Here is a 70,928-nt window from a genome sequence, read left to right on the forward strand (position 1 = left end):
GTGCCGACGGCCGCGCGCGCGCCTGTGCGGGCACTGCCGACGTGCGCGCGCAGGCAGCCCGTGCCGACGTGCGCGCGCAGGCAGCCCGTGCCGACGTGCGCGCGCGCGCGCCTCGGGCGTCGCGTCACCTCAAAATCACATGATTAATTCATTTTTGTTGAAATAATTTATTTTTGAGATATGAAAATTTTTATTTAATTATTTTAATTATTAAAAAAAAAAAAAAAAAAAAAACGCTTGCGCGGACGCTGCCGGCGCGCGCGCGCAGGCGGGCACTGCCGGGGGGGGCCGCGCGCGCCTGCGCGGGCAATGCCGGGCGGGGCCGCGCGCGCCTGCGCGGGCACTGCAGGGCGGGCGCGCGCGCGACCGCGCGGGCACTGCCGGGCGGGCGCGCGCGTGCCTGCGCGGGCACTGCCGGCCGGGCGCGCGCGCGCCTGCGCGGGCACTGCCGGGCGGGGCCGCGCGCGCCTGCGCGGGCACTGCCGGGCAGGCGCGCGGGCGCCTGCGCGGGCACTGCCGGGCGGGGCCGGGCGCGCCTGCGCGGGCACTGCCGGGCGGGCGCGCCTGCGCGGGCACTGCCGGGCGGGGCCGCGCGCGCCTGCGCGGGCACTCGGGCGGGCGCGCGCCCGCCTAAGCGGACTGTGCCGGCCTGCGCGCGGGCGCCAGTGCGGGCACTGCCGGGGGCGCGGGCGCCTGCGCGGACTGTGCCGGCCTGCGCGCGCGCACCTGCGCGGCGTGTGCCGGCCTGCCCGCGCGCGCCTGCGCGGCCTGTGCCGGCCTGCGCGCCCGCGCCTGCGCGGCCTGTGCCGGCCTGCGCGGCCTGTGCCGGCCTGCGCGCGCGCGCCTGCGCGGCCTGTGCGGCGTGCGCCGGCCTGCCCGCGCGCGCCTGCGCGGCCTGTGCGGCCTGCGCCGGCCTGCCCGCGCGCGCCTGCGCGGCCTGTGCCGGCCTGCCCGCGCGCGCCTGCGCCGCCTGTGCGGCCTGCGCCGGCCTGCCCGCGCGTGCCTGCGCGGCCTGTGCCGGCATGCGCGCGCGCGCCTGCGCGGCCTGTGTTGGCCTGCGCGGCCCGTGCCGGCAAGCGCGCGCGCCTCCGCGGCCCGTGCCGGCCTGCGCGCGCGCGCAGGCAGCCCATGCCGACGCGCGCGCGCGCGCGCCTTGGCCGATCACTGCATGAAAATTTGCACGTCACCTCAAAATGACATGATTAATTCATTTTTGTTGAAATAATTAATTTTTGAGGTGTGAAAATTTTTATTTAATTATTTTAATTATTAAAAAAATAATAAATAAAAGGAAAAAAATGGGAAAAATATGAAGACACAATAGAATAATATTTTAATTTTTTACGCATCGTATTTGTATCGCGAAATATTTATTTTATTATATTCAGTTATATTGTGCGTCCCAAATGTTTGAAAAATAATTGGGAAAAAAACTGGAGAGTTCACGTTCGCGCGGACACTGCCGACGTGCGCGCGCAGGCAGCCACTGCCGACGTGCGCGCGCAGCAGCCACTGCCGACGGCCGCGCGCAGGCAGCCACTGCCGACGTGCGCGCGCGCGCCTGTACGGACAGTGCCGACGGCCGCGCGGGCGCCTGTGCGGGCACTGCCGACGTGCGCGCGCAGGCAGCCCGTGCCGACGTGGGCGCGCGCGCGCCTCGGACGACCACTGCATGAAAATTTTCGCGTCACCTCAAAATCACATGATTAATTAATTTTTGTTAAAATAATTTATTTTTGAGTTATGAAAATTTTTATTTAATTATTTTAATTATTAAAAAAAAAAAAAAACGCTTGCGCGGACGCTGCCGGCGCGCGCGCACAGGCGGGCACTGCCGGGCGGGCGCGCGCAGCAGCCACTGCCGACGGCCGCGCGCAGGCAGCCACTGCCGACGTGCGCGCGCGAGCCTGTACGGACAGTGCCGACGGCCGCGCGCGCGCCTGTGCGGGCACTGCCGACGTGCGCGCGCAGGCAGCCCGTGCCGACGTGCGCGCGCGCGCGCCTCGGGCGTCGCGTCACCTCAAAATCACATGATTAATTCATTTTTGTTGAAATAATTTATTTTTGAGTTATGAAAATTTTTATTTAATTATTTTAATTATTAAAAAAAAAAAAAAAAAACGCTAGCGCGGACGCCGGGCCTCGGGCGTCCACTGCATGAAAATTTTCGCGTCACCTCAAAATCGCATGATTAATTCATTTTTGTTGAAATAATTTATTTTTGAGTTATGAAAATTTTTATTTAATTATTTTAATTATTAAAAAAAAAAAAAAAAAAAAACGCTTGCGCGGACGCTGCCGGCGCGCGCGCGCAGGCGGGCACTGCCGGGCGGGGCCGCGCGCGCCTGCGCGCGCCTGCGCGGGCATTGCCGGGCGGGGCCGCGCGCGCCTGCGCGGGCACTGCCGGGCGGGCGCGCGGGCGCCTGCGCGGGCACTGCCGGGCGGGGCCGGGCGCGCCTGCCCGGGCATTGCCGGGCGGGCGCGCCTGCGCGGGCACTGCCGGGCGGGCGCGCGCGCGCCAGCGCGGGCACTGCCGGGCGGGGCCGCGCGCGCCTGCGCGGGCACTCGGGCGGGCGCGCGCCCGCCTGCGCGGACTGTGCCGGCCTGCGCGCGGGCGCCAGTGCGGGCACTGCCGGGGGCGCGGGCGCCTGCGCGGACTGTGCCGGCCTGCGCGCGCGCGCCTGCGCGGCGTGTGCCGGCCTGCCCGCGCGCGCCAGCGCGGCCTGTGCCGGCCTGCGCGCCCGCGCCTGCGCGGACCGTACCGGCCTGCGCGCGCGCGCCTGCGCGGCCTGCGCCGGCCTGCCCGCGCGCGCCTGCGCGGCCTGTGCGGCCTGCGCCGGCCTGCCCGCGCGCGCCTGCGCGGCCTGTGCCGGCCTGCGCGCCCGCGCCTGCGCCGGCCTGCCCGCGCGTGCCTGCGCGGCCTGTGCCGGCATGCGCGCGCGCTCCTGCGCGGCCTGTGTTGGCCTGCGCGGACCGTGCCGGCCTGCGCGCGCGCGCCTGCGCGGCCTGTGCGGCCTGCGCCGGCCTGCCCGCGCGCGCCTGCGCGGCCCGTGCCGGCCTGCGCGCGCGCGCCTTGGCCGACCACTGCATGAAAATTTGCACGTCACCTCAAAATGACATGATTAATTCATTTTTGTTGAAATAATTAATTTTTGAGGTGTGAAAATTTTTATTTAATTATTTTAATTATTAAAAAAATAATAAATAAAAGGAAAAAAATGGGAAAAATATGAAGACACAATAGAATAATATTTTAATTTTTTACGCATCGTATTTGTATCGCGAAATATTTATTTTATTATATTCAGTTATATTGTGCGTCCCAAATGTTTGAAAAATAATTGGGAAAAAAACTGGAGAGTTCACGTTCGCGCGGACACTGCCGACGTGCGCGCGCAGGCAGCCACTGCCGGCGCGCGCGCGCAGGCAGCCACTGCCGACGTGCGCGCGCGCACCTGTACGGACAGTGCCGACGGCCGCGCGGGCACCTGTGCGGGCACTGCCGACGTGCGCGCGCAGGCAGCCCGTGCCGACGTGGGCGCGCGCGCGCGCCTCGGCCGACCACTGCATGAAAATTTTCGCGTCACCTCAAAATCACATGATTAATTAATTTTTGTTAAAATAATTTATTTTTGAGTTATGAAAATTTTTATTTAATTATTTTAATTATTAAAAAAAAAAAAAAAAAAAAAACGCTTGCGCGGACGCTGCCGGCGCGCGCGCGCAGGCGGGCACTGCCGGGCGGGCGCGCGCAGCAGCCACTGCCGACGGCCGCGCGCAGGCAGCCACTGCCGACGTGCGCGCGCGCGCCTGTACGGACAGTGCCGACGGCCGCGCGCGCGCCTGTGCGGGCACTGCCGACGTGCGCGCGCAGGCAGCCCGTGCCGACGTGCGCGCGCGCGCGCCTCGGGCGTCGCGTCACCTCAAAATCACATGATTAATTCATTTTTGTTGAAATAATTTATTTTTGAGTTATGAAAATTTTTATTTAATTATTTTAATTATTAAAAAAAAAAAAAAAAAAAACGCTTGCGCGGACGCTGCCGGCGCGCGCGCAGGCGGGCACTGCCGGGCGGGGCCGCGCGCGCCTGCGCGGGCACTGCAGGGCGGGCGCGCGCGCGACGGCGCGGGCACTGCCGGGCGGGCGCGCGCGTGCCTGGGCGGGCACTGCCGGGCGGGCGCGCGCGCGCCTGCGCGGGCACTGCCGGGCGGCCGCGCGCGCGCCTGCGCGGGCACTGCCGGGCGGGGCCGCGCGCGCCTGCGCGGGCACTCGGGCGGGCGCGCGCCCGCCTGCGCAGACTGTGCCGGCCTGCGCGCGGGCGCCAGTGCGGGCACTGCCGGGGGCGCGGGCGCCTGCGCGGACTTTGCCGGCCTGCGCGCGCGAGCCTGCGCGGCCTGCGCGGCGTGTGCCGGCCTGCCCGCGCGCGCCTGCGCGGCCTGTGCCGGCCTGCGCGCCCGCGCCTGCGCGGACTGTACCGGCCTGCGCGCGCGCGCCTGCGCGGCCTGTGCGGCCTGCGCCGGCCTGCCCGCGCGCGCCTGCGCGGCCTGTGCGGCCTGCGCCGGCCTGCGCGCGCGCGCCTGCGCGGCCTGTGCGGCCTGCGCCGGCCTGCCCGCGCGCGCCTGCGCGGCCTGTGCGGCCTGCGCCGGCCTGCCCGCGCGCGCCTGCGCGGCCTGTGCCGGCCTGCCCGCGCGCGCCTGCGCGGCCTGTGCCGGCATGCGCGCGCGCGCCTGTGCCGGCCTGCGCGCGCGCGCCTGCGCCGCCTGTGCGGCCTGCGCCGGCCTGCCCGCGCGGGCCTGCGCGGCCTGTGCCGGCATGCGCGCGCGCGCCTGCGCGGACCGTGCCGGCCTGCGCGGACCGTGCCGGCCTGCGCGGCCTGTGCGGCCAGCGCCGGCCTGCGCGGCCTGTGCGGCCAGCGCCGGCCTGCGCGCGCGCGCCTGCGCGGCCCGTGCCGGCCTGCGCGCGCTCGCAGGCAGCCCGTGCCGACGCGCGCGCGCGCGCATTGGCCGACCACTGCATGAAAATTAGCACGTCACCTCAAAATGACATGATTAATTCATTTTTGTTGAAATAATTAATTTTTGAGGTGTGAAAATTTTTATTTAATTATTTTAATTTTTAAAAAAATAATAAATAAAAGGAAAAAAATGGGAAAAATATGAAGACACAATAGAATAATATTTTAATTTTTTACGCATCGTATTTGTATCGTGAAATATTTATTTTATTATATTCAGTTATATTGTGCGTCCCAAATGTTTGAAAAATAATTGGGAAAAAAACTGGAGAGTTCACGTTCGCGCGGACACTGCCGACGTGCGCGCGCAGGCAGCCACTGCCGACGTGCGCGCGCAGCAGCCACTGCCGACGGCCGCGCGCAGGCAGCCACTGCCGACGTGCGCGCGCGCGCCTGTACGGACAGTGCCGACGGCCGCGCGGGCGCCTGTGCGGGCACTGCCGACGTGCGCGCGCAGGCAACCCGTGCCGACGTGGGCGCGCGCGCGCCTCGGGCGACCACTGCATGAAAATTTTCGCGTCACCTCAAAATCACATGATTAATTAATTTTTGTTAAAATAATTTATTTTTGAGTTATGAAAATTTTTATTTAATTATTTTAATTATTAAAAAAAAAAAAAAAAAACGCTTGCGCGGACGCTGCCGGCGCTCGCGCGCAGGCGGGCACTGCCGGGCGGGCGCGCGCAGCAGCCACTGCCGACGGCCGCGCGCAGGCAGCCACTGCCGACGTGCGCGCGCGCGCCTGTACGGACAGTGCCGACGGCCGCGCGCGCGCCTGTGCGGGCACTGCCGACGTGCGCGCGCAGGCAGCCCGTGCCGACGTGCGCGAGCGTCGCGTCACCTCAAAATCACATGATTAATCCATTTTTGTTGAAATAATTTATTTTTGAGTTATGAAAATTTTTATTTAATTATTTTAATTATTAAAAAAAAAAAAAAAAACGCTTGCGCGGACGCCGGGCCTCGGGCGTCCACTGCATGAAAATTTTCGCGTCACCTCAAAATCACATGATTAATTCATTTTTGTTGAAATAATTTATTTTTGAGTTATGAAAATTTTTATATAATTATTTTAATTATTAAAAAAAAAAAAAAATAAACGCTTGCGCGGACGCTGCCGGCGCGCGCGCGCAGGCGGGCACTGCCGGGCGGGGCCGCGCAGCAGCCACTGCCGACGGCCGCGCGCAGGCAGCCACTGCCGACGTGCGCGCGCGCGCCCGTACGGACAGTGCCGACGGCCGCGCGCGCGCCTGTGCGGGCACTGCCGACGTGCGCGCGCAGGCAGCCCGTGCCGACGTGCGCGCGCGCGCGCCTCGGGCGTCGCGTCACCTCAAAATCACATGATTAATTCATTTTTGTTGAAATAATTTATTTTGGAGTTATGAAAATTTTTATTTAATTATTTTAATTATTAAAAAAAAAAAAAAAACGCTTGCGCGGGCACTGCCGAGCGGGGCCCCGCGCGCCTGCTCGGGCACTGCCGGGCGGGGCCGCGCGCGCCTGCGCGGGCACTGCAGGGCGGGCGCGCGCGCGACTGCGCGTTCACTGCCGGGCGGGCGCGCGCGTGCCTGCGCGGGCACTGCCGGGCGGGCGCGCGCGCGCCTGCGCGGGCACTGCCGGGCGGGGCCGCGCGCGCCTGCGCGGGCACTGCCGGGCGGGGCCGCGCGCGCCTGCGCGGGCACTGCAGGGCGGGCGCGCGCGCGACTGCGCGGGCACTGCCGGGCGGGCGTGCGCGTGCCTGCGCGGGCACTGCCGGGCGGGCGCGCGCGCGCCTGCGCGGGCACTGCGGGGCGGGCGCGCGCGCGCCTGCGCGGGCACTGCCGGGCGGGCGCGCGCGCGCCTGCGCGGGCACTGCCGGGCGGGCGCGCGCGCGCCTGCGCGGGCACTCGGGCGGGCGCGCGCCCGCCTGCGCGGACTGTGCCGGCCTGCGCGCGGGCGCCAGTGCGGGCACTGCCGGGGGCGCGGGCGCCTGCGCGGACTGTGCCGGCCTGCGCGCGCGAGCCTGCGCGGCCTGCGCGGCGTGTGCCGGCCTGCCCGCGCGCGCCTGCGCGGCCTGTGCCGGCCTGCGCGCCCGCGCCTGCGCGGACTGTACCGGCCTGCGCGCGCGCGCCTGCGCGGCCTGCGCCGGCCTGCCCCGCGCGCGCCTGCGCGGCCTGTGCGGCCTGCGCCGGCCTGCCCGCGCGCGCCTGCGCGGCCTGTGCCGGCCTGCCCGCGCGCGCCTGCGCGGCCTGTGCCGGCATGCGCGCGCGCGCCTGCGCCGCCTGTGCGGCCTGCGCAGGCCTGCCCGCGCGTGCCTGCGCGGCCCGTGCCGGCATGCGCGCGCGCGCCTGCGCGGCCCGTGCCGGCCTGCGCGCGCGCGCCTTGGCCGACCACTGCATGAAAATTTGCACGTCACCTCAAAATGACATGATTAATTCATTTTTGTTGAAATAATTAATTTTTGAGGTGTGAAAATTTTTATTTAATTATTTTAATTATTAAAAAAATAATAAATAAAAGGAAAAAAATGGGAAAAATATGAAGACACAATAGAATAATATTTTAATTTTTTACGCATCGTATTTGTATCGCGAAATATTTATTTTATTATATTCAGTTATATTGTGCGTCCCAAATGTTTGAAAAATAATAGGGAAAAAAACTGGAGAGTTCACGTTCGCGCGGACACTGCCGACGTGCGCGCGCAGGCAGCCACTGCCGACGTGCGCGCGCAGCAGCCACTGCCGACGGCGTCGCGCAGGCAGCCACTGCCGACGTGCGCGCGCGCGCCTGTACGGACAGTGCCGACGGCCGCGCGGGCGCCTGTGCGGGCACTGCCGACGTGCGCGCGCAGGCAACCCGTGCCGACGTGGGCGCGCGCGCGCCTCGGGCGACCACTGCATGAAAATTTTCGCGTCACCTCAAAATCACATGATTAATTAATTTTTGTTAAAATAATTTATTTTTGAGTTATGAAAATTTTTATTTAATTATTTTAATTATTAAAAAAATAATAAATAAAAGGAAAAAAATGGGAAAAATATGAAGACACAATAGAATAATATTTTAATTTTTTACGCATCGTATTTGTATCGCGAAATATTTATTTTATTATATTCAGTTATATTGTGCGTCCCAAATGTTCGCGCGGACACTGCCGACGTGCGCGCGCAGGCAGCCACTGCCGACGTGCGCGCGCAGCAGCCACTGCCGACGTGCGCGCGCAGGCAGCCACTGCCGACGTGCGCGCGCGCGCCTGTACGGACAGTGCCGACGGCCGCGCGGGCGCCTGTGCGGGCACTGCCGACGTGCGCGCGCAGGCAGCCCGTGCCGACGTGGGCGCGCGCGCGCCTCGGGCGACCACTGCATGAAAATTTTCGCGTCACCTCAAAATCACATGATTAATTAATTTTTGTTAAAATAATTTATTTTTGAGTTATGAAAATTTTTATTTAATTATTTTAATTATTAAAAAAAAAAAAAAAAAAAAAAAAAACGCTTGCGCGGACGCTGCCGGCGCGCGCGCGCAGGCGGGCACTGCCGGGCGGGGCCGCGCGCGCCTGCGCGGGCATTGCCGGGCTGGGCCGCGCGCGCCTGCGCGGGCACTGCCGGGCGTGCGCGCGGGCACTGCCGGGCGGGGCCGGGCGCGCCTGCGCGGGCACCGCCGGGCGGGGCCGGGCGCGCCTGCGCGGGCACCGCCGGGCGGGCGCGCCTGCGCGGGCACTGCCGGGCGGGCGCGCGCGCGCCTGCGCGGGCACTGCCGGGCGGGGCCGCGCGCGCCTGCGCGGGCACTCGGGCGGGCGCGCGCCCGCCTGCGCGGACTGTGCCGGCCTGCGCGCGGGCGCCTGCGCGGACTGTGCCGGCCTGCGCGCGCGAGCCTACGCGGCCTGCGCGGCGTGTGCCGGCCTGCCCGCGCGCGCCTGCGCGGCCTGTGCCGGCCTGCGCGCCCGCGCCTGCGCGGACTGTACCGGCCTGCGCGCGCGCGCCTGCGCGGCCTGTGCGGCCTGCCCCGGTGTCACGGGCGGACTCTCTTGTCACGCAGCGGAATATATTTTTCGCCCGTGCGGCGTCTCAGGTTTCACCCAACCTTCGACCAGCCTTCGCACATCTCAGAGTTTACCGACTGTTCGTCGCGTGTCTTCGACACTGAAGCTCGCTAGCACGACATCTGAACGCATCCCTGCGCGGCACCGCGTGCCTTTGCGCTCGCCTATCCAAAATGCCCATGTTCGCCGAGGCTCTCGGCACGCACGCCTTAGCGTCTCTTAGCGGCCGGCCCCGACTAGCTAGTCTGCCGCCATGCGTCTCGCCCACAATCTCGGAACCCGCCGACGCATCCCTCGATGGCAAGGAGCATCCTCGCTCCGCCTCGGCATTACGGCGCTCCGCATGCGCCCGCAACGCCCGTCTTATGTCCAACGCACACTCGGGGCATCCTCGGCGCACGCCTTCGTCGTGGCCGTCTTCTATGCCTCGCCCGAGTAGGACCGCATCTTAAGTCCGAGGCCCACATGATATGCTGACATCTTGCTTTGATCCCGCATGGCATGCCCGACATGCCTTCTTGCCTTTCGACGTGGCTACATAATTTGCCCACAGTGCGGCGTCGCCCCACGACCGCTCATCTTAGCCAACGGACCCCCATGGACGGCTAGAACCCGATAGCACGTGCCATGAGTTGGATCACGAGGTCTTGGAGTGCTTGACTCGATCACCCATTCGCACGAGAGGTGTTGCCCCAAATATCTCGCAGCCCGCGGAGCAACCTTGCACGTCACACGGAACCTCTCGGCCGCATTTGTGCCCAACGTAGGCCGTCCTGGCCCTACGCTGCCCGTCCGGTTCCCATGCCTTTCGGGGACTCTAAACACTCCTTTGAGATGCCTAGAGCCGGCCCTTGGAGGCCCCCAACATGCCCCCAAGAGATGCTCATTTAGTGCCGACGTTGCCTACCGCCACTGCCGTCGTGCACGGGGAGGGCCGGCTGGAGCTCACCGCATCATACCCCCCTTATAATAGGCTTAAGAAAGTTTTTCCTATTTCCAGCAGTAGACATTGAAAGGGGTTGAGGAGCGCACCTTTTTCGTATCTCCCTCAACCGACGTCCAAATCACGTGCCGCTTGAACCGTAGCGTAGCCTACGACTTCTACATCATAACTCTTGAATTTCAGCCCCATCCGATCATCCATCGCTGAGGAATTGCCCACGCAATATTCTGAAATTACAGTCTCGCCACTGCACTGGCAGACTCTGAAGATCATCGTCGTTTCCTACCCAAACGGAACCGTCTACCTCTGAAACATCTTGGAGGTGTTCCCAACACTCCAAGGATCTCGCCATAGAAACAGTTTTGCAAATCTCGAAAGATAAAGCACTCTGCTTCACGCATTTCTCTCCTGCTCGCGCGCAGGGTGGCGCCCGATCGTCGCCCTTATATCTCCTTGCCCAAACGTCCTCGGAATGACTTCATACTTGGCGGATAGCATCCCCACACATCAAGGAAGTTCCCATACGAACAGTTTTGCAATCCCCAATCGGTAAGAGTCTCTGCTCGTAGGCCGTTTGCGCACCTGCGTGCCGGCCGGCCTCCCCTAGCCGCCCGCACGTACTCCGCAAGTCACTGCCGGCCGTCTTGCCCAAGGAGCGGCCAGTGACATTCTCCCCCACTCGATCCGTTGACGTCCTCGTCAACACATACACGAAGGATTGAGGTGTATGCGGTGCCCAATACTCTCTCTCAGTATCGCGCGACACCAGACCGTCCTCCTACTCTTTCGAGCACTTCGGTCGTGAAGTGCCTCTTCAGCACCCCACGTAATCTCCCCACAAACGGTGCCTCTGCCGCACCTGATGTGATCATCTCAACGCAAGTGGAAGTCCGTGTACTCGTCGACACCCTCTTCCCAAATCTGTGCTAAGCTCCCCCACAAAACATAGTGCCTCAAACGCACTCGATTCCTCACGAAAACTCAAAGCGGAAGTCTGTGCCTCCCTCTGCACTCTCTTCCCAAAGTGGCGGGTAGCTCTCCACAATCGTGCCTCAATGCACTGCATTTCTCATTGTCTGCTCGAGTTGGAAGTCTGTGTACTCCTCTACACTCTCTTCCCCAATGTCGCTCAATCGATAATGGAGTCTGTGTACGATGCTACACTCTCTCCGAACTGTTGCTCACTGACTGTTTGCCCCCACAGGTAGTGTCTGAATACACTCAATTTACAATTCAAATACCACAGGTCGGAAGTCTGTACACGCATTCTGTACTCTCTTCACGACTTTTCAAACGGGTGGGTAGCAAACTGTGCTTCAAGTCCCGTCAAGTGCGCCTCTGAAACTCTGATGTCCCTCAAAACAGTGCCTCAAATACACTCGAATTGATTTGGAACGACTGAAGTGTGGAGTATGTGTGCACGCTTCACACTCTCTCCCCCACTCGAGGTGTTGCCGTCCTCGGCAAACACTCATACCCGCCGCTGCGGTTGTTCACACTTGAACCAACTTAAACGCCCATGGGCCGGTTGCCCCAAACTATCGGAACCACGCCTCTCGTGGACCGAGCGTCTCTGCAAAGAGTCCTCTCTTGACTCAGCACAAAATAAGGTCACTGCCCTCAAAGATTGCGGGACTGGGATTTTCATTCACAACGCAACACAAGGCTAAGATTTCTGAATCCTCGCCCAACTACAAAACTCAAGCTCAAATCCCTGCCTGCTAGCACCCACAAGAAGGGGATTTTCAACCCCCAGCCCGACCGCAAACTCGAATTCCATTTCAAGCCCGGCCGCAAAATCAAGAATTTTATTTCAAGCCCGGCCGCACCATGCCGCTCATGGTGCCATGGAGCCCGATGCTCCCCTCAAATCTCAACTCGATCGTCCCCCTCGGAAATCCTTCAACCAAAGAGCCCATAATATGGCGTCCGAATCCCCTCGAAGAACATTCACAATTCCGCTCAACTATGCTCCTGACGAGCATCCAACGCATGGCTTAGTGGCTGTTCCCACTCAAGCTTCGGACAAGTTGCCGCTTTTCTCATAACGGATGCTTATGCCCCTCTGGTTCTTGAAGCGTGCCATCTTTCCTCTAGACGCACTCTCATCTACCACAACAGCATTCCATCCCACATTTCTGCTCGGCCACATACGGCTCATACCGACAACTGCCCACAAAACGAAGGGGTCTCAACATCCACTCCTCGCAACCCCAAGGGTGGCTTGTTCCAAGCACCTCATGTGCAATTGTGCCTAAGTGTTAGGAAATGGATCGGGTTAAGATGGATAACAGGTGGAATATGAAGGCGATAAAAGACACACGAATTTGTTAACCCAGTTTGGATATAAATCCTACGTCTGGGGGCGATACCAAGCCAGGAGAAAACACTCAAAGAGGAGGAAAATTGAGGAGTACAACACACACACACTTGTATGCAAGTCTTCACCACACGTGAAAAACAACACTCACCCTCGTCTCAACTCTTTCTTTTCTCTCTACTCTATTCTACTTTTCTCTATAAAACAATGCTAATAAGAGTAGTATATATAGCCATGACTTATCCTTTTTCCAACTCAATTTGGGATTTCTAAGTTGAATGAGGTTATCCTTCTCCAACTCAACTTTGAATCGGGTTATCCTTCTCTAACTCAACTTGGGAATTCTAAGTTGAATCAGGTTATCCTTTTCTTCTTCAAATCAATCTTCACAACTTAACAATCTCCCACTTGAAGATTGATTAGCTTTTCTCCACTTCTTTCTTGGTACCGCCGGGTTTGTCCACTCTAGTCATCAAGGCCAGTCGAAGCCGTACACAGCTTCAACTTCGCCATCGCAACCGCCTTGGTCAGCATGTCCGCAGGATTCTTTTCTCCTTGGATCTTCTCCAGCTGCAGTGCCTTCTTCTCCAGAAGTTGTCGGATGAAATGGTACTTGATCTCGATGTGCTTTGTCCGCGAATGGAACGCGGGATTCTTTGCCAGATGGATCGCACTCTGGCTATCGCTATGAAGAATCACATCTGCCTGAGGTTTCCCTAATTCACCCAACAAGTGTTGCAGCCAAATGAGCTCCTTAGCTGCCTCAGTAACTGCCACGTACTCAGCTTCCGTCGTGGACAGTGTGACAACCTTCTGCAACTTTGAGACCCAGGATACGGCTGTACCGCCATATGTGAACACGTACCCTGTAGTGCTCCTCCTTTTGTCATAGTCACTCCCTGCAAAATCAGCGTCAACAAACCCAAACAAGGTAAGCTTGCCCTTACCAAACACCAATGCTCGGTCCTTAGTACCCCTCAGGTACCTAAGAATCCATTTCACAGCTTCCCAGTGCATCACTCCTGGATTGCTCATAAAACGGCTAACTACTCCCACTGCATGTGCTATATCCGGTCGAGTACAGATCATAGCATACATCAGGCTCCCAATTGCTGAGGCATACGGTGTGACTCTCATCTTTGCACGTTCGGAGTCAGTCTGGGGCGAATCACTGTTGGATAGTTTGAACTGATTTCCCAATGGCGTTCCAACCGGTTTTGCATTTTCCATCTTGAATCTGCATAATACCTTCTCAATATAATCAGATTGAGATAACCATAATTTACCAATACCTTTGTCCCTTGTGATTTTCATGCCCAATATCTGTCTTGCTTCGCCAAGATCTTTCATGTCAAACTTCCTCGATAACTGATCCTTGAGCCTATTGATCTCCTTGACATTTGATCCTGCTATCAACATGTCATCAACATACAGGAGTAGAATGATAAAAAACTCATCGAACCTCTTCACGTAGCAGCAATGATCAGCATTGCATCTAGAGAAACCTATCTCTAGCATGAAGTTGTCAAACTTCCTGTACCACTGCCGCGGAGCCTGTTTCAATCCATACAGGCTTTTCTTCAGGCGACACACCTGCTGATCATCTCCATTATACCCCTCTGGTTGTACCATGTATATCTCCTCCTCAAGATCCCCGTGTAGGAAGGCTGTCTTTACATCCATCTGTTGTAACTCCAAGTTCTCTGCCGCTACCATGCTCAACACAAGACGAATAGTAGTTAACTTGACAACAGGTGTAAAAACATCAGTAAAGTCAATACCGTATCTTTGTTGGAATCCCTTTACTACGAGTCTTGCCTTGTACCGCTTCTTCCCGTCTGATTCTTCCTTAACCCGATAGACCCATCTGTTCTGTAGGGCCTTCTTTCCTTTTGGGAGCTGACACAATTCCCATGTGTTGTTTTTCTTCAACGAGTTCATCTCGTCGTTCATCGCAAGCTCCCACTTGCTCTTGTGGACATCATTGACTGCCTCTGCGTAACATTCGGGTTCTCCACAATCAGACAAAAGCAAGTAATAAAGAGAGGGGGAGTACCTATCTGGGGCCCTTCTCAGCCTCGGTTCTCGACCTAGTGCCAAGGGTGTGCTGCTTTCAGTAATCGGTTCCTCCGATACTGGTTCTGGCTCTATCTCCGTTTGTTCGGTTTCGTCCGTCTGAACTCCCACTGAATCCGTATCTGCTGGTCTCATGATCCCGGAATTTGAAATATCGAGATCAACAAATTCCCTTTCCTTCTTGTCATCGTCCGGGCTTACCTTCCTGTCGTTGTACATTACATCCTCATTGAATATAACATTCCTGCTACGAATTATTTTCCGGTTTTGATCATCCCAGAATCTATACCCAAATTCGTCAGTCCCATACCCAATGAATGTACATTTAATCGACTTAGCATCCAGCTTAGTCCGATCATCGTTCAAAATATAGGCTGAACAACCAAACGTACGTAAGAAAGAAAGATCCACTTTCTTACCACTCCATACCTCTTCTGGTATCCTGTTGTTCAACGGGACAGAAGGCCCTCGATTGATCAAGAAAGCAGCCGTGTTGACTGCATCTGCCCAAAACATCTTTGGTAGTCCGCTCTTCAATCGCATGCATCTCGCACGCTCATTCAGTGTTCTGTTCATCCTCTCAGCAACGCCATTTTGCTGAGGTGTCCCCGGGATTGTTTTCTGCATTCGGATTCCATGGTCGGCGCAGTAATTCTTGATACCTTCACTGTTGTACTCGCCACCGTTATCCGATCTGAGACATTTCACTTGTAGACCTGTCTCATTTTCCACTAGTGCCCTCCATCTCCTGAATGTATCAAAGGCATCAGATTTTCTTTTTAAGAAATACACCCATACCTTTCTAGTGGAATCATCGACGAATGTCATGTAGTACGTTGATCCACCAAGAGATGACACTGGTGCTGGCCCCCACAAATCGGTGTGAACAAGCTCCAACTTTTCTTTCCTCGGAGTTCTTCCTGTGGTCAAGAAGCTCACCCGCTTCTGCTTTCCGAACACGCAGTGTTCACAATGACCCACCTCCACCGATTTTAACTCGGGCAACCGTCCTTTCGACTTCAGCACGTTCATTCCTTTCTCGCTCATGTGGCCCAAGCGATTGTGCCACAGGTTAGCCTGCGATACAGTTCCTGCAAAGGGAATGTTTGAACTAGATCCTCCCGCCATGTAGAGCGTTCCCGACTTTAGTCCTCAAGCCAAAGTCATTGCTCCCCGACTGATCTTCCACTTCGCGTCTCCAAACGTCGTGTGGAATCCATCACTATCCAGCTGTCCGACTGAGATCAAGTTCCTTTTCAGTCCTGGTATGTGTCTCACATCATGTAGGGTCCAGCATGACCCATTCGTTGATTTGATCCGCACATCTCCCTTTCCTACAATCTTGAGGGGTTTGTTATCTGCAAGATAAACTAAGCCAAAATCACCTGAGGTGTATGGCTCCATGATGTCTTTGTTGCTGCATGAGTGGAATGAGGCCCCTGAATCCACAACCCAATCATCGGAAGAACTGCTCACACTCAACAAGAGTGCATCCGTGATCTCCTCCGTCGCGGCATTCGCTGTTCGGCCCTCCTTTTCCTTCTTTGGCGCCCGACATTCGCTTTTCATGTGTCCGGGCTTCTCGCAGTTCCAGCACACCATCTCCTTCTTGCCCTTGTTCTTCCCCCTGGACCTTGACCTTGACCTTCCACGGTATTTACCCCGTGTGTCAGGTCTCCCTCTGGACTCTGTATGTAGCGCAGAGCCAGATGATCCACCCGTTTGCTTTCTACGGGTTTCCTCGTTCAACATCATGTCTCTGATGTTGTCGAACTTCATCTTCTCCTTCCCAGACGAAGTGCTCACTGAAGTAACAACCACATCCCAACTGTCAGGTAAAGATGAAAGCAAAATTAACGCTTTTACCTCATCGTCAAACACGATATCCACAGACGCCAGCTGTGTCGTGAGTTGGTTGAAGTCATTGAGGTGATCGGCCACCGACTTCCTCTCCTCCATCTGCAACCTGAATAGTTTTTTCATCAGCATAACCTTGTTCATTGCTGAGGGTTTCTCGTACATATCGGCAAGAGTCTGTAGAACTTCCTTCGTGCTCTTTGCTCCCTTCACATGATAGGCGACATTCCGAGAGAGCGACAGGATTATTGCGCTCATCGCCTTTCGATCGAGCACCTTCCATTCTTCATCACTCGTCTTCTCGGACTTCTCTGCAAGTGGTTCGTACAGGTCCTTCCCGTACAGGTAGGCCTCCATCTGCATACGCCAAAACCCAAAGTCGGAACCATTGAACCGTTCGACTGGAAACTTTCCCTCCATCTTAACTCCTTGAACCAGGCTCTGATACCAGTTGTTAGGAAATGGATCGGGTTAAGATGGATAACAGGTGGAATATGAAGGCGATAAAAGACACACGAATTTGTTAACCCAGTTTGGATATAAATCCTACGTCTGGGGGCGATACCAAGCCAGGAGAAAACACTCAAAGAGGAGGAAAATTGAGGAGTACAACACACACACACTTGTATGCAAGTCTTCACCACACGTGAAAAACAACACTCACCCTCGTCTCAACTCTTTCTTTTCTCTCTACTCTATTCTACTTTTCTCTATAAAACAATGCTAATAAGAGTAGTATATATAGCCATGACTTATCCTTTTTCCAACTCAATTTGGGATTTCTAAGTTGAATGAGGTTATCCTTCTCCAACTCAACTTTGAATCGGGTTATCCTTCTCCAACTCAACTTGGGAATTCTAAGTTGAATCAGGTTATCCTTTTCTTCTTCAAATCAATCTTCACAACTTAACACTAAGCACCTCAACATTCTGCTCATCCTTCCCCGCTGGAAGGTTCCTCGAATCCTCATGAGGGTGGCCCTTCATCCACCACTCTCCACAAAAGGTGGCATCTCGCACACCACAACGGCCTCAACGCCTAGATCACCTCCTGACTTGCGGCAGTTCCGCACACATGGTTGCTTATCTCGCAATCGTGGCTCTCGCAGTCCACCCGACGCATCGGCATGTCCCCCTCTCGCTCAGGGAAGCCAAGATGAATTCTGAAATCTAATATTTGTTTCATCCCAAAAAATTTCGGACCACGGTTGACAGCTCGCTCAACATATCTGCGACGCTAACCCAACTGCCAACCAATATCATCGAAGTTGGACCGTAGCCGCTTGCCCTTTGAAGCAGCCCAAACTCGCGCAAAAGGACTCTACTGAGCATAATCTCTGTGGAAGACGTCCCCCAAAATCATACCGTCTCACAATCGGCTCGCTGAAGCATTTTAAAGCCCAAGACAACAAAGCCACACATCTGTGCCCGAATTACGGCATAATCTTGTCTCAACTAACGGTCTCAACCCAACTGAGCTCTACCTGATGTAGAGGCGTGTGCCAATCCAGATCTTCAACTGGGCACAATTCTCTTTAAAGAGTCCAGAGCCCGGGTACCGGGCTCTGATACCAACTGTCACGGGCGGACTCTCTTGTCACGCAGCGGAATATATTTTTCGCCCGTGCGGCGTCTCAGGTTTCACCCAACCTTCGACCAGCCTTCGCACATCTCAGAGTTTACCGACTGTTCGTCGCGTGTCTTCGACACTGAAGCTCGCTAGCACGACATCTGAACGCATCCCTGCGCGGCACCGCGTGCCTTTGCGCTCGCCTATCCAAAATGCCCATGTTCGCCGAGGCTCTCGGCACGCACGCCTTAGCGTCTCTTAGCGGCCGGCCCCGACTAGCTAGTCTGCCGCCATGCGTCTCGCCCACAATCTCGGAACCCGCCGACGCATCCCTCGATGGCAAGGAGCATCCTCGCTCCGCCTCGGCATTACGGCGCTCCGCATGCGCCCGCAACGCCCGTCTCATGTCCAACGCACACTCGGGGCATCCTCGGCGCACGCCTTCGTCGTGGCCGTCTTCTATGCCTCGCCCGAGTAGGACCGCATCTTAAGTCCGAGGCCCACATGATATGCTGACATCTTGCTTTGATCCCGCATGGCATGCCCGACATGCCTTCTTGCCTTTCGACGTGGCTACATAATTTGCCCACAGTGCGGCGTCGCCCCACGACCGCTCATCTTAGCCAACGGACCCCCATGGACGGCTAGAACCCGATAGCACGTGCCATGAGTTGGATCACGAGGTCTTGGAGTGCTTGCCTCGATCACCCATTCGCACGAGAGGTGTTGCCCCAAATATCTCGCAGCCCGCGGAGCAACCTTGCACGTCACACGGAACCTCTCGGCCGCATTTGTGCCCAACGTAGGCCGTCCTGGCCCTACGCTGCCCGTCCGGTTCCCATGCCTTTCGGGGACTCTAAACACTCCTTTGAGATGCCTAGAGCCGGCCCTTGGAGGCCCCCAACATGCCCCCAAGAGATGCTCATTTAGTGCCGACGTTGCCTACCGCCACTGCCGTCGTGCACGGGGAGGGCCGGCTGGAGCTCACCGCATCATACCCCCCTTATAATAGGCTTAAGAAAGTTTTTCCTATTTCCAGCAGTAGACATTGAAAGGGGTTGAGGAGCGCACCTTTTTCGTATCTACCTCAACCGACGTCCAAATCACGTGCCGCTTGAACCGTAGCGTAGCCTACGACTTCTACATCATAACTCTTGAATTTCAGCCCCATCCGATCATCCATCGCTGAGGAATTGCCCACGCAATATTCTGAAATTACAGTCTCGCCACTGCACTGGCAGACTCTGAAGATCATCGTCGTTTCCTACCCAAACGGAACCGTCTACCTCTGAAACATCTTGGAGGTGTTCCCAACACTCCAAGGATCTCGCCATAGAAACAGTTTTGCAAATCTCGAAAGATAAAGCACTCTGCTTCACGCATTTCTCTCCTGCTCGCGGGCAGGGTGGCGCCCGATCGTCGCCCTTATATCTCCTTGCCCAAACGTCCTCGGAATGACTTCATACTTGGCGGATAGCATCCCCACACATCAAGGAAGTTCCCATACGAACAGTTTTGCAATCCCCAATCGGTAAGAGTCTCTGCTCGTAGGCCGTTTGCGCACCTGCGTGCCGGCCGGCCTCCCCTAGCCGCCCGCACGTACTCCGCAAGTCACTGCCGGCCGTCTTGCCCAAGGAGCGGCCAGTGACACCCGGCCTGCCCGCGCGCGCCTGTGCGGCCTGTGCGGCCTGCGCCGGCCTGCCCGCGCGCGCCTGCGCGGCCTGTGCCGGCATGCGCGCGCGCGCCTGCGCGGCCTGTGCCGGCATGCGCGCGCGCGCCTGCGCGGCCTGTGCCGGCCTGCGCGCGCGCGCCTGCGCCGCCTGTGCGGCCTGCGCCGGCCTGCCCGCGCGTGCCTGCGCGGCCTGTGCCGGCATGCGCGCGCGCGCCTGCGCGGCCTGTGTTGGCCTGCGCGGACCGTGCCGGCCTGCGCGCGCGCGCCTGCGCGGCCTGTGCGGCCTGCGCCGGCGTGCCCGCGCGCGCCTGCGCGGCCCGTGCCGGCCTGCGCGCGCGCGCCCGCGCCTTGGTCGACCACTGCATGAAAATTTGCACGTCACCTCAAAATGACATGATTAATTCATTTTTGTTGAAATAATTAATTTTTTAGGTGTGAAAATTTTTATTTAATTATTTTAATTATTAAAAAAATAATAAATAAAAGGAAAAAAATGGGAAAAATATGAAGACACAATAGAATAATATTTTAATTTTTTACGCATCGTATTTGTATCGCGAAATATTTATTTTATTATATTCAGTTATATTGTGCGTCCCAAATGTTTGAAAAATAATTGGGAAAAAAACTGGAGAGTTCACGTTCGCGCGGATACTGCCGACGTGCGCGCGCAGGCAGCCACTGCCGACGTGCGCGCGCAGGCAGCCCGTGCCGACGTGGGCGCGCGCGCGCCTCGGGCGACCACTACATGAAAATTTTCGCGTCACCTCAAAATCACATGATTAATTAATTTTTGTTAAAATAATTTATTTTTGAGTTATGAAAATTTTTATTTAATTATTTTAATTATTAAAAAAAAAAAAAACGCTTGCGCGGACGCTGCCGGCGCGCGCGCGCAGGCGGGCACTGCCGGGCGGGCGCGCTCAGCAGCCACTGCCGACGGCCGCGCGCAGGCAGCCACTGCCGACGTGCGCGCGCGCGCCTGTACGGACAGTGCCGACGGCCGCGCGCGCGCCTGTGCGGGCACTGCCGACGTGCGCGCGCGCCGACGTGCAGCCCGTGCCGACGTGCGCGCGCGCGCGCCTCGGGCGTCGCGTCACCTCAAAATCACATGATTAATTCATTTTTGTTGAAATAATTTATTTTTGAGTTATGAAAATTTTTATTTAATTATTTTAATTATTAAAAAAAAAAAAAAAAAAAGAAAAAACAAAACGCTTGCGGGCACGCTGCCGGCGCGCGCGCGCAGGCGGGCACTGCCGGGCGGGGCCGCGCGCGCCTGCGCCGGCCTGCCCGCGCGTGCCTGCGCGGCCTGTGCCGGCATGCGCGCGCGCGCCTGCGCGGACCGTGCCGGCCTGCGCGCGCGCGCCTGCGCGGCCTGTGCGGCCTGAGCCGGCCTGCCCGCGCGCGCCTGCGCGGCCCGTGCCGGCATGCGCGCGCGCGCCTGCGCGGCCCGTGCCGGCCTGCGCGCGCGCGCAGGCAGCCCGTGCCGACTCGCGCGCGCGCGCCTTGGCCGACCACTGCATGAAAATTTGCACGTCACCTCAAAATGACATGATTAATTCATTTTTGTTGAAATAATTAATTTTTGAGGTGTGAAAATTTTTATTTAATTATTCTAATTATTAAAAAAATAATAAATCAAAGGAAAAAAATGGGAAAAATATGAAGACACAATAGAATAATATTTTAATTTTTTACGCATCGTATTTGTATCGCGAAATATTTATTTTATTATATTCAGTTATATTGTGCGTCCCAAATGTTTGAAAAATAATTGGGAAAAAAACTGGAGAGTTCACGTTCGCGCGGACACTGCCGACGTGCGCGCGCAGCAGCCACTGCCGACGGCCGCGCGCAGGCAGCCACTGCCGACGTGCGCGCGCACGCCTGTACGGACAGTGCCGACGGCCGCGCGGGCGCCTGTGCGGGCACTGCCGACGTGCGCGCGCAGGCAGCCCGTGCCGACGTGGGCGCGCGCGCGCCTCGGGCGACCACTGCATGAAAAATTTCGCGTCACCTCAAAATCACATGATTAATTAATTTTTGTTAAAATAATTTATTTTTGAGTTATGAAAATTTTTATTTAATTATTTTAATTATTAAAAAAAAAAAAAAACGCTTGCGCGGACGCTGCCGGCGCTCGCGCGCAGGCGGGCACTGTCGGGCGGGCGCGCGCAGCAGCCACTGCCGACGGCCGCGCGCAGGCAGCCACTGCCGACGTGCGCGCGCGCACCTGTACGGACAGGGCCGACGGCCGCGCGCGCGCCTGTGCGGGCACTGCCGACGTGCGCGCGCAGGCAGCCCGTGCCGACGTGCGCGCGCGCGCGCGCCTCGGGCGTCGCGTCACCTCAAAATCACATCATTAATTCATTTTTGTTGAAATAATTCATTTTTGAGTTATGAAAATTTTTATTTAATTATTTTAATTATTAAAAAAAAAAAAAAAAAAAACGCTTGCGCGGACGCCGGGCCTCGGGCGTCCACTGCATGAAAATTCACGTCACCTCAAAATCACATGATTAATTCATTTTTGTTGAAATAATTTATTTTTGAGTTATGAAAATTTTTATTTAATTATTTTAATTATTAAAAAAAAAAAAAAAAAACGCTTGCGCGGACGCTGCCGGCGCGCGGGCGCAGGCGGGCACTGCCGGGCGGGGCAACGCGCGCCTGCGCGGGCACTGCCGGGCGGGGCCACGCGCGCCTGCGCGGGCACTGCAGGGCGGGCGCGCGCGCGACGGCGCGGGCACTGCCGGGCGGGCACGCGCGCGCCTGCGCGGGCACTGCCGGGCGGGGCCGCGCGCGCCTGCGCGGGCACTGCCGGGCGGGGCCGCGCGCGCCTGCGCGGGCACTGCCGGGCGGGGCCGCGCGCGCCTGCGCGGGCACTGCCGGGCGGGCGCCCGGGCGCCTGCGCGGGCACTGCCGGGCGGGGCCGGGCGCGCCTGCGCGGGCACTGCCGGGCGGGCGCGCCTGCGCGGGCACTGCCGGGCGGGCGCGCGCGCGCCTCCGAGGGCACTGCCGGGCGTGACCGCGCGCGCCTGCGCGGGCACTCGGGCGGGCGCGCGCCCGCCTGCGCGGACTGTGCCGGCCTGCGCGCGGCCGCCAGTGCGGGCACTGCCGGGGGCGCGGGCGCCTGCGCGGCGTGTGCCGGCCTGCCCGCGCGCGCCTGCGCGGCCTGTGCCGGCCTGCGCGCCCGCGCCTGCGCGGACAGTACCGGCTTGCGCGCGCGCGCCTGCGCGGCCTGTGCGGCCTGCGCCGGTTTGCCCGCGTGCGCCTGCGCGGCCTGTGCGGCCTGCGCCGGCCTGCCCGCGCGCGCCTGCGGGGCCTGTGCCGGCCTGCCCGCGCGCGCCTGCGCGGCCTGTGCCGGCATGCGCGCGCGCGCCTGCGCGGCCTGTGCCGGCCTGCGCCGCCTGTGCGGCCTGCGCCGGCCTGCCCGCGCGTGCCTGCGCGGCCTGTGCCGGCATGCGCGCGCGCGCCGGCGCGGCCTGTGCGGCCTTTGCCGGCCTCCCCGCGCGCGCCTGCGCGCGCGCGCAGGCAGCCCGTGCCGACGCGCGCGCGCGCGCGCGCCTTGGCCGACCACTGCATGAAAATTTGCACGTCACCTCAAAATGACATGATTAATTCATTTTTGTTGAAATAATTAATTTTTGAGGTGTGAAAATTTTTATTTAATTATTTTAATTATTAAAAAAATAATAAATAAAAGGAAAAAAATGGGAAAAATATGAAGACACAATAGAATAATATTTTAATTTTTTACGCATCGTATTTGTATCGCGAAATATTTATTTTATTATATTCAGTTATATTGTGCGTCCCAAATGTTTGAAAAATAATTGGGAAAAAAACTGGAGAGTTCACGTTCGCGCGGACACTGCCGACGTGCGCGCGCAGGCAGCCACTACCGACGTGCGCGCGCGCGCCTGTACGGGCAGTGCGGACGGCCGCGCGGGCGCCTGTGCGGGCACTGCCGACGTGCGCGCGCAGGCAGCCCGTGCCGACGTGGGCGCGCGCGCGCCTCGGGCGACCACTGCATGAAAATTTTCGCGTCACCTCAAAATCACATGATTAATTAATTTTTGTTAAAATAATTTATTTTTGAGTTATGAAAATTTTTATTTAATTATTTTAATTATTAAAAAAAAAAAAAAAAAAAAAAAACGGTTGCGCGGACGCCGGGCCTCGGCCGTCCACTGCATGAAAATTTTCGCGTCACCTCAAAATCACATGATTAATTCATTTTTGTTGAAATAATTTATTTTTGAGTTATGAAAATTTTTATTTAATTATTTTAATTATTAAAAAAAAAAAAAAAAACGCTTGCGCGGACGCTGCCGGCGCGCGCGCGCAGGCGGGCACTGCCGGGCGGGCGCGCGCGTGCCTGCGCGGGCGCTGCCGGCCGGGCGCGCGCGCGCCTGCGGGGGCACTGCCGGGCGGGCGCGCGCGCGCCTGCGCGGGCACTGCAGGGCGGGCGCGCGCGCGCCTGCGCGGGCACTGCCGGGCGGGCGCGCGCGCGCCAGCGCGGGCACTGCCGGGCGGGCGCGCGCGCGCCTGCGCGGGCACTGCCGGGCGGGGCCGGGCGCGCCTGCGCGGGCACTGCCAGGCGGGCGCGCCTGCGCGGGCACTGCCGGGCGGGGCCGCGCGCGCCTGCGCGGGCACTCGGGCGGGCGCGCGCCCGCCTGCGCGGACTGTGCCGGCCTGCGCGCGGGCGCCAGTGCGGGGACTGCCGGGGGCGCGGGCGCCTGCGCGGACTGTGCCGGCCTGCGCGGCGTGTGCCGGCCTGCCCGCGCGCGCCTGCGCGCCCGCGCCTGCGCGGACTGTACCGGCCTGCGCGCGCGCGCCTGCGCGGCCTGTGCGGGCACTGCCGAAAATTATTCTAATGTGACTTCATATTTTTCCCTTTTATTTATTATTTTTTTAATAATTAAAATAATTAAATAAATATTTTCATAACTCAAAAATAAATTATTTCGACAAAAATTAATAGTCATGTGATTTTGCGGTGACGTGCAAATTTTCGGCAGCGTCCGCAAAGGCGCGCGCGCGCACGCGGGGCTGTTTCCGCAAAGGCGCGCGCGCGCACGCGGGGCTGTTTCCGCACCGGCGCGCTCGCGCAGGCGGGGCTGTTTCCGCACACGCGCCGGCAGCGTCCGCACAGGCGCGCGCGCGCACGTCGGCAGTGGCTTCCTACACGGGCGCCCGTCTGCTGCCGACAGGCCTGCGCGCGCGCACGTCGGCAGTAGTCGGGCAGGCGGCGTCTGCCGCCGTCGGCAGTTTTTTCCCGATGCTTCTTCAATCTTCTGGGACGCATAATATAACATAATATAATAAAATAAATATTTCGCGATTCAAATACGATGCGTAAAAAATTAAAATATTATTCTAATCTGTCTTCATATTTTTCCCTTTTTTCCCATTTATTTATTATTTTTTTTAATAATTAAAATAATTAAATAAATATTTTAAATTAATAATTAATAATAATTATTTTAATTAAAATAATTAAATTAATCGTGTGATTTTGAGGCGACGTGAAAATTTTTATGCTGCGGCCGCCCAAGGCGCGCGCGCGCACGGCGGCAGTGCCCGAGCAGGCGCGGGCGCACGCCGGCAGTGCCCGCGCTGGCGCGCGCTCGGGCGCCCGTCGGCAGTGCCCGCGCGGGGGCGCCCGTTGGCAGTGCCCGAGCGGGCGCAGGCGCGGGCGCCCGACCGCCCTGCCTGTGCCCGCGCAGGCGCGGGCGCCCGACCGCCCTGCCTGTGCCCGCGCAGGCGCGGGCGCCCGTCGGCAGTGTCCGCGCGGGCGCGCGCGGGGGGGCGCCCGTCGGCAGTGCCCGAGCGGGCGCAGGCGCGGGCGCCCGACCGCCCTGCCTGTGCCCGCGCAGGCGCGGGCGCCCGACCGCCCTGCCTGTGCCCGCGCAGGCGCGCGCGCGCGGGCGCCCGACCGCCCTGCCTGTGCCCGCTCAGGCGCGCGCGCGCGGGCGCCCCGCCGCCCTGCCTGTGACCGCGCAGGCGCGCGCGCGCGGGCGCCCGACCGCCCTGCCTGTGCCCGCGCAGGCGCGCGCGCGCGGGCGCCCGTCCGCCCTGCCTGTGCCCGCGCAGGCGCGCGCGCGCGGGCGTCCGACCGCCCTGCCTGTGCCCGCGCAGGCGCGCGCGCGCGGGCCCCAGTCGGCCATGACTGTGCCCGCGCAGGCGCGCGCGCGCGGGCGCCCATCTGCCGTGCGCGCGCGGCCGCCTGCCGGCGGCGGCCGGCGGGGTCTGCCGGCCGGCGGCGTCTTCCGGCCGGCGGGGTCTTCCGGCCGGCCGGCGGCGGTTTTTTCCAAAATTTTTTTCAAACTTTTGCGATGCATAATATAACTGAATATAATAAAATAAATATTTCGCGATACAAATACGATGCGTAAAAAATTAAAATATTATTCTAATGTGACTTCATATTTTTCCCTTTTATTTATTCTTTTTTTAATAATTAAAATAATTAAATAAATATTTTCATAACTCAAAAATAAATTATTTCGACAAAAATTAATTAGTCATGTGATTTTGCGGTGACGTGCAAATTTTCGGCAGCGTCCGCAAAGGCGCGCGCGCGCACGCGGGGCTGTTTCCGCAAAGGCGCGCACGCGGGGCTGTTTCCGCACCGGCGCGCTCGCGCCGGCGGGGCTGTTTCCGCAAAGGCGCGCGCGCGCACGCGGGGCTGTTTCCGCACCGGCGCGCTCGCGCCGGCGGGGCTGTTTCCGCAAAGCCGCGCGCGCGCACGCGGGGCTGTTTCCGCACCGGCGCGCTAGCGCAGGCAGGGCTGTTTCCGCACACGCGCCGGCAGCGTCCGCACAGGCGCGCGCGCGCACGTCGGCAGTAGTTGGGCAGGCGGCGTCTGCCGCCGTCGGCAGTTTTTTCCCGATGCTTCTTCAATCTTCTGGGACGCATAATATAACATAATATAATAAAATAAATATTTCGCGATTCAAATACGATGCGTAAAAAATTAAAATATTATTCTAATCTGTCTTCATATTTTTCCCTTTTTTCCCATTTATTTATTATTTTTTTTAATAATTAAAATAATTAAATAAATATTTTGAATTAATAATTAATAATAATTATTTTAATTAAAATAATTAAATTAATCGTGTGATTTTGAGGCGACGTGAAAATTTTTATGCTGCGGCCGCCCAAGGCGCGGGCGCGCACGGCGGCAGTGCCCGAGCAGGCGCGGGCGCACGCCGGCAGTGCCCGCGCTGGCGCGCGCGCGGGCGCCCGTCGGCAGTGCCCGCGCGGGGGCGCCCGTCGGCAGTGCCCGAGCGGGCGCAGGCGCGGGCGCCCGACCGCCCTGCCTGTGCCCGCGCAGGCGCGGGCGCCCGTCGGCAGTGCCCGCGCGGGGGCGCCCGTCGGCAGTGCCCGAGCGGGCGCAGGCGCGGGCGCCCGTCGGCAGTGCCCGCGCGGCGCGCGCGGCCGCCCGACCGCCCTGCCTGTGCCCACGCAGGCGCGCGCGCGCGGGCGCCCGTCCGCCCTGCCTGTGCCCGCGCAGGCGCGCGCGCGCGGGCGCCCGACCGCCCTGCCTGTGTGTCACGGGCGGACTCTCTTGTCACGCAGCGGAATATATTTTTCGCCCGTGCGGCGTCTCAGGTTTCACCCAACCTTCGACCAGCCTTCGCACATCTCAGAGTTTACCGACTGTTCGTCGCGTGTCTTCGACACTGAAGCTCGCTAGCACGACATCTGAATGCATCCCTGCGCGGCACCGCGTGCCCTTGCGCTCGCCTATCCAAAATGCCCATGTTCGCCGAGGCTCTCGGCACGCACGCCTTGGCGTCTCTTAGCGGCCGGCCCCGACTAGCTAGTCTGCCGCCATGCGTCTCGCCCACAATCTCGAAACCTGCCGACGCATCCCTCGATGGCAAGGAGCATCCTCGCTCCGCCTCGGCATTACGGCGCTCCGCATGCGCCCGCAACGCCCGTCTCATGTCCAACGCACACTCGGGGCATCCTTGGCGCACGCCTTCGTCGTGGCCGTCTTTTATGCCTCGCCCGAGTAGGACCGCACCTTAAGTCCGAGGCCCACGTGATATGCCGACATCCTGCCTTAATCCCGCATGGCATGCCCGACATGCCTTCTTGCCTTTCGGCGTGGCTACATAACTTGCCCACAGTGCGGCGTCGCCCCACGACCGCTCATCTTAGCCAACGGACCCCCATGGACGGCTAGAACCCGATAGCGCGTGCCATGAGTTGGATCACGAGGTCTTGGAGTGCTTGCCTCGATCACCCATTCGCACGAGAGGTGTTGCCCCAAATATCTCGCAGCCCGCGGAGCAACCTTGCACGTCACACGGAACCTCTCGGCCGCATTTGTGCCCAACGTAGGCCGTCCTGGCCCTACGCTGCCCGTCCGGTTCCCATGCCTTTCGGGGACTCTAAACACTCCTTTGAGATGCCTAGAGCCGGTCCTTGGAGGCCCCCAACATGCCCCCAAGAGATGCTCATTTAGTGCCGACGTTGCCTACCGCCACTGCCGTCGTGCACGGGGAGGGCCGGCTGGAGCTCACCGCATCATACCCCCCTTATAATAGGCTTAAGAAAGTTTTTCCTATTTCCAGCAGTAGACATTGAAAGGGGTTGAGGAGCGCACCTTTTTCGTATCTCCCTCAACCGACGTCCAAATCACGTGCCGCTTAAACCGTAGCGTAGCCTACGACTTCTACATCATAACTCTTGAATTTCAGCCCCATCCGATCATCCATCGCTGAGGAATTGCCCACGCAATATTCTGAAATTACAGTCTCGCCACTGCACTGGCAGACTCTGAAGATCATCGTCGTTTCCTACCCAAACGGAACCGTCTACCTCTGAAACATCTTGGAGGTGTTCCCAACACTCCAAGGATCTCGCCATAGAAACAGTTTTGCAAATCTCGAAAGATAAAGCACTCTGCTTCACGCATTTCTCTCCTGCTCGCGCGCAGGGTGGCGCCTGATCGTCGCCCTTATATCTCCTTGCCCAAACGTCCTCGGAATGACTTCATACTTGGCGGATAGCATCCCCACACATCAAGGAAGTTCCCATACGAACAGTTTTGCAATCCCCAATCGGTAAGAGTCTCTGCTCGTAGGCCGTTTGCGCACCTGCGTGCCGGCCGGCCTCCCCTAGCCGCCCGCACGTACTCCGCAAGTCACTGCCGGCCGTCTTGCCCAAGGAGCGGCCAGTGACATTCTCCCCCACTCGATCCGTTGACGTCCTCGTCAACACATACACGAAGGATTGAGGTGTATGCGGTGCCCAATACTCTCTCTCAGTATCGCGCGACACCAGACCGTCCTCCTACTCTTTCGAGCACTTCGGTCGTGAAGTGCCTCTTCAGCACCCCACGTAATCTCCCCACAAACGGTGCCTCTGCCGCACCTGATGTGATCATCTCAACGCAAGTGGAAGTCCGTGTACTCGTCGACACCCTCTTCCCAAATCTGTGCTAAGCTCCCCCACAAAACATAGTGCCTCAAACGCACTCGATTCATCACGAAAATTCAAAGCGGAAGTCTGTGCCTCTCTCTGCACTCTCTTCCCAAAGTGGCGGGTAGCTCTCCACAATCGTGCCTCAATGCACTGCATTTCTCATTGTCTGCTCAAGTTGGAAGTCTGTGTACTCCTCTACACTCTCTTCCCCAATGTCGCTCAATCGATAATGGAGTCTGTGTACGCTGCTACACTCTCTCCGAACTGTTGCTCACTGACTGTTTGCCCCCACAGGTAGTGTCTGAATACACTCAATTTACAATGCAAATACCACAGGTCGGAAGTCTGTACACGCATTCTGTACTCTCTTCACGACTTTTCAAACGGGTGGGTAGCAAACTGTGCTTCAAGTCCTGTCAAGTGCGCCTTTGAACTCTGATGTCCCTCAAAACAGTGCCTCAAATACACTCGAATTGATTTGGAACAACTGAAGTGTGGAGTCTGTGTGCACGCTTCACACTCTCTCCCCCACTCGAGGTGTTGCCGTCCTCGGCAAACACTCATACCCGCCGCTGCGGTTGTTCACACTTGAACCAACTTAAACGCACATGGGCCGGTTGCCCGAAACTGTCGGAACCACGCCGCTCGTGGACCGAACGTCTCTGCAAAGAGTCCTCTCTTGACGGGCGGACTCTCTTGACTCAGCACGAAAATAGGGTCACTGCCCCCAAAGATCGCGGGACTGGGATTTCATTCACAATGCAACACAAGGCTAAGATTTCTTGAATCCTTGCCCGGCCGCCAAACTCAAATTCAATTCCAAATCCTAGCCCGGCCGCACCATGCCGCTCATGGTGCGAATGGAGCCCGATGCTCCCCTCAAATCTCAACTCGGTAGTCCCCCTCGGAAATCCATCAACCAAAGAGCCCATAATATGGTGTCCGAATCCCCTCGAAGAACATTCGCAATTCCGCTCAATTATGCTCTTGACGAGCATCCAACGCACGGCTTAGTGGGCTGCTCCCACTCAAGCTCCGGACAAGTTGCCGTTTTTCTCATAACGGATGCTTATGCCCCTCTGGTTCTTGAAGCGTGCCATCTTTCCTCTAGACGCACTCTCATCTACCACAACAGCATTCCATCCCACATTTCTGCTCGGCCACATACGGCTCATACCGACAACTGCCCACAAAACGAAGGGGTCTCAACATCCACTCCTCGCAACCCCAAGGGTGGCTTGTTCCAAGCACCTCATGTGCAATTGTGCCTAAGCACCTCAACATTCTGCTCATCCTTCCCCGCTGGAAGGTTCCTCGAATCCTCATGAGAGGGTGGCCCTTCATCCACCACTCTCCACAAAAGGTGGCATCTCGCACACCACAACGGCCTCAACGCCTAGATCACCTCCTGACTTGCGGCAGTTCCGCACACATGGTTGCTTATCTCGCAATCGTGGCTCTCGCAGTCCACCCGACGCATCGGCATGTCCCCCTCTCGCTCAGGGAAGCCAAGATGAATTCTGAAATCTAATATTTGTTTCATCCCAAAAAATTTCGGACCACGGTTGACAGCTCGCTCAACATATCTGCGACGCTAACCCAACTACCAACCAATATCATCGAAGTTGGACCGTAGCCGCTTACTCTTTGAAGCAGCTCAAACTCGCTCGAAAGGACTCAACTCAACATGATCTCTGTGGCAGACATCCCCCAAAATCATACCGTCTCACAATCGGCTCGCTGAAGCATTTTAAAGCCCAAGACAACAAAGCCACATATCTGTGCCCGAATTACGGCATAATCTTGTCTCAACTGACGGTCTCAACCCAACTGAGCTCTACCTGATGTAGAGGCGTGTGCCAATCCAGATCTTCAACTGGGCACAATTCTCTTTTTGAAGAGCACAGAGCCCGGGTACCGGGCTCTGATACCAACTGTCACGGGCGGACTCTCTTGTCACGCAGCGGAATATATTTTTCGCCCGTGCGGCGTCTCAGGTTTCACCCAACCTTCGACCAGCCTTCGCACATCTCAGAGTTTACCGACTGTTCGTCGCGTGTCTTCGACACTGAAGCTCGCTAGCACGACATCTGAATGCATCCCTGCGCGGCACCGCGTGCCCTTGCGCTCGCCTATCCAAAATGCCCATGTTCGCCGAGGCTCTCGGCACGCACGCCTTGGCGTCTCTTAGCGGCCGGCCCCGACTAGCTAGTCTGCCGCCATGCGTCTCGCCCACAATCTCGGAACCTGCCGACGCATCCCTCGATGGCAAGGAGCATCCTCGCTCCGCCTCGGCATTACGGCGCTCCGCATGCGCCCGCAACGCCCGTCTCATGTCCAACGCACACTCGGGGCATCCTTGGCGCACGCCTTCGTCGTGGCCGTCTTTTATGCCTCGCCCGAGTAGGACCGCACCTTAAGTCCGAGGCCCACGTGATATGCCGACATCCTGCCTTAATCCCACATGGCATGCCCGACATGCCTTCTTGCCTTTCGGCGTGGCTACATAACTTGCCCACAGTGCGGCGTCGCCCCACGACCGCTCATCTTAGCCAACGGACCCCCATGGACGGCTAGAACCCGATAGCGCGTGCCATGAGTTGGATCACGAGGTCTTGGAGTGCTTGCCTCGATCACCCATTCGCACGAGAGGTGTTGCCCCAAATATCTCGCAGCCCGCGGAGCAACCTTGCACGTCACACGGAACCTCTCGGCCGCATTTGTGCCCAACGTAGGCCGTCCTGGCCCTACGCTGCCCGTCCGGTTCCCATGCCTTTCAGGGACTCTAAAGACTCCTTTGAGATGCCTAGAGCCGGTCCTTGGAGGCCCCCAACATGCCCCCAAGAGATGCTCATTTAGTGCCGACGTTGCCTACCGCCACTGCCGTCGTGCACGAGGAGGGCCGGCTGGAGCTCACCGCATCATACCCCCCTTATAATAGGCTTAAGAAAGTTTTTCCTATTTCCAGCAGTAGACATTGAAAGGGGTTGAGGAGCGCACCTTTTTCGTATCTCCCTCAACCGACGTCCAAATCACGTGCCGCTTAAACCGTAGCGTAGCCTACGACTTCTACATCATAACTCTTGAATTTCAGCCCCATCCGATCATCCATCGCCGAGGAATTGCCCACGCAATATTCTGAAATTACAGTCTCGCCACTGCACTGGCAGACTCTGAAGATCATCGTCGTTTCCTACCCAAACGGAACCGTCTACCTCTGAAACATCTTGGAGGTGTTCCCAACACTCCAAGGATCTCGCCATAGAAACAGTTTTGCAAATCTCGAAAGATAAAGCACTCTGCTTCACGCATTTCTCTACTGCTCGCGCGCAGGGTGGCGCCTGATCGTCGCCCTTATATCTCCTTGCCCAAACGTCCTCGGAATGACTTCATACTTGGCGGATAGCATCCCCACACATCAAGGAAGTTCCCATACGAACAGTTTTGCAATCCCCAATCGGTAAGAGTCTCTGCTCGTAGGCCGTTTGCGCACCTGCGTGCCGGCCGGCCTCCCCTAGCCGCCCGCACGTACTTCGCAAGTCACTGCCGGCCGTCTTGCCCAAGGAGCGGCCAGTGACACTGTGCCCGGGCAGGCGCGCGCGCGCGGGCGCCAGTCGGCCATGCCTGTGCCCGCGCAGGCGCCCGTCTGCCGTGCGCGCGCGGCCGCCGGCCGGCGGGGTCTGCCGGCCGGTGGCGTCTTCCGGCCGGCGTCGGTTTTTTCCCAAATTTTTTTCAAACTTTTGCGACGCATAATATAACTGAATATAATAAAATATATATTTCGCGATACAAATACGATGCGTAAAAAATTAAAAAATTATTCTAATGTGCCTTCATATTTTTCCCTTTTATTTATTATTTTTTTAATAATTAAAATAATTAAATAAATATTTTCATAACTCAAAAATAAATTATTTCGACAAAAATTAATTAGTCATGTGATTTTGCGGTGACGTGCAAATTTTCGGCAGCGTCCGTAAAGGCGCGCGCGCGCACGTCGGCAGCGTCCGCAAAGGCGGGCGCGCGCACGCGGGGCTGTTTCCGCAAAGGCGCGCGCGCACGCGGGGCTGTTTCCGCACCGGCGCGCTCGCGCCGGCGGGGCTGTTTCCGCAAAGGCGCGCGTGCGCACGCGGGGCTGTTTCCGCACCGGCGCGCTCGCGCCGGCGAGCTTGTTTCCGCAAAGCCGCGCGCGCGCACGCGGGGCTGTTTCCGCACCGGCGCGCTCGCGCCGGCGGGGCTGTTTCTGCAAAGCCGCGCGCGCGCACGCGGGGCTGTTTCCGCACCGGCGCGCTCGCGCAGGCGGGGCTGTTTCCGCACACGCGCCGGCAGCATCCGCACAGGCGCGCGCGCACGTCGGCAGTGGCTTCCTACACGGGCGCCCGTCTGCTGCCGACAGGCCTGCGCGCGCGCACGTCGGCAGTAGTCGGGCAGGCGGCGTCTGCCGCCGTCGGCAGTTTTTTCCCGATGCTTCTTCAATCTTCTGGGACGCATAATATAACATAATATAATAAAATAAATATTTCGCGATTCAAATACGATGCGTAAAAAATTAAAATATTATTCTAATATGTCTTCATATTTTTCCCTTTTTTCCCATTTATTTATTATTTTTTTTAATAATTAAAATAATTAAATAAATATTTTAAATTAATATTTAATAATAATTATTTTAATTAAAATAATTAAATTAATCGTGTGATTTTGAGGCGACGTGAAAATTTTTATACTGCGGCCGCCCAAGGCGCGCGCGCGCACGGCGGCAGTGCCCGCGCGGGCCCGCGCGCGGGGGCGCCTGTCGGCAGTGCCCGAGCGGGCGCAGGCGCGGGCGCCCGACCGCCCTGCCTGTGCCCGCGCAGGCGCGGGCGCCCGTCGGCAGTGCACGAGCGGGCGCAGGCGCGGTCGCCCGTCGGCAGTGCACGAGCGGGCGCAGGCGCGGGCGCCCGACCGCCCTGCCTGTGCCCGCGCAGGCGCGCGCGCGCGGGCGCCCGACCGCCCTGCCTGTGCCCGCGCAGGCGCGCGCGCGCGGGCGCCCGTCCGCGCTGCCTGTGCCCGCGCAGGCGCGCGTGCGCGGGCGCCCGTCCGCCCTGCCTGTGCCCGCGTAGGCGCGCGCGCGCGGGCGCTCGAGCGCCCTGCCTGTGCCCGCGCAGGCGCGCGCGCGCAGGCGCCCGTCCGCCCTTTCTGTGCCCGCGCAGGCGCGCGCGCGCGGGCGCCCGTCGGCCCTGCCTGTGCCCGCGCAGGCGCGCGCGCGCGGGCGCCAGTCGGCCCTGCCTGTGCCCGCGCAGGCGCGCGCGCGCGGGCGGCCGTCGGCCCTGCCTGTGCCCGCGCAGGCGCGCGCGCGCGGGCGCCAGTCGGCCATGCCTGTGCCCGCGCAGGTGCGCGCGCGTGGGCGCCAGTCGGCCATGCCTGTGCCCGCGCAGGCGCGCGCGCTCGGGCGCCAGTCGGCCCTGCCTGTGCCCGCGTAGGCGCGCGCGCGCGGCCGGCGGCGTAGGCGGCCGGCGGGGTCTGCCGGCCGGCGGCGTCTTCCGGCGGCGGCGGCGGCCGGCGGGGTCTGCCGGCCGGCGGCAGCGGGCAGCCGGCGGGGTCTGGCGGCCGGCGGGGCCTGCCGGCCGGCGGCGTCTTCCGGCCGGCGGCGGCGGTTTTTTCCCAAATTTTTTTCAAACTTTTGCGACGCATAATATAACTGAATATAATAAAATAAATATTTCGCGATACAAATACGATGCGTAAAAAATTAAAAAATTATTCTAATGTAACTTCATATTTTTCCGTTTTTTCCCTTTTATTTATTATTTTTTTAATAATTAAAATAATTAAATAAATATTTTCATAACTCAAAAATAAATTATTTCGACAAAAATTAATTAGTAATGTGATTTTGCGGTGACGTGCAAATTTTCGGCAGCGTCCGCAAAGGCGCGCGCGCGCACGTCGGCAGCGTCCGCAAAGGCGCGCGCGCGCACGCGGGGCTGTTTCCGCACCGGCGCGCTCGCGCCGGCGGGCCTGTTTCCGCAAAGCTGCGCGCGCACGCGGGGCTGTTTCCGCACCGGCGCGCTCGCGTCGGCGGGGCAGTTTCCCCAAAGCCGCGCGCGCGCACGTGGGGCTGTTTCCGCACCGGCGCGCTCGCGCAGGCGGGGCTGTTTCCGCACACGCGCCGGCAGCGTCCGCACAGGCGCGCGCGCGCACGTCGGCAGTGGCTTCCTACACGGGCGCCCGTCTGCTGCCGACAGGCCTGCGCGCGCGCACGTCGGCAGTAGTCGGGCAGGCGGCGTCTGCCGCCGTCGGCAGTTTTTTCCCGATGCTTCTTCAATCTTCTGGGACGCATAATATAACATAATATAATAAAATAAATATTTCGCGATTCAAATACGATGCGTAAAAAATTAAAATATTATTCTAATATGTCTTCATAATTTTCCCTTTTTTCCCATTTATTTATTATTTTTTTTAATAATTAAAATAATTAAATAAATATTTTAAATAAATAATTAATAATAATTATTTTAATTAAAATAATTAAATTAATCGTGTGATTTTGAGGCGACGTGAAAATTTTTATGCTGCGGCCGGCCAAGGCGCGCTCGCGCACGGCGGCATTGCCCGAGCAGGCGCGGGCGCACACCGGCAGTGCCCGCCTCTCACGAGGCGCCTATCACACAGCGCGTCGTGTGGCTAGTAGTCCGCTGACTACGTCCGCCAATACCTCCGCTCGGCACAAATGCAGCGCGCCGAATATATCAGAGTCGGGAGGAACAAATCACAAAATAGTAAATTGCGCACGTGGATTCAGAAAACCAAATTGCATTGAACTGAAAATGCGTATACAATGATTAACGATGCTAGAGCAAGGGGATCGCCTTGAGGGGGACTCTAACACGTCACTAAACCAAGCTTCTTGAACTCATTCCCCCCTATAATAGGCTTAAAAAAATAAATCCTATTGTCTACACTAGACACTAGAAAAGCTGAAATTTGCAACTCAAGAGGCGTAACGTCCCCTTGAGGAATCTAAACAACAGAAAGCAAATAACAAAGCAGTAACAAAGCAATAAAAGGCCTACACCTAAGACTCTAAGACTAGTTGGGTGTCCAGCGTCTGTCGATGAAGGCTGAGTGGTCGGCCATGTAGAACGGTTGAGTGGCCGAAGTGCGCGTCACGGGGCCTAGTGAATGGGCAGCCCGTGACATTCTCCCCCACCTGAGATAGCGACGTCCCCGGCGCTACGGAAGCATGGTACGCTTGGACAAGAGGTAGAAACGCCTTTAGGTTTGTCGTTCGCTCCCAAGTGTTCTCCTCGCTGCTGCATCCCCTCCATTTAACCAAGTACTCTGTGTGGTCTTTCTTCGCAGTACTCGTTACTAGGTGATCTAGGATTGCTTCAGCCACCTTCTCCTTCGTCTTCTTCAATTCGAGTTGTGGGCGGCTGTGTTGACTGCGGGTATCGTCTTCCTTGTCTGCTGAATACTTCTTTAATTGGCTGACATGGAAAACATTGTGGATCTTCCAGCACGGCGGCAACTCCACCTTGTACGCCACCGTCCCCATACGCCTAAGGACAGGCAAAGGACCAACATATTTCTGCATCAACCGAGGATCTCTCCACCTTGATGACTTTGACAATTTCGGATTCGGGACCTTCACCAGCACGAGGTCTCCCGCATTAAACTCAATGAAGCGGCGATTCTGATCTGCATACTTCTTCATCCGCTTCTGAGCTGTCTCCAGGCAACTTCTAACGATATCAACATTCTTCTTCCACTCTTGGGAGAAACTTCGAGTAAGAGGGGATCTCACACTTTGGGGAATGTCAAGAGTGTGATGAAGGAGCGGCTGCTGCCCAGTAACGATTTCAAAAGCGCTCTTGTCGGTGGTGGAAGAGCTCTTTTGAACATTGAAATATAGCTGAGCGACATCCAAGAGCTTCACCCAATCCTTCTGCGTACTTCGCACAAAGTGCCGAAGGTAGTCCTCCAACGTAGAATTAAAGCGTTCTGTCTGACCATCGGACTGTGGATGATAGCTCGAGCTCATAGAACGTGTGGACCCGAGAAGCTTGAACAACTCGGTCCGGAAGACGCCAGTAAATCGGGAGTCACGATCACTGACAATATCTTTTGGCAGTCCCCAATGCTTGACGATGTGCTTGAAAAAGAGATGAGCTGTCCCTTCTGCTGTAACGTGTTTGGGTGCTGCGATGAATGTAGCATATTTTGAAAAATGATCTACCACGACGATGATAGAGCCTAAGTTCCCGACCTTAGGCAATCCAGAGATGTAATCCATGGAGACGCTCTCCCATGGACGCTTTGGGATGGGAAGTGGTTGCAGCAGACCGGCCTTCTTCTGATGGTCTGCCTTGTCCTGCTGACAAATCAAACAAGTGCGGACATGCGTCTCGACATCGTCCCGCATCTGTGGCCAATGATAGGCCCTCCGCACCGAAGCAAACGTGCGGTCCTGTCCTTGGTGTCCCGCCCAAAGTGTGTCGTGGCATTCGGAAAGAAGTGATTTCCGTAGGTCCCCGCCTCTCGGAACGTATACGCGGTTTCCCTTGGTCATCAGCAATCCATCCTCGATCCAAAAGTGTCGAGCCTTGCCCTGCTCAACAAGCCGAATCAGGCGTCGCGCCGCGGGATCTCTCGGTAGTAACTCCCGCACCTGATCCTTCGTAGAGATAGCAGCCGCGCTAGAAGAGAGCGCTGCTACCGACTCCAAGTTCGCCAAGTCCGCCCTGCGGCTCAAGGCATCTGCCGACTGCTTCCTAAGCTCCACAAGCTTAGGTTGCGGTATTCTGTACGGTGCCCTAGCGGGCGGTCTCGTGCCAGGCACCAACTTGATCTCGTGATCCACTGCCCTCTTCGGTGGTAGCTTCCGAGGCAGCTCGTCTGGCATCACGTCTTTAGACTCCCCCAACAGTTCCTTACTACCGCCCGGGGTGGGCCCTGACACCTCCTCCATCTCTTCAAAACAGAGGGTACCCAAGTAGGAGATCTCATCCTGCTTGCGCCCCTTCCCAAACTGCATGGCCGACAAGTTCTTCTCTCCAGTACGTCCGGCCAAGGTAGGAATGACACACGGCTTCGCCCCCAACATCATCAGCGAATCGGCATGAGGTAAGACAGCAGTGCGTGTATCCCGTAGAAATTCAAGCCCAAGGATAAGCTTGAAGTCGTCCATTGCCACAACAGAAAGATTGGTCTTGCCCTCATAAGCACCAACCTTAATCAGCACAGACTTGGCTACACCGGCAATGGGTTGTGCAACCGAGTTGATCGCCTTCACACGCCCAACTCCCTTCTCCAGCACGAGCCCGAGTCTCGCCACTTCGGCGCTCGCAAGGTAGTTGTGAGAGGCTCCAGTGTCGATCATGGCTCGAATCGGCTTGCCATGAATCTTCACATCCACGAACATCAACCCTTTCTTCCTAGGAATCCGGGACTGAACTTCTTCTTCTTTCTTTTCCGGCTGCTCCACAGTAAGCGCCGGGATGGTCCTTTTCGCAAGGGGTGGCGCAACTCTCTTTGCCGCCACCGTAGAGAATGTGTTGCACCATTGGTTTACGGCCCCCAAGTTGTCCTCATACTCCTCCGTGTCATTCTCACCACCTGCCTCTGCTTGTGGCTCCACACTCTTTGAGGACGACGCCTTGTCGGTAAAGGTCGTTGCCAGTGCATTCAACACCTGTCTCTTCGGGCAATCCCGATACATATGCGGACCATCGCAGATCAAACACCCTCTTCTCCTCTCGGGTGCTCCCTGCCTGTTCTCTTGGGGCTTGTTCCTGTTTGAACTGCCCTGTGAGCCATTCTGAGAGTGGGGCCTCTGGTCTCCCCCACCTCTGTTGAAGTTATTCCTGAACCATCTCGTCCCATTCGACTTCTCCCGCTCAGGACTAGGCGTCGCCTGCCTATCCTTTTGAGTCTCTAGGTTGAAATCGGCCAGGCGTTCGGCCGCGATGATAGCCGAACTCAAATCAGTCACTCGTTGCCTCTGCAACTCGTTTCTCGCCCACTGTTTCAAGCCTTCCATGAAAGTGAACAGCTTGTCTGCCTCCGACATGTCTCGGATGTTCAGCATCAGCGCTGAGAAAGCTTTGACATATTCCCGCACGGAACCTGTATGCTCAAGCTTTCGCAATGCCCTCCTGGCATTGTACTCCACATTCTCGGGGAAGAACTGCTCTCTGATCGCCTCCCGTAGAAGAGCCCACGTGTCGAGCTGTATTTGATGTGCCTGGATCTCCGCAAACTTGGTCCGCCACCATAGCTTTGCGTCACCAGTCAGGTACATGGTCGCAGTCGCAACCTTCCTTGCCTCGTCCCGCACGTCTGCCGCAAGGAAGTACTGTTCCATGTCGAAGAGGAAGTTCTCGACCTCCTTCGCATCACGCTCACCGCTATAGGCCTTCGGTTCTGGTATTCGAAGCCTAGCACCGGGGTCGTGAGCAACCATAGGCGTGCTACCCACTGCACGCTGGAGCAGTCCAATCTGAATGGACATCTGCTCCATGTCACGCCGCATATCGGCAATGCTGTCGTTTCCGAATACGCCAGCCATCTCCTGAATCACGTGCCGACATTCGTCCAACTCCGAATTCAGCACCGTGATCTCAGATTCCAGGGAGGAGACCTTCGTCTCCAATTCCACCAACCGGGAGTGTCCGTCCTCCGGGTTCTCAGCTCTCTCGCTGGATGAAGCTGCGGCATGTCGCGGGCTTTCCGGATCTTGCCCCGATGCCCTCGCAGCAGTAGCGGTCCGCCTCGGCCCCATCGTGGCACGAGGCTCTGATACCACCTCTCACGAGGCGCCTATCACACAGCGCGTCGTGTGGCTAGTAGTCCGCTGACTACGTCCGCCAATACCTCCGCTCGGCACAAATGCAGCGCGCCGAATATATCAGAGTCGGGAGGAACAAATCACAAAATAGTAAATTGCGCACGTGGATTCAGAAAACCAAATTGCATTGAACTGAAAATGCGTATACAATGATTAACGATGCTAGAGCAAGGGGATCACCTTGAGGGGGACTCTAACACGTCACTAAACCAAGCTTCTTGAACTCATTCCCCCCTATAATAGGCTTAAAAAAATAAATCCTATTGTCTACACTAGACACTAGAAAAGCTGAAATTTGCAACTCAAGAGGCGTAACGTCCCCTTGAGGAATCTAAACAACAGAAAGCAAATAACAAAGCAGTAACAAAGCAATAAAAGGCCTACACCTAAGACTCTAAGACTAGTTGGGTGTCCAGCGTCTGTCGATGAAGGCTGAGTGGTCGGCCATGTAGAACGGTTGAGTGGCCGAAGTGCGCGTCACGGGGCCTAGTGAATGGGCAGCCCGTGACACCGCGCTGGCGCGCGCGCGGGCGCCCGTCGGCAGTGCCCGCGCGGGCGCGCGCGTTGGGGCGCCCGTCGGCAGTGCCCGAGCGGGCGCAGGCGCGGGCGCCCGACCGCCCTGCCTGTGCCCGCGCAGGCGCGGGCGCCCGACCGCCCTGCCTGTGCCCGCGCAGGCGCGGGCGCCCGACCGCCCTGCCTGTGCCCGCGCAGGCGCGGGAGCCCGTCGGCAGTGCCCGAGCGGGCGCAGGCGCGGGCGCCCGACCGCCCTGCCTGTGCCCGCGCAGGCGCGCGCGCGCGGGCGCCCGACCGCCCTGCCTGTGCCCGCGCAGGCGCGCGCGCGCGGGCGCCCGTCCGCCCTGCCTGTGCCCGCGCGCGCGCGTGCGCCCGACCGCCCTGCCTGTGCCCGCGCAGGCGCGCGCGCGCGGGCGCCCGTCCGCCCTGCCTGTGCCCGCGCAGGCGCGCGCGCGCGGGCGCCCGTCGGCCCTGCCTGTGCCCGCGCAGGCGCGCGCGCGCGGACGCCCGTCGGCCCTGCCTGTGCCCGCGCAGGCGCGCGCGCGCGGGCGGCAGTCGGCCCTGCCTGTGCCCGCGCGCGCGCGGGCGGCCGTCGGCCCTGCCTGTGCCCGCGCAGGCGCGCGCGCGCGGGCGCCAGTCGGCCCTGCCTGTGCCCGCGCAGGCGCGCGCGCGCGGGCGCCAGTCGGCCATGCCTGTGCCCGCGCAGGCGCGCGCGCGCGGGCGCCAGTCGGCCCTGCCTGTGCCCGCGCAGGCGCGCGCGCGCGGGCGCCCGTCTGCCGTGCGCGCGGGGCCGCCGGCCGGCGGCCCCGCGGCCGGCCGGTGGGGTCTGCCGGCCGGCGGCAGCGGGCAGCCGGCTGGGTCTGCCGGCCGGCGGCGTCTTCCGGCCGGCGGCGGTTTTTTCCCAAATTTTTTTCAAACTTTTGCGACGCATAATATAACTGAATATAATAAAATAAATATTTCGCGATACAAATACGATGCGTAAAAAATTAAAAAATTATTCTAATGTGACTTCATATTTTTCCCTTTTTTCCCTTTTATTTATTATTTTTTTAATAATTAAAATAATTAAATAAATATTTTCATAACTCAAAAATAAATTATTTCGACAAAAATTAATTAGTCATGTGATTTTGCGGTGACGTGCAAATTTTCGGCAGCGTCCGCAAAGGCGCGCGCGCGCACGTCGGTAGCGTCCGCAAAGGCGCGCGCGCGCACGCGGTGCTGTTTCCGCACCGGCGCGCTCGCGCCGGCGGGCCTGTTTCCGCAAAGCCGCGCTCGCGCCGGCGGGGCTGTTTCCGCAAAGCCGCGCGCGCGCACGCGGGGCTGTTTCCGCACCGGCGCGCTCGCGCAGGCGGGGCTGTTTCCGCACACGCGTCGGCAGCGTCCGCACAGGCGCGCGCGCGCACGTCGGCAGTGGCTTCCTACACGGGCGCCCGTCTGCTGCCGACAGGCCTGCGCGCGCGCACGTCGACAGTAGTCGGGCAGGCGGCGTCTGCCGCCGTCGGCAATTTTTTCCCGATGCTTCTTCAATCTTCTGGTACGCATAATATAACATAATATAATAAAATAAATATTTCGCGATTCAAATACGATGCGTAAAAAATTAAAATATTATTCTAATCTGTCTTCATATTTTTCCCTTTTTTCCCATTTATTTATTATTTTTTTTAATAATTAAAATAATTAAATAAATATTTTAAATTAATAATTAATAATAATTATTTTAATTAAAATAATTAAATTAATCGTGTGATTTTGAGGCGACGTGAAAATTTTTATGCTGCGGCCGCCCAAGGCGCGCGCGCGCACGGCGGCAGTGCCCGAGCAGGCGCGGGCGCACGCCGGCAGTGCCCGCGCTGGCGCGCGCGCGGGCGCCCGTCGGCAGTGCCCGCGCGTTGGCGCCCGTCGGCAGTGCCCGAGCGGGCGCAGGCGCGGGCGCCCGACCGCCCTGCCTGTGCCCGCGCAGGCGCGCGCACGCGGGCGCCCCGACGCCCTGCCTGTGCCCGCGCAGGCGCGCGCGCGCGGGCGCCCGACCGCCCTGCCTGTGCCCGCGCAGGCCCGCGCGCGCGGGCGCCCCTCCGCCCTGCCTGTGTGTCACGGGCGGACTCTCTTGTCACGCAGCGGAATATATTTTTCGCCCGTGCGGCGTCTCAGGTTTCACCCAACCTTCGACCAGCCTTCGCACATCTCAGAGTTTACCGACTGTTCGTCGCGTGTCTTCGACACTGAAGCTCGCTAGCACGACATCTGAACGCATCCCTGCGCGGCACCGCGTGCCTTTGCGCTCGTCTATCCAAAATGCCCATGTTCGCCGAGGCTCTCGGCACGCACGCCTTAGCGTCTCTTAGCGGCCGGCCCCGACTAGCTAGTCTGCCGCCATGCGTCTCGCCCACAATCTCGGAACCCACCGACGCATCCCTCGATGGCAAGGAGCATCCTCGCTCCGCCTCGGCATTACGGCGCTCCGCATGCGCCCGCAACGCCCGTCTCATGTCCAACGCACACTCGGGGCATCCTCGGCGCACGCCTTTGTCGTGGCCGTCTTTTATGCCTCGCCCGAGTAGGACCGCATCTTAAGTCCGAGGCCCACATGATATGCCGACATCTTGCTTTGATCCCGCATGGCATGCCCGACATGCCTTCTTGCCTTTCGACGTGGCTACATAATTTGCCCACAGTGCGGCGTCGCCCCACGACCGCTCATCTTAGCCAACGGACCCCCATGGACGGCTAGAACCCGATAGCACGTGCCATGAGTTGGATCACGAGGTCTTGGAGTGCTTGCCTCGATCACCCATTCGCACGAGAGGTGTTGCCCCAAATATCTTGCAGCCCGCGGAGCAACCTTGCACGTCACACGGAACCTCTCGGCCGCATTTGTGCCCAACGTAGGCCGTCCTGGCCCTACGCTGCCCGTCCGGTTCCCATGCCTTTCGGGGACTCTAAACACTCCTTTGAGATGCCTAGAGCCGGCCCTTGGAGGCCCCCAACATGCCCCCAAGAGATGCTCATTTAGTGCCGACGTTGCCTACCGCCACTGCCGTCGTGCACGGGGAGGGCCGGCTGGAGCTCACCGCATCATACCCCCCTTATAATAGGCTTAAGAAAGTTTTTCCTATTTCCAGCAGTAGACATTGAAAGGGGTTGAGGAGCGCACATTTTTTGTATCTCCCTCAACCGACGTCCAAATCACGTGCCGCTTGAACCGTAGCGTAGCCTACGACTTCTACATCATAACTCTTGAATTTCAGCCCCATCCGATCATCCATCGCTGAGGAATTGCCCACGCAATATTCTGAAATTACAGTCTCGTCACTGCACTGGCAGACTCTGAAGATCGTCGTCGTTTCCTACCCAAACGGAACCGTCTACCTCTGAAACATCTTGGAGGTGTTCCCAACACTCCAAGGATCTCGCCATAGAAACAGTTTTGCAAATCTCGAAAGATAAAGCACTATGCTTCACGCATTTCTCTCCTGCTCGCGCGCAGGGTGGCGCCTGATCGTCGCCCTTATATCTCCTTGCCCAAACGTCCTCGGAATGACTTCATACTTGGCGGATAGCATCCTCACACATCAAGGAAGTTCCCATACGAACAGTTTTGCAATCCCCAATCGGTAAGAGTCTCTGCTCGTAGGCCGTTTGCGCACCTGCGTGCCGGCCGGCCTCCCCTAGCCGCCCGCACGTACTCCGCAAGTCACTGCCGGCCGTCTTGCCCAAGGAGCAGCCAGTGACATTCTCCCCCACTCGATCCGTTGACGTCCTCGTCAACACATACACGAAGGATTGAGGTGTATGCGGTGCCCAATACTCTCTCTCAGTATCGCGCGACACCAGACCGTCCTCCTACTCTTTCGAGCTCTTCGGTCGTGAAGTGCCTCTTCAGCACCCCACGTAATCTCCCCACAAACGGTGCCTCTGCCGCACCTGATGTGATAATCTCAACGCAAATGGAAGTCCGTGTACTCGTTGACACCCTCTTCCCAAATCTGTGCTAAGCTCCCCCACAAAACATAGTGCCTCAAACGCACTCGATTCATCACGAAAATTCAAAGCGGAAGTCTGTGCCTCTCACTGCACTCTCTTCCCAAAGTGGCGGGTAGCTCTCCACAATCGTGCCTCAATGCAATGCATTTCTCATTGTCTGCTCAAGTTGGAAGTCTGTGTACTCCTCTACACTCTCTTCCCCAATGTCGCTCAATCGATAATGGAGTCTGTTTACGCTGCTACACTCTCTCCGAACTGTTGCTCACTGACTGTTTGCCCCCACAGGTAGTGTCTGAATACACTCAATTTACAATGCAAATACCACAGGTCGGAAGTCTGTACACGCATTCTGTACTCTCTTCACGACTTTTCAAACGGGTGGGTAGCAAACTGTGCTTCAAGTCCTGTCAAGTGCACCTTTGAAACTCTGATGTCCCTCAAAACAGTGCCTCAGATACACTCGAATTGATTTGGAACGACTGAAGTGTGGAGTCTGTGTGCACGCTTCACACTCTCTCCCCCACTCGAGGTGTTGCCGTCCTCGGCAAACACTCATACCCGCCGGTGCAGTTGTTCACACTTGAACCAACTTAAACGCACATGGGCCGGTTGCCCAAACTGTCGGAACCACGCCGCTCGTGGACCAAACATCTCTGCAAAGAGTCCTCTCTTGACTCAGCACAAAATAAGGTCACTGCCCTCAAAGATTGCGGGACTGGGATTTTCATTCACAACGCAACACAAGGCTAAGATTTCTGAATCCTCGCCCAACTACAAAACTCAAGCTCTAATCCCTGCCTGCTAGCACCCACAAGAAGGGGATTTTCAACCCCCAGCCCGACCGCGAACTCGAATTCCATTTCAAGCCCGGCCGCACCATGCCGCTCATGGTTCCATGGAGCCCGATGCTCCCCTCAAATCTCAACTCGATCGTCCCCCTCGGAAATCCTTCAACCAAAGAGCCCATAATATGGCGTCCGAATCCCCTCGAAGAACATTCACAATTCCGCTCAACTATGCTCCTGACGAGCATCCAACGCATGGCTTAGTGGCTGTTCCCACTCAAGCTTTGGACAAGTTGCCGCTTTTCTCATAACGGATGCTTGTGCTCCTCTGGTTCTTGAAGCGTGCTGTCATTCCTCTAGACGCACTCTCATCTACCACAACAGCATTCCATCCCACATTTCTACTCGGCCACATACGGCACATACCGACAACTGCCCACAAAACGAAGGGGTCTCAACATCCACTCCTCGCAACCCCAAGGGTGGCTTGTTCCAAGCACCTCATGTGCAATTGTGCCTAAGCACCTCAACTTTCTGCTCGTCCTTCCCCGCTGGAAGGTTCCTCGAATCCACATGAGAAGGTGGCCCTTCATCCACCACTCTCCACAAAAGGTGGCATCTCGCACACCACAACGGCCTCAACGCCTAGATCACCTCCTGACTTGCGGCAATTCCGCACACATGGTTGCTTATCTCGCAATCGTGGCTCTCGCAGTCCACCCGACGCATCGGCATGTCCCCCTCTCGCTCAGGGAAGTCAAGATGAATTCTGAAAATTTGATATTCGTTTCATCCCAAAAAAATTTCGGACCACGGTTGACAGCTCGCTCAACATATCTGCGACGCTAACCCAACTGCCAACCAATATCATCGAAGTTGGACCGTAGCCGCTTGCCCTTTGAAGCAGCCCAAACTCGCGCAAAAGGACTCTACTCAACATGATCTCTGTGGCAGACATCCCCCAAAATCATACCGTCTCACAATCGGCTCGCTGAAGCATTTTAAAGCCCAAGACAACAAAGCCACACATCTGTGTCGTAATCCGGTCTGATCTTGTCTCAACTGACGATCTCAACTCAACTGAGCTCTACCTGATGTAGAGGCGTGTGCCAATCCAGATCTTCAACTGGGCACAATTCTCTTTTTGAAGAGCACAGAGCCCGGGTACCGGGCTCTGATACCAACTGTCACGGGCGGACTCTCTTGTCACGCAGCGGAATATATTTTTCGCCCGTGCGGCGTCTCAGGTTTCACCCTACCTTCGACCAGCCTTCGCACATCTCAGAGTTACCGACTGTTCGTCGCGTGTCTTCGACACTGAAGCTCGCTAGCACGACATCTGAACGCATCCATGCGTGGCACCACGTGCTTTTGCGCTCGTCTATCCAAAATGCCCATGTTCGCCGAGGCTCTCGGCACGCACGCCTTAGCGTCTCTTAGCGGCCGGCCCCGACTAGCTAGTCTGCCGCCATGCGTCTCGCCCATAATCTCGGAACCCGCCGACGCATCCCTCGATGGCAAGGAGCATCCTCGCTCCGCCTCGGCATTACGGCGCTCCGCATGCGCCCGCAATGCCCGTCTCATGTCCAACGCACACTCGGGGCATCCTCGGCGCACGCCTTTTTCGTGGCCGTCTTCTATGCCTCGTCCGAGTAGGACCGCATCTTAAGTCCGAGGCCCACATGATATGCCGACATCTTGCTTTGATCCCGCATGGCATGCCCGACATGCCTTCTTGCCTTTCGACGTGGCTACATAATTTGCCCACAGTGCGGCGTCGCCCCACGACCGCTCATCTTAGCCAACGGACCCCCATGGACGGCTAGAACCCGATAGCACGTGCTATGAGTTGGATCACGAGGTCTTGGACTGCTTGCCTCGATCACCCATTCGCACGAGAGGTGTTGCCCCAAATATCTCGCAGCCCGCGGAGCAACCTTGCACGTCACACGGAACCTCTCGGCCGCATTTGTGCCCAACGTAGGCCGTCCTGGCCCTACGCTGCCCGTCCGGTTCCCATGCCTTTCGGGGACTCTAAACACTCCTTTGAGATGCCTAGAGCCGGCCCTTGGAGGCCCCCAACATGCCCCCAAGAGATGCTCATTTAGTGCCGACGTTGCCTACCGCCACTGCCGTCGTGCACGGGGAGGGCCGGCTGGAGCTCACCGCATCATACCCCCCTTATAATAGGCTTAAGAAAGTTTTTCCTATTTCCAGCAGTAGACATTGAAAGGGGTTGAGGAGCGCACCTTTTTCGTATCTCCCTCAACCGACGTCCAAATCACGTGCCGCTTGAACCGTAGCGTAGCCTACGACTTCTACATCATAACTCTTGAATTTCAGCCCCATCCGATCATCCATCGCTGAGGAATTGCCCACGCAATATTCTGAAATTACAGTCTCGCCACTACACTGGCAGACTCTGAAGATCGTCGTCGTTTCCTACCCAAACGGAACCGTCTACCTCTGAAACATCTTGGAGGTGTTCCCAACACTCCAAGGATCTCGCCATAGAAACAGTTTTGCAAATCTCGAAAGATAAAGCAGTATGCTTCACGCATTTCTCTCCTGCTCGCGCGCAGGGTGGCGCCTGATCGTCGCCCTTATATCTCCTTGCCCAAACGTCCTCGGAATGACTTCATACTTGGCGGATAGCATCCTCACACATCAAGGAAGTTCCCATACGAACAGTTTTGCAATCCCCAATCGGTAAGAGTCTCTGCTCGTAGGCCGTTTGCGCACCTGTGTGCCGGCCGGCCTCCCCTAGCCGCCCGCACGTACTCCGCAAGTCACTGCCGGCCGTCTTGCCCAAGGAGCGGCCAGTGACACTGTGCCCGCGCAGGCGCGCGCGCGCGGGCGCCCGACCGCCCTGCCTGTGCCCGCGCAGGCGCGCGCGCGCGGACGCCCGTCCGCCCTGCCTGTGCCCGCGCAGGCGCGCGCGCGCGGGCGCCCGTCTGCCGTGCGCGCGCGGCCGGCGGCCGGCGGGGTATGCCGGCCGGCGGCGGCGGCGTCCGGCGGGGTCTACCGGCCGGCGGCGTCTTCCGGCGGCGGCGGCGGCCGGCGGGGTCTGCCGGCCGGCGGCGTCTTCCGACCGGTGGCGGCGGCCGGCGGGGTCTGCCGGCCGGCGGCGTCTTCCGGCCGGAGGCGTCTTCCGGCCGGCGGCGGTTTTTTCCCAAATTTTTTTCAAACTTTTGCGACGCATAATATAACTGAATATAATAAAATAAATATTTCGCGATACAAATACGATGCATAAAAAATTAAAAAATTATTCTAATGTGACTTCATATTTTTCCCTTTTATTTATTATTTTTTTAATAATTAAAATAATTAAATAAATATTTTCATATCTCAAAAATAAATTATTTCGACAAAAATTAATTAGTCATGTGATTTTGCGGTGACGTGCAAATTTTCGGCAGCGTCCGCAAAGGCGCGCGCGCGCACGTCGGTAGCGTCCGCAAAGGCGCGCGCGCGCACGCGGGGCTGTTTCCGCACCGGCGCGCTCGCGCCGGCGGGGCTGTTTCCGCAAAGCCGCGCGCGCGCACGCGGGGCTGTTTCCGCACCGGCGCGCTCGCGCAGGCGGGGCTGTTTCCGCACACGCGCCGGCAGCGTCCGCACAGGCGCGCGCGCGCACGTCGGCAGTGGCTTCCTACACGGGCGCCCGTCTGCTGCCGACAGGCCTGCGCGCGCGCACGTCGGCAGTAGTCGGGCAGGCGGCGTCTGCCGCCGTCGGCAGTTTTTTCCCGATGCTTCTTCAATCTTCTGGGACGCATAATATAACATAATATAATAAAATAAATATTTCGCGATTCAAATACGATGCGTAAAAAATTAAAATATTATTCTAATCTGTCTTCATATTTTTCCCTTTTTTCCCATTTATTTATTATTTTTTTTAATAATTAAAATAATTAAATAAATATTTTAAATTAATAATTAATAATAATTATTTTAATTAAAATAATTAAATTAATCGTGTGATTTTGAGGCGACGTGAAAATTTTTATGCTGCGGCCGCCCAAGGCGCGCGCGCGCACGGCGGCAGTGCCCGAGCAGGCGCGGGCGCACGCCGGCAGTGCCCGCGCTGGCGCGCGCGCGGGCGCCCGTCGGCAGTGCCCGAGCGGGCGCAGGCGCGGGCGCCCGACCGCCCTGCCTGTGCCCGCGCAGGCGCGCGCACGCGGGCGCCCCGACGCCCTGCCTGTGCCCGCGCAGGCGCGCGCGCGCGGGCGCCCGACCGCCCTGCCTGTGCCCGCGCAGGCCCGCGCGCGCGGGCGCCCCTCCGCCCTGCCTGTGTGTCACGGGCGGACTCTCTTGTCACGCAGCGGAATATATTTTTCGCCCGTGCGGCGTCTCAGGTTTCACCCAACCTTCGACCAGCCTTCGCACATCTCAGAGTTTACCGACTGTTCGTCGCGTGTCTTCGACACTGAAGCTCGCTAGCACGACATCTGAACGCATCCCTGCGCGGCACCGCGTGCCTTTGCGCTCGTCTATCCAAAATGCCCATGTTCGCCGAGGCTCTCGGCACGCACGCCTTAGCGTCTCTTAGCGGCCGGCCCCGACTAGCTAGTCTGCCGCCATGCGTCTCGCCCACAATCTCGGAACCCACCGACGCATCCCTCGATGGCAAGGAGCATCCTCGCTCCGCCTCGGCATTACGGCGCTCCGCATGCGCCCGCAACGCCCGTCTCATGTCCAACGCACACTCGGGGCATCCTCGGCGCACGCCTTTGTCGTGGCCGTCTTTTATGCCTCGCCCGAGTAGGACCGCATCTTAAGTCCGAGGCCCACATGATATGCCGACATCTTGCTTTGATCCCGCATGGCATGCCCGACATGCCTTCTTGCCTTTCGACGTGGCTACATAATTTGCCCACAGTGCGGCGTCGCCCCACGACCGCTCATCTTAGCCAACGGACCCCCATGGACGGCTAGAACCCGATAGCACGTGCCATGAGTTGGATCACGAGGTCTTGGAGTGCTTGCCTCGATCACCCATTCGCACGAGAGGTGTTGCCCCAAATATCTTGCAGCCCGCGGAGCAACCTTGCACGTCACACGGAACCTCTCGGCCGCATTTGTGCCCAACGTAGGCCGTCCTGGCCCTACGCTGCCCGTCCGGTTCCCATGCCTTTCGGGGACTCTAAACACTCCTTTGAGATGCCTAGAGCCGGCCCTTGGAGGCCCCCAACATGCCCCCAAGAGATGCTCATTTAGTGCCGACGTTGCCTACCGCCACTGCCGTCGTGCACGGGGAGGGCCGGCTGGAGCTCACCGCATCATACCCCCCTTATAATAGGCTTAAGAAAGTTTTTCCTATTTCCAGCAGTAGACATTGAAAGGGGTTGAGGAGCGCACATTTTTTGTATCTCCCTCAACCGACGTCCAAATCACGTGCCGCTTGAACCGTAGCGTAGCCTACGACTTCTACATCATAACTCTTGAATTTCAGCCCCATCCGATCATCCATCGCTGAGGAATTGCCCACGCAATATTCTGAAATTACAGTCTCGTCACTGCACTGGCAGACTCTGAAGATCGTCGTCGTTTCCTACCCAAACGGAACCGTCTACCTCTGAAACATCTTGGAGGTGTTCCCAACACTCCAAGGATCTCGCCATAGAAACAGTTTTGCAAATCTCGAAAGATAAAGCACTATGCTTCACGCATTTCTCTCCTGCTCGCGCGCAGGGTGGCGCCTGATCGTCGCCCTTATATCTCCTTGCCCAAACGTCCTCGGAATGACTTCATACTTGGCGGATAGCATCCTCACACATCAAGGAAGTTCCCATACGAACAGTTTTGCAATCCCCAATCGGTAAGAGTCTCTGCTCGTAGGCCGTTTGCGCACCTGCGTGCCGGCCGGCCTCCCCTAGCCGCCCGCACGTACTCCGCAAGTCACTGCCGGCCGTCTTGCCCAAGGAGCAGCCAGTGACATTCTCCCCCACTCGATCCGTTGACGTCCTCGTCAACACATACACGAAGGATTGAGGTGTATGCGGTGCCCAATACTCTCTCTCAGTATCGCGCGACACCAGACCGTCCTCCTACTCTTTCGAGCTCTTCGGTCGTGAAGTGCCTCTTCAGCACCCCACGTAATCTCCCCACAAACGGTGCCTCTGCCGCACCTGATGTGATAATCTCAACGCAAATGGAAGTCCGTGTACTCGTTGACACCCTCTTCCCAAATCTGTGCTAAGCTCCCCCACAAAACATAGTGCCTCAAACGCACTCGATTCATCACGAAAATTCAAAGCGGAAGTCTGTGCCTCTCACTGCACTCTCTTCCCAAAGTGGCGGGTAGCTCTCCACAATCGTGCCTCAATGCAATGCATTTCTCATTGTCTGCTCAAGTTGGAAGTCTGTGTACTCCTCTACACTCTCTTCCCCAATGTCGCTCAATCGATAATGGAGTCTGTTTACGCTGCTACACTCTCTCCGAACTGTTGCTCACTGACTGTTTGCCCCCACAGGTAGTGTCTGAATACACTCAATTTACAATGCAAATACCACAGGTCGGAAGTCTGTACACGCATTCTGTACTCTCTTCACGACTTTTCAAACGGGTGGGTAGCAAACTGTGCTTCAAGTCCTGTCAAGTGCGCCTTTGAAACTCTGATGTCCCTCAAAACAGTGCCTCAGATACACTCGAATTGATTTGGAACGACTGAAGTGTGGAGTCTGTGTGCACGCTTCACACTCTCTCCCCCACTCGAGGTGTTGCCGTCCTCGGCAAACACTCATACCCGCCGGTGCAGTTGTTCACACTTGAACCAACTTAAACGCACATGGGCCGGTTGCCCAAACTGTCGGAACCACGCCGCTCGTGGACCAAACATCTCTGCAAAGAGTCCTCTCTTGACTCAGCACAAAATAAGGTCACTGCCCTCAAAGATTGCGGGACTGGGATTTTCATTCACAACGCAACACAAGGCTAAGATTTCTGAATCCTCGCCCAACTACAAAACTCAAGCTCTAATCCCTGCCTGCTAGCACCCACAAGAAGGGGATTTTCAACCCCCAGCCCGACCGCGAACTCGAATTCCATTTCAAGCCCGGCCGCACCATGCCGCTCATGGTTCCATGGAGCCCGATGCTCCCCTCAAATCTCAACTCGATCGTCCCCCTCGGAAATCCTTCAACCAAAGAGCCCATAATATGGCGTCCGAATCCCCTCGAAGAACATTCACAATTCCGCTCAACTATGCTCCTGACGAGCATCCAACGCATGGCTTAGTGGCTGTTCCCACTCAAGCTTTGGACAAGTTGCCGCTTTTCTCATAACGGATGCTTGTGCTCCTCTGGTTCTTGAAGCGTGCTGTCATTCCTCTAGACGCACTCTCATCTACCACAACAGCATTCCATCCCACATTTCTACTCGGCCACATACGGCACATACCGACAACTGCCCACAAAACGAAGGGGTCTCAACATCCACTCCTCGCAACCCCAAGGGTGGCTTGTTCCAAGCACCTCATGTGCAATTGTGCCTAAGCACCTCAACTTTCTGCTCGTCCTTCCCCGCTGGAAGGTTCCTCGAATCCACATGAGAAGGTGGCCCTTCATCCACCACTCTCCACAAAAGGTGGCATCTCGCACACCACAACGGCCTCAACGCCTAGATCACCTCCTGACTTGCGGCAATTCCGCACACATGGTTGCTTATCTCGCAATCGTGGCTCTCGCAGTCCACCCGACGCATCGGCATGTCCCCCTCTCGCTCAGGGAAGTCAAGATGAATTCTGAAAATTTGATATTCGTTTCATCCCAAAAAAATTTCGGACCACGGTTGACAGCTCGCTCAACATATCTGCGACGCTAACCCAACTGCCAACCAATATCATCGAAGTTGGACCGTAGCCGCTTGCCCTTTGAAGCAGCCCAAACTCGCGCAAAAGGACTCTACTCAACATGATCTCTGTGGCAGACATCCCCCAAAATCATACCGTCTCACAATCGGCTCGCTGAAGCATTTTAAAGCCCAAGACAACAAAGCCACACATCTGTGTCGTAATCCGGTCTGATCTTGTCTCAACTGACGATCTCAACTCAACTGAGCTCTACCTGATGTAGAGGCGTGTGCCAATCCAGATCTTCAACTGGGCACAATTCTCTTTTTGAAGAGCACAGAGCCCGGGTACCGGGCTCTGATACCAACTGTCACGGGCGGACTCTCTTGTCACGCAGCGGAATATATTTTTCGCCCGTGCGGCGTCTCAGGTTTCACCCTACCTTCGACCAGCCTTCGCACATCTCAGAGTTACCGACTGTTCGTCGCGTGTCTTCGACACTGAAGCTCGCTAGCACGACATCTGAACGCATCCCTGCGCGGCACCACGTGCTTTTGCGCTCGTCTATCCAAAATGCCCATGTTCGCCGAGGCTCTCGGCACGCACGCCTTAGCGTCTCTTAGCGGCCGGCCCCGACTAGCTAGTCTGCCGCCATGCGTCTCGCCCATAATCTCGGAACCCGCCGACGCATCCCTCGATGGCAAGGAGCATCCTCGCTCCGCCTCGGCATTACGGCGCTCCGCATGCGCCCGCAATGCCCGTCTCATGTCCAACGCACACTCGGGGCATCCTCGGCGCACGCCTTTTTCGTGGCCGTCTTCTATGCCTCGTCCGAGTAGGACCGCATCTTAAGTCCGAGGCCCACATGATATGCCGACATCTTGCTTTGATCCCGCATGGCATGCCCGACATGCCTTCTTGCCTTTCGACGTGGCTACATAATTTGCCCACAGTGCGGCGTCGCCCCACGACCGCTCATCTTAGCCAACGGACCCCCATGGACGGCTAGAACCCGATAGCACGTGCTATGAGTTGGATCACGAGGTCTTGGACTGCTTGCCTCGATCACCCATTCGCACGAGAGGTGTTGCCCCAAATATCTCGCAGCCCGCGGAGCAACCTTGCACGTCACACGGAACCTCTCGGCCGCATTTGTGCCCAACGTAGGCCGTCCTGGCCCTACGCTGCCCGTCCGGTTCCCATGCCTTTCGGGGACTCTAAACACTCCTTTGAGATGCCTAGAGCCGGCCCTTGGAGGCCCCCAACATGCCCCCAAGAGATGCTCATTTAGTGCCGACGTTGCCTACCGCCACTGCCGTCGTGCACGGGGAGGGCCGGCTGGAGCTCACCGCATCATACCCCCCTTATAATAGGCTTAAGAAAGTTTTTCCTATTTCCAGCAGTAGACATTGAAAGGGGTTGAGGAGCGCACCTTTTTCGTATCTCCCTCAACCGACGTCCAAATCACGTGCCGCTTGAACCGTAGCGTAGCCTACGACTTCTACATCATAACTCTTGAATTTCAGCCCCATCCGATCATCCATCGCTGAGGAATTGCCCACGCAATATTCTGAAATTACAGTCTCGCCACTACACTGGCAGACTCTGAAGATCGTCGTCGTTTCCTACCCAAACGGAACCGTCTACCTCTGAAACATCTTGGAGGTGTTCCCAACACTCCAAGGATCTCGCCATAGAAACAGTTTTGCAAATCTCGAAAGATAAAGCACTATGCTTCACGCATTTCTCTCCTGCTCGCGCGCAGGGTGGCGCCTGATCGTCGCCCTTATATCTCCTTGCCCAAACGTCCTCGGAATGACTTCATACTTGGCGGATAGCATCCTCACACATCAAGGAAGTTCCCATACGAACAGTTTTGCAATCCCCAATCGGTAAGAGTCTCTGCTCGTAGGCCGTTTGCGCACCTGCGTGCCGGCCGGCCTCCCCTAGCCGCCCGCACGTACTCCGCAAGTCACTGCCGGCCGTCTTGCCCAAGGAGCGGCCAGTGACACTGTGCCCGCGCAGGCGCGCGCGCGCGGGCGCCCGACCGCCCTGCCTGTGCCCGCGCAGGCGCGCGCGCGCGGACGCCCGTCCGCCCTGCCTGTGCCCGCGCAGGCGCGCGCGCGCGGGCGCCCGTCCGCCCTGCCTGTGCCCGCGGAGGCGCGCGCGCGCGGGCGCCAGTCGGCCATGCCTGTGCCCGCGCAGGCACGCGCGCGCGGGCGCCCGTCTGCCGTGCGCGCGCGGCCGGCGGCCGGCGGGGTATGCCGGCCGGCGGCGGCGGCGTCCGGCGGGGTCTACCGGCCGGCGGCGTCTTCCGGCGGCGGCGGCGGCCGGCGGGGTCTGCCGGCCGGCGGCGTCTTCCGACCGGTGGCGGCGGCCGGCGGGGTCTGCCGGCCGGCGGCGTCTTCCGGCCGGAGGCGTCTTCCGGCCGGCGGCGGTTTTTTCCCAAATTTTTTTCAAACTTTTGCGACGCATAATATAACTGAATATAATAAAATAAATATTTCGCGATACAAATACGATGCATAAAAAATTAAAAAATTATTCTAATGTGACTTCATATTTTTCCCTTTTATTTATTATTTTTTTAATAATTAAAATAATTAAATAAATATTTTCATAACTCAAAAATAAATTATTTCGACAAAAATTAATTAGTCATGTGATTTTGCGGTGACGTGCAAATTTTCGGCAGCGTCCGCAAAGGCGCGCGCGCGCACGTCGGTAGCGTCCGCAAAGGCGCGCGCGCGCACGCGGGGCTGTTTCCGCACCGGCGCGCTCGCGCCGGCGGGGCTGTTTCCGCAAAGCCGCGCGCGCGCACGCGGGGCTGTTTCCGCACCGGCGCGCTCGCGCAGGCGGGGCTGTTTCCGCACACGCGCCGGCAGCGTCCGCACAGGCGCGCGCGCGCACGTCGGCAGTGGCTTCCTACACGGGCGCCCGTCTGCTGCCGACAGGCCTGCGCGCGCGCACGTCGGCAGTAGTCGGGCAGGCGGCGTCTGCCGCCGTCGGCAGTTTTTTCCCGATGCTTCTTCAATCTTCTGGGACGCATAATATAACATAATATAATAAAATAAATATTTCGCGATTCAAATACGATGCGTAAAAAATTAAAATATTATTCTAATCTGTCTTCATATTTTTCCCTTTTTTCCCATTTATTTATTATTTTTTTTAATAATTAAAATAATTAAATAAATATTTTAAATTAATAATTAATAATAATTATTTTAATTAAAATAATTAAATTAATCGTGTGATTTTGAGGCGACGTGAAAATTTTTATGCTGCGGCCGCCCAAGGCGCGCGCGCGCACGGCGGCAGTGCCCGAGCAGGCGCGGGCGCACGCCGGCAGTGCCCGCGCTGGCGCGCGCGCGGGCGCCCGTCGGCAGTGCCCGCGCGGGGGCGCCCGTCGGCAGTGCCCGAGCGGGCGCAGGCGCGGGCGCCCGACCGCCCTGCCTGTGCCCGCGCAGGCGCGGGCGCCCGTCGGCAGTGCCCGCGCGGGCGCAGGCGCGGGCGCCCGACCGCCCTGCCTGTGTGTCAAGGGCCGCCCGCGCACTCGGCACCCTTGACACACATTCGGCACATTTCGGCCACCCAACCGCTCTACTCGGCCGACCAACAACCTTCGCCCAGACGCTAGGTTTCCGCAGTCTTAGAGTTTTAGGCGTTGGTCTTTTGTCTTGTACTCTATGTACGTTGTAAATACTTTTGTTTGCTCAGGTGGACGTTAGGCCTTCTGAGGTGCGATGTTCAGCTTTTTCAATGTTTACTGCTGTCAATAGGAAAAACTTTTTTAAGCCTATTATAGGGGGGAATGAGTTCTCGAAGCTTGGTGTAGTCTACTTGCTAGTGTCCCCCTCAAGGCGATCCCCTTGCGCTAGCATCGTTGTACAATGTATATGCAATCGTTCGATGCAATGAAATCTACTTTCTGAACCGCGTGCTCAATTTACTGCTTTCTTACTGCACCTTGCTTACTGTTGCTTGCTGCTGTTGCTTGCTGTTGCTATTCCTGTCGGTGTGCTGTGCTAGTGCCCGTCGGGTTTTCGGTGGTGTGTTGCTATTGGCGGAAGTAGTCAGCGGACTGCTAGCCACACGGTGCCCCTTTCCCCGCATTGCGGAAGGCGCCTCGTGAGACTGTGCCCGCGCAGGCGCGCGCGCGCGGGCGCCCGAGCGCCCTGCCTGTGCCCGCGCAGGCGCGCAACGCGCGGGCGCCCGTCCGCCCTGCCTGTGCCCGCGCAGGCGCGCGCGCGGCCGCTGGCCGGCGGCGGCGGCCGGAGGGGTCAGCCGGCCGGCGGCGGCGGCGGCCGGCGGGGTCTTCCGGCCGGCGGCGTCTTCCGGCGGCGGCTGCCGGCCGACGGCGTCTTCCGGCCGGCGGCGTTTTTTCCTAAATTTTTTTCAAACTTTTGCGACGCATAATATAACTGAATATAATAAAATAAATATTTCGCGATACAAATACGATGCGTAAAAAATTAAAAAATTATTCTAATGTGACTTCATATTTTTCCCTTTTATTTATTATTTTTTTAATAATTAAAATAATTAAATAAATATTTTCATAACTCAAAAATAAATTATTTCGACAAAAATTAATTAGTCATGTGATTTTGCGGTGACGTGCAAATTTTCGGCAGCGTCCGCAAAGGCGCGCGCGCGCACGTCGGCAGCGTCCGCAAAGGCGCGCGCGCGCACGTCGGCAGCGTCCGCAAAGGCGCGCGCGCGCACGCGGGGCTGTTTCCGAAAAGGCGCGCGCGCGCCCGCGGGGCTGTTTCCGCACCGGCGCGCGCGTGCCGGCGGGGCTGTTTCCGCAAAGGCGCGCGCGCGCACGCGGGGCTGTTTCCGCAAAGCCGCGCGCGCGCACGTCGGCAGTGGCTTGCTACACGGGCGCCCGTTTGCTGCCGACAGGCCTGCGCGCGCGCACGTCGGCAGTAGTCGGGCGCGGCTGCCGGCCGGCGGCGGCGGCCGGCGGGGTTTGCCGGCAGGCGGCGGCGGCGGCCGCTGGGTCTGCCGGCCGGCGGCGTCTTCCGGCGGCGGCGGCTGCCGGCCGGCGGCGTCTTCCGGCCGGCGGCGTCTTCCGGCCGGCGGCGGTTTTTTCCCAAATTTTTTTCAAACTTTTGCGACGCATAATATAACTGAATATAATAAAATAAATATTTCGCGATACAAATACGATGCGTAAAAAATTAAAAAATTATTCTAATGTGACTTCATATTTTTCCCTTTTATTTATTATTTTTTTAATAATTAAAATAATTAAATAAATATTTTCATAACTCAAAAATAAATTATTTCGACAAAAATTAATTAGTCATGTGATTTTGCGGTGACGTGCAAATTTTCGGCAGTGTCCGCAAAGGCGCGCGCGCGCACGTCGGCAGCGTCCGCAAAGGCGCGCGCGCGCACGCGGGGCTGTTTCCGCACCGGCGCGCTCGCGCCGGCGGGGTTGTTTCCGCAAAGGCGCGCGCGCGCACGCGGGGCTGTTTCCGCACCGGCGCGCTCGCGCCGGCGGGGCTGTTTCTGCAAAGCCGCGCGCGCGCACGCGGGGCTGTTTCCGCACCGGCGCGCTCGCGCCGACGGGGCTGTTTCCGCAAAGGCGCGCGCGCGCACGCGGGGCTGTTTTCGCACCGGCGCGCTCGCGCCGGCGGGGCTGTTTCCGCAAAGCCGCGCGCGCGCACGCGGGGCTGTTTCCGCACCGGCGCGCTCGCGCCGGCGGGGCTGTTTCCGCAAAGCCGCGCGCGCGCACGCGGGGCTGTTTCCGCACCGGCGCGCGCGCGCAGGCGGGGCTGTTTCCGCACACGCGCCGGCAGCGTCCGCACAGGCGCGCGCGCGCACGTCGGCAGTGGCTTCCTACACGGGCGCCCGTCTGCTGCCGACAGGCCTGCGCGCGCGCACGTCGGCAGTAGTCGGGCAGGCGGCGTCTGCCGCCGTCGGCAGTTTTTTCCCGATGCTTCTTCAATCTTCTGGGACGCATAATATAACATAATATAATAAAATAAATATTTCGCGATTCAAATACGATGCGTAAAAAATTAAAATATTATTCTAATCTGTCTTCATATTTTTCCCTTTTTTCCCATTTATTTATTATTTTTTTTAATAATTAAAATAATTAAATAAATATTTTAAATTAATAATTAATAATAATTATTTTAATTAAAATAATTAAATTAATCGTGTGATTTTGAGGCGACGTGAAAATTTTTATGCTGCGGCCGCCCAAGGCGCGCGCGCGCACGGCGGCAGTGCCCGAGCAGGCGCGGGCGCACGCCGGCTGTGCCCGCGCTGGCGCGCGCGCGGGCGCCCGTCGGCAGTGCCCGAGCGGGCGCAGGCGCGGGCGCCCGACCGCCATGCCTGTGCCCGCGCTGGCGCGGGCGCCCGTCGACAGTGCCCGCGCGGGCGCGCGCACGGGGGCGCCCGTCGGCAGTGCCCGAGCGGGCGCAGGCGCGGGCGCCCGACCGCCCTGCCTGTGCCCGCGCAGGCGCGGGCGCCCGTCGGCAGTGCCCGCGCGGGCGCGCGCGCGGGGGCGCCCGTCGGCAGTGCCCGAGCGGGCGCGCGCGCGGGCGCCCGACCGCCCTGCCTATGCCCGCGCAGGCGCGGGCGCCCGTCGGCAGTGCCTGCGCGGGCGCGCGCGCTGGGGCGCCCGTCGGCAGTGCCCGAGCGGGCGCAGGCGCGGGCGCCCGACCTTGGGCAAGATGGCCGGCAGTGACTTGCGGAGGACGTGCGGGCGGCTAGGGGAGGCCGGCCGGCACGCAGGTGCGCAAACGGCCTACGAGCAGAGACTCTTACTGATTGGGGATTGCAAAACTGTTCGTATGGGAACTTCCTTGATGTGTGGGGATGCTATCCGCCAAGTATGAAGTCATTCCGAGGACGTTTGGGCAAGGAGATATAAGGGCGACGATCAGGCGCCACCCTGCGCGCGAGCAGGAGAGAAATGCGTGAAGCAGAGTGCTTTATCTTTCGAGATTTGCAAAACTGTTTCTATGGCGAGATCCTTGGAGTGTTGGGAACACCTCCAAGATGTTTCAGAGGTAGACGGTTCCGTTTGGGTAGGAAACGACGATGATCTTCAGAGTCTGCCAGTGCAGTGGCGAGACTGTAATTTCAGAATATTGCGTGGGCAATTCCTCAGCGATGGATGATCGGATGGGGCTGAAATTCAAGAGTTATGATGTAGAAGTCGTAGGCTACGCTACGGTTCAAGCGGCACGTGATTTGGACATCGGTTGAGGGAGATACAAAAAAGGTGCGCTCCTCAACCCCTTTCAATGTCTACTGCTGGAAATAAGAAAAACTTTCTTAAGCCTATTATAAGGGGGGTATGATGCGGTGAGCTCCAGCCGGCCCTCCCCGTGCACGACGGCAGTGGCAGTAGGCAACGTCGGCACTAAATGAGCATCTCTTGGGGGCATGTTGGGGGCCTCCAAGGGCCGGCTCTAGGCATCTCAAAGGAGTGTTTAGAGTCCCCGAAAGGCATGGGAACCGGACGGGCAGTGTAGGGCCAGGACGGCCTACGTTGGGCACAAATGCGGCCGAGAGGTTCCGTGTGACGTGCAAGGTTGCTCCGCGGGCTGCGAGATATTTGGGGCAACACCTCTCGTGCGAATGGGTGATCGAGGCAAGCACTCCAAGACCTCGTGATCCAACTCATGGCACGCGCTATCGGGTTCTAGCTGTCCATGGGGGTCCGTTGGCCAAGATGAGCGGTCGTGGGGCGACGCCGCATTGTGGGCAAATTATGTAGCCACGTCGAAAGGCAAGAAGGCATGTCGGGCATGCCATGCGGGATCAAAGCAAGATGTCGGCATATCATGTGGGCCTCGGACTTAAGGTGCGGTCCTACTCGGGCGAGGCATAAAAGACGGCCACGACGAAGGCGTGCGCCAAGGATGCCCCGAGTGTGCATTGGACATGAGACGGGCGTTGCGGGCGCATGCGGAGCGCCGTAATGCCGAGGCAGAGCGTGGATGCTCCTTGCCATCGAGGGATGCGTCGGCGGGTTCCGAGATTGTGGGCGAGACGCATGGCGGCAGACTAGCTAGTCGGGGCCGGCCGCTAAGAGACGCTAAGGCGTGCGTGCCGAGAGCCTCGGCGAACATGGGCATTTTGGATAGGCGAGCGCAAAGGCACGCTGTGCCGCGCAGGGATGCTTTCAGATGTCGTGCTAGCGAGCTTCAGTGTCGAAGACACGCGACGAACAGTCGGTAAACTCTGAGATGTGCGAAGGCTGGTCGAAGGTTGCGTGAAACCTGAGACGCCGCACGGGCGAAAAATATATTCCGCTGCGTGACCAGAGAGTCCGCCCGTGACAGTTGGTATCAGAGCCCGGTACCCGGGCTCTGTGCTCTTCAAAAAGAGAATTGTGCCCAGTTGAAGATCTGGATTGGCACACGCCTCTACATCAGGTAGAGCTCAGTTGAGTTGAGACCGTCAGTTGAGACAAGATTATGCCGTAATTCGGGCACAGATATGTGGCTTTGTTGTCTTGGGCTTTAAAATGCTTCAGCGAGCCGATTGTGAGACGGTATGATTTTGGGGGACGTCTGCCACAGAGATTATGTTCAGTAGAGTCCTTTCGCGCGAGTTTGAGCTGCTTCAAGAGAGCAAGCGGCTACGGTCCAACTTTGATGATATTGGTTGGCAGTTGGGTTAGCGTCGCAGATATGTTGAGCGAGCTGTCAACCGTGGTCCGAAATTTTTTTTTGGAAGGAACGAATATCAGATTTCAGAATTCATCTTGGCTTCCCTGAGCGAGAGGGGGACATGCCGATGCGTCGGGTGGACTGCGAGAGCCACGATTGCGAGATAAGCAACCATGTGTGCGGAGCTGCCGCAAGTCAGGAGGTGATCTAGGCGTTGAGGCCGTTTTGGTGTGCGAGATGCCACCTTTTGTGGAGAGTGGTGGATGAGGGGCCACCTTCTCATGAGGATTCGAGGAACCTTCCAGCGGGGAAGGATGAGCAGAATGTTGAGGTGCTTAGGCACAATTGCACATGAGGTGCTTGGAACAAGCCACCCTTGGGGTTGCGAGGAGTGGATGTTGAGACCCCTTCGTTTTGTGGGCAGTTGTCGGTATGAGCCGTATGTGGCCGAGCAGAAATGTGGGATGGAATGCTGTTGTGGTATATGAGAGTGCGTCTAGAGGAAAGATGGCACGCTTCAAGAACCAGAGGAGCACAAGCATCCGTTATGAGAAAAGCGGCAACTTGTCCGAAGCTTGAGTGGGAACAGCCACTAAGCCATGCGTTGGATGCTCGTCAGGAGCATAGTTGAGCGGAATTGTGAATGTTCTTCGAGGGGATTCGGACGCCATATTATGGGCTCTTTGGTTGAAGGATTTCCGAGGGGGACGACCGAGTTGAGAATCATGAGAGGAGCATCGGGCTCCATGGGCATCATGAGCGGCATGGTGCTGCCGGGTTGGGACTATAAAATCGATGATGCTTGGGCTTTGCGGCCGGGCTAGGAATAAAATTCGAGTTTGCGGCCGGGCTTGAAATGGAATTCGAGTTTGCGGTCGGGCTGGGGGTTGGAAATCCCTTTCTTGTGGGTGCTAGCAGGCAGGGATTTGAGCTTGAGTTTTGCAGTCGGGCGAGGATTCAGAAATCTTAGCCTTGTGTTGCATTGTGAATGAAAATCCCAGTCCCGCAATCTTTGAGGGGAGTGACCCTATTTTTGTGCTGAGTCAAGAGAGGACTCTTTGCAGAGATGTTCGGTCCACGAGCGGCGTGGTTCCGACAGTTTGGGCAACCGGCCCATGTGCGTTAAACTTGGTTCAAGTGTGATCAACCGCAGAGGCGAGTATGAGTGTTTGCCGAGGACGGCAACACCTCGAGTGGGGGAGAGAGTGTGAAGCGTGCACACAGACTCCACACTTCAGTCGTTCCAAATCAATTCGAGTGTATCTGAGGCACTGTTTTGAGGGACATCAGAGTTTCAAAGGCGCACTTGACAGGACTTGAAGCACAGTTTGCTACCCACCCGTTTGAAAAGTCGTGAAGAGAGTATAGAATGCGTGTACAGACTTCCGACCTGTGGTATTTGCATTGTAAATTGAGTGTATTCAGACACTACCTGTGGGGGCAAACAGTCAGTGAGCAACAGTTCGGAGAGAGTGTAGCAGCGTACACAGACTCCATTATCGATTGAGCGACATTGGGGAAGAGAGTGTAGAGGAGTACACAGACTTCCAACTTGAGCAGACAATGAGAAATGCAGTGCATTGAGGCACGATTGTGGAGAGCTACCCGCCACTTTGGGAAGAGAGTGCAGAGAGAGGCACAGACTTCCGCTTTGAATTTTCGTGATGAATCGAGTGCGTTTGAGGCACTATGTTTTGTGGGGGAGCTTAGCACAGATTTGGGAAGAGGGTGTCGACGAGTACACGGACTTCCACTTGCGTTGAGATGATCACATCAGGTGCGGCAGAGGCACCGTTTGTGGGGAGATTACGTGGGGTGCTGAAGAGGCACTTCACGACCGAAGTGCTCGAAAGAGTAGGAGGACGGTCTGGTGTCGCGCGATACTGAGAGAGAGTATTGGGCACCGCATACACCTCAATCCTTCGTGTATGTGTTGACGAGGACGTCAACGGATCGAGTGGGGGAGAATGTCACTGGCCGCTCCTTGGGCAAGATGGCCGGCAGTGACTTGCGGAGGACGTGCGGGCGGCTAGGGGAGGCCGGCCGGCACGCAGGTGCGCAAACAGCCTACGAGCAGAGACTCTTACTGATTGGGGATTGCAAAACTGTTCGTATGGGAACTTCCTTGATGTGTGGGGATGCTATCCGCCAAGTATGAAGTCATTCCGAGGACGTTTGGGCAAGGAGATATAAGGGCGACGATCAGGCGCCACCCTGCGCGCGAGCAGGAGAGAAATGCGTGAAGCAGAGTGCTTTATCTTTCGAGATTTGCAAAACTGTTTCTATGGCGAGATCCTTGGAGTGTTGGGAACACCTCCAAGATGTTACAGAGGTAGACGGTTCCGTTTGGGTAGGAAACGACGATGATCTTCAGAGTCTGCCAGTGCAGTGGCGAGACTGTAATTTCAGAATATTGCGTGGGCAATTCCTCAGCGATGGATGATCGGATGGGGCTGAAATTCAAGAGTTATGATGTAGAAGTCGTAGGCTACGCTACGGTTCAAGCGGCACGTGATTTGGACGTCGGTTGAGGGAGATACGAAAAAGGTGCGCTCCTCAACCCCTTTCAATGTCTACTGCTGGAAATAGGAAAAACTTTCTTAAGCCTATTATAAGGGGGGTATGATGCGGTGAGCTCCAGCCGGCCCTCCCCGTGCACGACGGCAGTGGCGGTAGGCAACGTCGGCACTAAATGAGCATCTCTTGGGGGCATGTTGGGGGCCTCCAAGGGCCGGCTCTATGCATCTCAAAGGAGTGTTTAGAGTCCCCGAAAGGCATGGGAACCGGACGGGCAGCGTAGGGCCAGGACGGCCTACGTTGGGCACACATGCGGCCGAGAGGTTCCGTGTGACGTGCAAGGTTGCTCCGCGGGCTGCGAGATATTTGGGGCAACACCTCTCGTGCGAATGGGTGATCGAGGCAAGCACTCCAAGACCTCGTGATCCAACTCATGGCACGTGCTATCGGGTTCTAGCCGTCCATGGGGGTCCGTTGGCTAAGATGAGCGGTCGTGGGGCGACGCCGCACTGTGGGCAAATTATGTAGCCACGTCGAAAGGCAAGAAGGCATGTCGGGCATGCCATGCGGGATCAAAGCAAGATGTCGGCATATCATGTGGGCCTCGGACTTAAGATGCGGTCCTACTCGGGCGAGGCATAGAAGACGGCCACGACGAAGGCGTGCGCCGAGGATGCCCCGAGTGTGCGTTGGACATGAGACGGGCGTTGCGGGCGCATGCGGAGCGCCGTAAAGCCGAGGCGGAGCGAGGATGCTCCTTGCCATCGAGGGATGCGTCGGCGGGTTCCGAGATTGTGGGCGAGACGCATGGCGGCAGACTAGCTAGTCGGGGCCGGCCGCTAAGAGACGCTAAGGCGTGCGTGCCGAGAGCCTCGGCGAACATGGGCATTTTGGATAGGCGAGCGCAAAGGCACGCGGTGCCGCGCAGGGATGCGTTCAGATGTCGTGCTAGCGAGCTTCAGTGTCGAATACACGCGACGAACAGTCGGTAAACTCTGAGATGTGCGAAGGCTGGTCGAAGGTTGCGTGAAACCTGAGACGCCGCACGGGCGAAAAATATATTCCGCTGCGTGACCAGAGAGTCCGCCCGTGACACTGTGCCCGCGCAGGCGCGGGCGCCCGACCGCCCTGCCTGTGCCCGCGCAGGCGCGGACGCCCGTCGGCAGTGCCCGCGCGGGGGCGCCCGTCGGCAGTGCCCGAGCGGGCGCAGGCGCAGGCGCCCGACCGCCCTGCCTGTGCCCGCGCAGGCGCGCGCGCGCGGGCGCCCCGCCGCCCTGCCTGTGCCCGCGCAGGCGCGCGCGCGCGGGCGCCCGACCGCCCTGCCTGTGCCCGCGCAGGCGCGCGCGCGCGGGCGCCCCGCCGTCCTGCCTGTGCCCGCGCAGGCGCGCGCGCGCGGGCGCCCCGCCGTCCTGCCTGTGCCCGCGCAGGCGCGCGCGCGCGGGCGCCCGACCGCCCTGCCTGTGCCCGTGCAGGCGCGCGCGCGCGGGCGCCCGACCGCCCTGCCTGCCGGCCGGCGGCGGCGGCGGCCGGCGGGGTCTGCCGGCCGGCGGCGTCTTCCGGCCGGCGGCGGTTTTTTCCCAAATTTTTTTCAAACTTTTGCGACGCATAATATAACTAAATATAATAAAATAAATATTTCGCGATACAAATACGATGCGTAAAAAATTAAAAAATTATTCTAATGTGACTTCATATTTTTCCCTTTTATTTATTATTTTTTTAATAATTAAAATAATTAAATAAATATTTTCATAACTCAAAAATAAATTATTTCGACAAAAATTAATTAGTCATGTGATTTTGCGGTGACGTGCAAATTTTCGGCAGCGTCCGCAAAGGCGCGCGCGCACGTCGGCAGCGTCCGCAAAGGCGCGCGCGCGCACGCGGGGCTGTTTCCGCACCGGCGCGCTCGCGCCGGCGGGGCTGTTTCCGCAAAGGGGCGCGCGCGCACGCGGGGCTGTTTCCGCACCGGCGCGCCGCGCCGGCGGGGCTGTTTCCGCAAAGCCGCGCGCGCGCACGCGGGGCTGTTTCCGCACCGGCGCGCTCGCGCAGGCGGGGCTGTTTCCGCACACGCGCCGGCAGCGTCCGCACAGGCGCGCGCGCGCACGTCGGCAGTGGCTTCCTACACGGGCGCCCGTCTGCTGCCGACAGGCCTGCGCGCGCACGTCGGCAGTAGTCGGGCAGGCGGCGTCTGCCGTCGTCGGCAGTTTTTTCCCGATGCTTCTTCAATCTTCTGGGACGCATAATATAACATAATATAATAAAATAAATATTTCGCGATTCCAATACGATGCGTAAAAAATTAAAATATTATTCTAATCTGTCTTCATATTTTTCCCTTTTTTCCCATTTATTTATTATTTTTTTTAATAATTAAAATAATTAAATAAATATTTTAAATTAATAATTAATAATAATTATTTTAATTAAAATAATTAAGTTAATCGTGTGATTTTGAGGCGACGTGAAAATTTTTATGCTGCGGCCGCCCAAGGCGCGCGCGCGCACGGCGGCAGTGCCCGAGCAGGCGCGGGCGCACGCCGGCAGTGCCCGCGCTGGCGCGCGCGCGGGCGCCCATCGGCAGTGCCCGCGCGGGGGCGCCCGTCGGCCGTGCCCGAGCGGGCGCAGGCGCGGGCGCCCGACCGCCCTGCCTGTGCCCGCGCAGGCGCGGGCGCCCGTCGGCAGTGCCCGCGCGGGCGCGAGCGCGGGGGCGCCCGTCGGCAGTGCCCGAGCGGGCGCTGGCGCGGGCGCCCGACCGCCCTGCCTGTGCCCGCGCAGGCGCGGGCGCCGGACCGCCCTGCCTGTGCCCGCGCAGGCGCGGGCGACCGTCGGCAGTGCCCGCGCGGGCGCGCGCGCGGGGGCGCCCGTCGGCAGTGCCCGAGCGGGCGCAGGCGCGGGCGCCCGACCGCCCTGCCTGTGCCCGCGCAGGCGCGGTGTCACTGGCCGCTCCTTGGGCAAGACGGCCGGCAGTGACTTGCGGAGTGCGTGCGGGCGGCTAGGGGAGGCCGGCCGGCACGCAGGTGCGCAAACGGCCTACGAGCAGAGACTCTTACCGATTGGGGATTGCAAAACTGTTCGTATGGGAACTTCCTTGATGTGTGGGGATGCTATCCGCCAAGTATGAAGTCATTCCGAGGACGTTTGGGCAAGGAGATATAAGGGCGACGATCGGGCGCCACCCTGCGCGCGAGCAGGAGAGAAATGCGTGAAGCAGAGTGCTTTATCTTTCGAGATTTGCAAAACTGTTTCTATGGCGAGATCCTTGGAGTGTTGGGAACACCTCCAAGATGTTTCAGAGGTAGACGGTTCCGTTTGGGTAGGAAACGACGATGATCTTCAGAGTCTGCCAGTGCAGTGGCGAGACTGTAATTTCAGAATATTGCGTGGGCAATTCCTCAGCGATGGATGATCGGATGGGGCTGAAATTCAAGAGTTATGATGTAGAAGTCGTAGGCTACGCTACGGTTCAAGCGGCACGTGATTTGGACGTCGGTTGAGGGAGATACGAAAAAGGTGCGCTCCTCAACCCCTTTCAATGTCTACTGCTGGAAATAGGAAAAACTTTCTTAAGCCTATTATAAGGGGGGTATGATGCGGTGAGCTCCAGCCGGCCCTCCCCGTGCACGACGGCAGTGGCGGTAGGCAACGTCGGCACTAAATGAGCATCTCTTGGGGGCATGTTGGGGGCCTCCAAGGGCCGGCTCTAGGCATCTCAAAGGAGTGTTTAGAGTCCCCGAAAGGCATGGGAACCGAACGGGCAGCGTAGGGCCAGGACGGCCTACGTTGGGCACAAATGCGGCCGAGAGGTTCCGTGTGACGTGCAAGGTTGCTCCGCGGGCTGCGAGATATTTGGGGCAACACCTCTCGTGCGAATGGGTGATCGAGGCAAGCACTCCAAGACCTCGTGATCCAACTCATGGCACGCGCTATCGGGTTCTAGCCGTCCATGGGGGTCCGTTGGCCAAGATGAGCGGTCGTGGGGCGACGCCGCATTGTGGGCAAATTATGTAGCCACGTCGAAAGGCAAGAAGCCATGTCGGGCATGCCATGCGGGATCAAAGCAAGATGTCGGCATATCATGTGGGCCTCGGACTTAAGGTGCAGTCCTACTCGGGCGAGGCATAAAAGACGGCCACGACGAAGGCGTGCGCCAAGGATGCCCCGAGTGTGCATTGGACATGAGACGGGCGTTGCGGGCGCATGCGGAGCGCCGTAATGCCGAGGCAGAGCGAGGATGCTCCTTGCCATCGAGGGATGCGTCGGCGGGTTCCGAGATTGTGGGCGAGACGCATGGCGGCAGACTAGCTAGTCGGGGCTGGCCGCTAAGAGACGCTAAGGCGTGCGTGCCGAGAGCCTCGGCGAACATGGGCATTTTGGATAGGCGAGCGCAGAGGCACGCGGTGCCGCGCAGGGATGCGTTCAGATGTCGTGCTAGCGAGCTTCAGTGTCGAAGACACGCGACGAACAGTCGGTGAACTCTGAGATGTGCGAAGGCTGGTCGAAGGTTGGGTGAAACCTGAGACGCCGCACGGGCGAAAAATATATTCCGCTGCGTGACAAGAGAGTCCGCCCGTGACAGTTGGTATCAGAGCCCGGTACCCGGGCTCTGTGCTCTTCAAAAAGAGAATTGTGCCCAGTTGAAGATCTGGATTGGCACACGCCTCTACATCAGGTAGAGCTCAGTTGAGTTGAGATCGTCAGTTGAGACAAGATCAGACCGGATTACGACACAGATGTGTGGCTTTGTTGTCTTGGGCTTTAAAATGCTTCAGCGAGCCGATTGTGAGACGGTATGATTTTGGGGGATGTCTGCCACGGAGATCATGTTGAGTAGAGTCCTTTTGCGCGAGTTTGGGCTGCTTCAAAGGGCAAGCGGCTACGGTCCAACTTCGATGATATTGGTTGGCAGTTGGGTTAGCGTCGCAGATATGTTGAGCGAGCTGTCAACCGTGGTCCGAAATTTTTTTGGGATGAAACGAATATCAAATTTTCAGAATTCATCTTGACTTCCCTGAGCGAGAGGGGGACATGCCGATGCGTCGGGTGGACTGCGAGAGCCACGATTGCGAGATAAGCAACCATGTGTGCGGAATTGCCGCAAGTCAGGAGGTGATCTAGGCGTTGAGGCCGTTGTGGTGTGCGAGATGCCACCTTTTGTGGAGAGTGGTGGATGAAGGGCCACCTTCTCATGTGGATTCGAGGAACCTTCCAGCGGGGAAGGACGAGCAGAAAGTTGAGGTGCTTAGGCACAATTGCACATGAGGTGCTTGGAACAAGCCACCCTTGGGGTTGCGAGGAGTGGATGTTGAGACCCCTTCGTTTTGTGGGCAGTTGTCGGTATGAGCCGTATGTGGCCGAGCAGAAATGTGGGATGGAATGCTGTTGTGGTATATGAGAGTGCGTCTAGAGGAAAGATGGCACGCTTCAAGAACCAGAGGGGCATAAGCATCCGTTATGAGAAAAACGGCAACTTGTCCGGAGCTTGAGTGGGAGCAACCCACTAAGCCGTGCGTTGGATGCTCGTCAGGAGCATAGTTGAGCGGAACTGCGAATGTTCTTCGAGGGGATTCGGACACCATATTATGGGCTCTTTGGTTGAAGGATTTCCGAGGGGGACGACCGAGTTGAGAATCATGAGAGGAGCATCGGGCTCCATGGGCACCATGAGCGGCATGGTGCTGCCGGGTTGGGACTATAAAATCGATGATGCTTGGGCTTTGCGGCCGGGCTAGGAATTAAATTCGAGTTTGCGGCCGGGCTTGAAATGGAATTCGAGTTTGCGGCCGGGCTTGAAATGGAATTCCCCTTCTTGTGGGTGCTAGCAGGCAGGGATTTGAGCTTGAGTTTTGTAGTTGGGCGAGGATTCAGAAATCTTAGCCTTGTGTTGCGTTGTGAATGAACATCCCAGTCCCGCAATCTTTGAGGGCAGTGACCCTATTTTTGTGCTGAGTCAAGAGAGGACTCTTTGCAGAGATGTTTGGTCCACGAGCGGCGTGGTTCCGACAGTTTGGGCAACCGGCCCATGTGCGTTTAAGTTGGTTCAAGTGTGAACAACCGCAGCGGCGGGTATGAGTGTTTGCCGAGGACGGCAACACCTCGAGTGGGGGAGAGAGTGTGAAGCGTGCACACAGACTCCACACTTCAGTCGTTCCAAATCAATTCGAGTGTATCTGAGGCACTGTTTTGAGGGACATCAGAGTTTCAGAGGCGCACTTGACGGGACTTGAAGCACAGTTTGCTACCCACCCGTTTGAAAAGTCGTGAAGAGAGTACAGAATGCGTGTACAGACTTCCGACCTGTGGTATTTGCATTGTAAATTGAGTGTATTCAGACACTACCTGTGGGGGCAAACAGTCAGTGAGCAACAGTTCGGAGAGAGTGTAGCAGCGTACACAGACTCCATTATCGATTGAGCGACATTGGGGAAGAGAGTGTAGAGGAGTACACAGACTTCCAACTTGAGCAGACAATGAGAAATGCAGTGCATTGAGGCACGATTGTGGAGAGCTACCCGCCACTTTGGGAAGAGAGTGCAGAGAGAGGCACAGACTTCCGCTTTGAATTTTCGTGATGAATCGAGTGCGTTTGAGGCACTATGTTTTGTGGGGGAGCTTAGCACAGATTTGGGAAGAGGGTGTCGACGAGTACACGGACTTCCACTTGCGTTGAAATGATCACATCAGGTGCGGCAGAGGCACCGTTTGTGGGGAGATTACGTGGGGTGCTGAAGAGGCACTTCACGACCGAAGTGCTCGAAAGAGTAGGAGGACGGTCTGGTGTCGCGCGATACTGAGAGAGAGTATTGGGCACCGCATACACCTCAATCCTTCGTGTATGTGTTGACGAGGACGTCAACGGATCGAGTGGGGGAGAATGTCACTGGCCGCTCCTTGGGCAAGACGGCCGGCAGTGACTTGCGGAGT

General features: G+C 57.7%; 1 protein-coding gene across 1 annotated transcript; it reads right to left on the reverse strand.

Annotated features, from left to right (window-relative positions):
* Positions 1–15,531: 15,531 nt before the first annotated feature.
* LOC148788821 (uncharacterized) lies at positions 15,532–39,695 on the reverse strand. Its single transcript, XM_088878145.1, has 2 exons — positions 36,083–39,695; positions 15,532–15,737 (listed from the first exon to the last, which is right to left on the reverse strand). The coding sequence occupies exons 1-2, from the start codon at positions 39,693–39,695 to the stop codon at positions 15,532–15,534; spliced, it is 3,819 nt and encodes a 1,272-aa protein (XP_088734271.1).
* Positions 39,696–70,928: the final 31,233 nt, after the last annotated feature.

Source organism: Sesamum indicum, linkage group LG3 (genome assembly GCF_026168435.1).
Source record: "Sesamum indicum cultivar Baizhima isolate 11 linkage group LG3, ASM2616843v1, whole genome shotgun sequence".
In the NCBI taxonomy this organism is placed as follows: domain Eukaryota; kingdom Viridiplantae; phylum Streptophyta; class Magnoliopsida; order Lamiales; family Pedaliaceae; genus Sesamum; species Sesamum indicum.

Coding starts and splice junctions, on each gene's coding strand:
- LOC148788821 (XM_088878145.1), bottom strand. CDS start 39,695: ATGGGGCCGAGGCGGACCGCTACTGCTGCGAGGGCATCGGGGCAAGAT. Junction 15,738..36,082: donor CTGCCCATTCACTAGGCCCC/GTGACGCGCACT, acceptor TTTATCTTGCAG/ATAACAAACCCCTCAAGATT.